At 49.5% G+C, this 68,828-nt stretch overlaps 3 protein-coding genes and 3 long non-coding RNA genes across 12 annotated transcripts in view; 2 read left to right on the top strand and 4 right to left on the bottom strand.

Annotated features, from left to right (window-relative positions):
- Window positions 1-7,460, top strand: part of LOC135307549 (serine/threonine-protein kinase PAK 1-like) — a 437,852-nt gene extending 430,392 nt beyond the window's left edge. For 2 of the 5 annotated variants that reach the window (XM_064431963.1, XM_064431961.1), the window contains 5 exons: window positions 1,890-1,999; window positions 2,828-2,945; window positions 3,780-3,879; window positions 4,305-4,501; window positions 4,828-6,477. In XM_064431963.1, coding sequence (XP_064288033.1) covers window positions 1,890-1,999; window positions 2,828-2,945; window positions 3,780-3,879; window positions 4,305-4,501; window positions 4,828-5,106 — 804 coding nt within the window. In that variant the 3' untranslated portion in view covers window positions 5,107-6,477. The other 3 variants (XM_064431962.1, XM_064431965.1, XM_064431964.1) reach the window with 3 other exon arrangements.
- Window positions 7,461-8,256: 796 nt separating this feature from the next.
- On the bottom strand, window positions 8,257-10,150 carry LOC135307049 (uncharacterized). Its single transcript, XR_010367791.1, has 2 exons — window positions 9,527-10,150; window positions 8,257-8,937 (listed from the first exon to the last, which is right to left on the bottom strand). It is a non-coding gene; the product is annotated as an uncharacterized LOC135307049 (long non-coding RNA).
- Window positions 10,151-31,069: 20,919 nt separating this feature from the next.
- LOC135307546 (transcriptional-regulating factor 1-like) lies at window positions 31,070-40,946 on the top strand. Of its 3 annotated transcripts, XM_064431958.1 has the most exons (6): window positions 31,070-31,768; window positions 31,924-32,106; window positions 37,650-37,789; window positions 38,891-38,966; window positions 39,301-39,389; window positions 39,920-40,460. In XM_064431958.1, exons 2-6 carry the CDS (start codon window positions 32,073-32,075, stop codon window positions 40,202-40,204), a joined length of 624 nt encoding a protein of 207 aa, XP_064288028.1. In that variant the 5' UTR covers window positions 31,070-31,768; window positions 31,924-32,072; the 3' UTR covers window positions 40,205-40,460. The 3 variants fall into 3 exon arrangements, 2 of the variants coding, with proteins under 2 accessions (XP_064288028.1, XP_064288029.1); XM_064431959.1 differs by lacking the exons at window positions 31,070-31,768; window positions 31,924-32,106 and adding an exon at window positions 36,068-36,213 and having other exon boundaries at window positions 37,440-37,789; XR_010368282.1 differs by lacking the exons at window positions 31,070-31,768; window positions 31,924-32,106; window positions 37,650-37,789 and adding an exon at window positions 40,872-40,946 and having other exon boundaries at window positions 38,580-38,966; window positions 39,920-40,006.
- Window positions 40,947-43,141: 2,195 nt separating this feature from the next.
- Window positions 43,142-46,389, bottom strand: LOC135307048 (uncharacterized). The gene is made up of 6 exons (XM_064431732.1): window positions 46,267-46,389; window positions 45,685-45,762; window positions 45,481-45,573; window positions 44,708-44,833; window positions 44,194-44,344; window positions 43,142-44,053 (listed from the first exon to the last, which is right to left on the bottom strand). The coding sequence occupies exons 1-6, from the start codon at window positions 46,355-46,357 to the stop codon at window positions 43,690-43,692; spliced, it is 903 nt and encodes a 300-aa protein (XP_064287802.1). The 5' UTR covers window positions 46,358-46,389; the 3' UTR covers window positions 43,142-43,689.
- A 12,465-nt stretch (window positions 46,390-58,854) lies between these two features.
- On the bottom strand, window positions 58,855-59,753 carry LOC135307447 (uncharacterized). Its single transcript, XR_010368167.1, has 3 exons — window positions 59,610-59,753; window positions 59,096-59,246; window positions 58,855-58,955 (listed from the first exon to the last, which is right to left on the bottom strand). It is a non-coding gene; the product is annotated as an uncharacterized LOC135307447 (long non-coding RNA).
- A 6,569-nt stretch (window positions 59,754-66,322) lies between these two features.
- Window positions 66,323-67,221, bottom strand: LOC135307449 (uncharacterized). Its single transcript, XR_010368168.1, has 3 exons — window positions 67,078-67,221; window positions 66,564-66,714; window positions 66,323-66,423 (listed from the first exon to the last, which is right to left on the bottom strand). It is a non-coding gene; the product is annotated as an uncharacterized LOC135307449 (long non-coding RNA).
- Window positions 67,222-68,828: the final 1,607 nt, after the last annotated feature.

Genomic DNA, 68,828 nt, shown 5'->3' with positions numbered 1-68,828 from the left:
CCTCCTGTCCCTCCAAGATGGGGCACCAGTTTGCCTATTTTCCCAGGAGACATGGTTTTGTATGATTCAAAGTAATATGGCCACACTCATGAAGGAAGGAAAAGCTGAGAGAGCAGGTTTTGTGTGTTGTTTCCCACCAGACAGCTGTCAGATAACAGCTCTCAGTAGCATTTCTTAGTAGTATTTTTCTGGAAACAATATTCAATGGTCAGGAAAATAAGAAAGGCTGTGTGGCATTGCCTGAGTTTGGCAGGTAGGATGAAAGGAGAGCAGTGAGAAGGCCCAGCAGCACTGTGTGTTTCATTGCCTGGAAAGGCACGTCACAGGCAGAGATACAAGAAGAAAAAGGCAAAGAAAACCCCCCCACATGCATAAGTTAGTGTGTGTATTGGAGAATTCTAGCAGCCCTTTTTCTTCCTGTGGGAGCCAGCTTTTCTCTTGGACACTCTGCATGGCAGAGGGCTGCTGCGCTGCTGTGCCCTTGGCTGAAGAGTAGACAAAGCCCAGTGTTTTAGAGACACTGCAGGCAGCACAGAGCTCCTGCCTGGGCTGCCTTTTGCTCCTCAGCACTGAACAACTTCTCTGTTCTTGCCACTGTTCTGATTCTAGGGGCTTTGGAGCTGTTTATAAGGCCTTTGACACTGCCACAGGACAAGCGGTGAGTGCCCATGCAGATCTTGCAGCTCTTGAGTGCTTTCCCTGTGATGTGATCTGTGGCCAGAGCTTTGGGCCGCCTGTCTTTGCTGCAGAGGCTGTTCTGCAGAAGCAGTCTGTCTAGAGGCAGGCTGCAAAATGCATTTTGGGACAGACTTTGTCCTTCCTACCTACCTGAATGAATGCAAGGATGGCCGTGGTGTCTTTCAGAGGACACGCTAGCTTGGACTTACTGGATAAGTATGCATAGATTAGCTGTTGGCAAGAGCCATCATTCCAGCCCAATTCCTCTTAAGCCCAGGATCAGACACAGATATTTTGTTTTCTATCACGTGATTCAGTTGGAAAATACAATGCAAGCCCTTCAGAAAGAGAGATCTTGTCTGGAGCACAGTTTTGCCTTTCAGTCCTAGGGAACCTAGTTCACATACACACACACCTACACACACACACAGAGACATGTGCACAGATGAATGAGAAGAAGTTGATGAAGAGCCTTAAATAATACAACCTTGTGTTGATCCTGTGTTCCACTAGAGAGATGCTCTCTGTTCTGAACAGGCATAGTGGTGTCTTGGAGAGTCTTGCTGCTCTTTGGGGCTAGAAGTTCCAAGTCCTGAATTCTCCTTTTTGACTCTCAGGAAATACATTCCATCTTCCTTAATAGTAAGGAATCAGAGAAGGTAGTTCCTTATCCAGCTGCAGAGCTGTGCTCAGGAACTGCACTTGGAGGGAGGTCTCGGAGGCGTCCAAAAGCCCCAAGCCCTGTACTTAGAACCTGGGGCACATCCATAGTGTACCACAGAAAGGGGTATTCATTTTTAAACCCACTCAGTAATTTCAAGTCTAAAGATTGTTCTTCAAAGTTGCAAAAGCCAAACTGAAGAAGTGAGGATGTGCTGGGATTGTAACTTTACCTTGAGTCGCTTTGCAGTTCTTTTTTGACAGCATTTTCCCCATCATGTTTTATGTGTTTACTCTGGCACACAATTGAATTGGCAGCCATCTCTTCACAGGAGAAAAATTACTTTTGGCTTCCAAAGCGTGTGTAAATGATAATAGTAGTGCTAAATAAAGTCTGAGAAGCCTGCAGGTGCAGAGGGTGGTGTTAGCGCTTTGTGGTTGATGGTTTAGAGTCCCTTTTTTCCGAGGTGACAAGGCACCCAGGCCCATGAGTGCCAGAGAAAGAGGCTCTGGTCATGTCTGTCCCTAAGAGCTTTTGAATGTCATTGTAGGTGGCTGTAAAGGAACTTTATCTCCAGCACCAGGGCTGTGAGGGAGTATTAAAAGAAATCCTGCTCATGAGAGAAAATAAGAACGCCAATATTGTCAGCTACTTAGAAAGGTAAGTAGTTCTGGTGATTTTCTGGGAATGTTCATTTCCATACTTGCAAGGCAAAGATTTAAAAGCTCTTTAGCCACTGGCAGAAAATGGATCTTTCAATGAACATCAATCCACTCCTGCACCAGGCATGGGAGGAGTTTGCATTCTGTCCCCATGAATGCTTCCTGACATAAACAGCTTGAAGATTGATCTCAGAAACCTGGCTCTCTTACTAAGCCAGCAGCCTGTATGTTCACTTGCTGCATGTGGTTTTGCTGGTTTGGGGCATGATTTTTTTCTAAGTGTTGGAGGAGAAAACATGCCAGAGATTATGCACCTTGTGCTGTTCCCACTATTTTCCATTGCCTTGCATGCCAAAAGACTAGGCTAGGAGACACATAATTTGCCAGGTCTGAAATTATTTTCCTGTTTGTGACTGTCCTTTCTGCAAGGTTTTCCAAAGGGTGTTGGCAGTGCTGCACACCCACTTGCCTTTAGTAAAAGTTGTGAAAACTGTGTCTCCTTGCTGCTGGAGGGAATGGTGCAATTTGTGTCTGAAGATGATGAAGCAGCTGCTGAGATGTGCCCACTTCCAGATTTATCTTTTTCCTCACTGAACCTCCTTTTCCCACTGCTTGCCACCTAAGCCGTCTCCTTTTCCATGGATGTGCCTTCCTCCTTTAGGTGGCACAGATGGCAGGCACTGGCTAGCCTAGGTGGAGTGTGTCTTCATTTGATTCCATCTTCATTTACCAGTGACCTGGAAACAAAACTCAGCTGTAGTCTTTTCTTCCCCACAGCAATTTAGCTGTGCACGTTCAGCTCCATGCTGTTGCTTTCCTCTTGCAGCTACCTTGTGGATGAGGCTGTCCTGCTGGTGTTGGAATATATGGATGGAGGCTCCTTAGCTGATGTGGTCACCGTGAGAAGGATGGCTGTAGGACACATAGCAACAGTGTGTCGGGAGGTAAGGGGTCCTGCTTGTGCTTGGGATGGCTTGGACAAGGCTAGTCCTTTGAAAGCACTGCAAAGTGAGTGATTCCATGTTCAGAGCTTTCTTTCTGTGTTGCTCTTCTGCTTCAGAGAAGAAAGAGCATCTGGACTGAACTGCCTGCCAGTGTCCCTTCCCTTCCTGTACTCTGTTCTTCACTCTTATCCACCATCATTGAACTCTCTGTCTCTTTTTCCTTTTTATTTTCTGTTCTGCACTTTGCCTCCCCAAGCCTTTGCCCAGAGCCTTTCTGCACTGCCTTCTTTGCCTGTAAGTGCAAAGGTGCTGCTGTGAGAGTTTTAAACCAGAGGCCAAGCCAAAGAGAGACTCATCTGTCACAGCTCTCCACTCCAAAGGATGGCACGGCACCCAGCATGGTGCTTGCTGCTGCAAACTGACAAAAGAGCTACTTCCAAGTCTGCTGTTGAGGCAGCCATAGAACCCTTGTCCTCCAGTCTCCCGACCGACACTGATCCCCTTGGTATCCAAGGCAGGGACGTTTTCCTCTTTTGGCAAACCATTGTTTGTCGTCCGGACGGGGAGAGCGCATCCGCTGCAGCAGCGCTCATTCTGACTGGCTTTGCAGGGGACAGTCTGGAGCAACGACTGACTGATGCTTCCCCCTCCAAAGCTAATATGCCTTCCCTTGGAAAGATCCTGCTCTCCTAGTGCTGCAGCAGCAAGCTCTTCCTCTTGCCAGAACTCACTGCTCCTTGGAGATCTGAGAATCTTCAGGAGCAGCCTCCTTTTGCATGTGATGAAATCAGATCAGGGTAACTCTTGGCCTCCTGTTTCTTTTTCCCCTGGCAGTGCCTGCAAGGCCTGGCTTTCCTTCATGCCAAGCAGGTGATCCACAGAGACATCAAAAGTGACAACATCCTTCTGGGCCGGGATGGCTCCGTCAGGCTGGGTGGGTATTCCTGCTGAGGCGCGGCGCTGCGGGGAGGCGGTGTGGGGCTGCTTTGGAGAGGTGCCGGGTGCCAGCAGTGGCTGCTGAGAGTGCAGGGAGCGCTGTGCAAGCCCAGGCCGCAGCTGGAAGGTGCTGAGTGGTCTAGAGAGCAACCAGGTATCCAGAGTAACTTTGGTTTGTGGGTGTTCCTTCCAAAGGGAGAGAGTTACAGTGTAAACGTTCAGGGCAATGAGGAAGAGCCAAGGTTTTGTGGGAATCCTGGGCGGGTTGTTACCTGTACAATTGCCCATGTCCTTGGCTGCAGCCCTGAGGAAGGAGAGCCCAGCTGCTTTTCCAGCTCCATTAAGCACTGCGTTCTGGGACTGAGAGTGAGAAGCCCTTTTCCTTGGTTTCCTACTTGAAGCAGTGTTTGTTTTCCTCCTCAGCTGATTTTGGCCTCTGTGCTGTGCTCAGCCCTGAGCACAGGAAACGGAGGTCGATGGTCGGGACCACTTACTGGATGGCACCCGAGGTGGTGAGAAGAGAGCCTTACGGCCCCAAAGTGGACACCTGGTCCCTTGGCATTGTGGGAATAGAAATGGCCACAGGAGAGGCTCCTTATATGCAGGAGACCAGTGACAAGGTAAGGTGCAAATGTGCTCAGATAGCCGTGTCCTTCTGCTCTCAGTCCATTAGAGAAAATCCCATTCCCACAGCTTGAAGTGCTTCCAGCAAGGGCCACTTCAAAAAAGGTCTCTGGGGCTCACATCAGCCGTCAAGGCAAGACCTGGTGCTGGAATAGCTGGGGCTGCACTGGGGCCTTTTTTCCTTTGGGAGAGAAGGCTCATCTCTAAGCATCTGCTGGGCAAGAAATTGCCACTGCAGAGTGGAGTTTTAAAGATGGGGTCTAGGTGAGCCCTGAAGGATATGGAAGAATCACATAGAGTCTCATGTTTCCTTTTGCTTCAGGCCAGCTACCTGATAGGCAAGCAAGGGGTTCCAAATCTGCACCAGCTCAGGCTACCCCCTGGCTTGTATGAATTTCTGGGCTGCTGCCTGCAGATGGATGTGGACAGGCGAGGCTCTGCCAAGGAACTTCTGCAGGTACAAGGCAAAGCAGCTGCAGGCCAAACAGCTGTTCCCTGCCAGGGTTTGCTCCTTGGCCAAACTCCAGGGAATCAGATGGGCCCCCCACAGAGTAATCTCCACTCTGGGTGCTTTTCAAATGAAAACCAAGTAGGATCTTGACTGCTTGAGGTTAGAAGGGCCCAGTGAAGGTCATCTAGCCCAGAACTCCAGCCACTGGCAAGGACATCTTCAAGTAGATCAGGTTGTTCAGAGGGCCAACCAAGCGGAGCTTGAATGTTGCTGGGTTGGGGCTCCTCCCAGCTCTCTGGGCAGCCTGTGCCAGTGTTCCAGCACTCTCCTCACAAACAGTTTCTTCCTCAGAGCCAATCTGAATTGAGTGTCTTTTAGCTTAAAGCCGTTCCCCCTTGTCCTCTTGCAATTGCCCCTGCTAAAAGAAATGTCCCCAACTTTCCTAGAAGTCCCTGAAAATATTGAAAAGTCTCCTTGGGGCTTGCTCTTCTCCAGGATAAACAGGCACAAGGCTCCCAGCCCTTCCTCAGAGGAGAGCTCCCACCTTCTGGTCATTTCTGTGTCCCTCTTTTGCTCTCAGGTGCTGTATTCAGGTTTGCCTGGTAGCAAAGGAACTGAAGTATTGCAATGCTGGGGATGGGGGCTTGAGGAACACAATGAAAGCAGTCCCTGCCAAGCGGTTTTAGATTGGTCTGTGGGAATGGGGGAGCTGGGGTGGAGCTCACTGTGAGCATCCGAGAGCACCCAGCTTGTCCCGCCTGGCCCACCCTTGGAGGTTTCTGCCAGCCAAACAGGCACAGCTGTGCAGGATTTGTGCCAGCCCCATGTGCTGCCTTGCCCCATCAAGTAGATGAGAATGGCTGTGGCTTTGCTGCCAGGTTTGGTGGCAGACAAGGAGCTGGTGACCAGGCCACTTCCTTGGCTGTGCCTGCTGTGATGGAAGATGCCAGCCAGCACAGGAGGGAGTGGGGTGTGCTGAGGCAGACACTGCTCTTCCTGCAAACCAGAGCTGAGCACATCTGCACCCTGATGCTTGTGTCCTTGCTCCTGGCTTGCTGCTGAAAACCTGCATGTCCAGCTTTCCTGAGATCAACATGTGGGATCAACATTTTTCAGAGCTCTTGGGAGTCTCTTGAGGAATGCCTTATACCCCACATCTCTCTTGGACACTCAAAGAGCCCATGTCCGTAGAAAAGAGGAGCTTGAATAAGTCTGTTGACTTTCCTGAAAGGAATAAATCCTTAGGACAGCAAGCAGCAATCCCAGAGTGATAGCAGGACAAAAATCCCAGCAAGTGACGACACCATGAGGAATGGACTAGTGCAGTTCTGGGCCGTGTTTGCCTGTGCCAGCAGCATGCTGGACATGAAGGCAGACGTGCTGCTGGTGCCCTCAGTCCCATGTCTGTGTATTTCTGGGTGCTGGAGGAATCCAGCTCAACCCTGTTAGGAACTCAGTTTGGAAAAATGGTTCCTTTTTCCTTTGTCTCTTTTAATTTGGTTTCTTTTGTTTCTTTTTCCTTTTGGGCAGCATCCATTTCTGCAATCAGCGGAGCCTCTCTTAAGCCTCTTCTGACAGCCTGAATGCTGCCATCCCTGCAGCAAGGGAATGCAAGAAGCAAAGGAGATGACAAGGTGTGAGAGTCTGTCCGAAACTTCCCTCATTTTTTGCCTCTCAATCGTCATGAAAGCCAAGACCACCGGGGAAAGGGAAAGATCCTGTTCTGAAAATCCAGGTCTGTCTGGTCCACCAAGCCAGATTATTGCCTACGGGTGTGTTTGCTCAACTCGTGGAACACTGCACCCAAGAAGGGGCAGTGTGCTCTCCTTCGCCTGCATCACCTAGCAACGCTAGTGCTGGAATTTCTCCACCCTTCTGACTTGGCTGGACTTTCTCTCTGGAATGACCTTTCTGGAGGTCACCACAAAAGGACCCTCCATTCACCGTACATCAACCACCGTGACAGATGGACTGAGATGGGAGAAGGTTCTCCCCTCAAGGACTGAGACGTGCGACCCCTACCTGGAAAAGCTCCCCTCTTTTCCCAAAAGGACTAAGACTGAAATCCCCACCGTAGGGTGAGGGAAGGTATGCGTGGGGACCGGAGCAAGTTTTGCAAGCGACCACTGGACCGAGAAGACAATGGTTCCTGCCTACGACATCTGCTGCTGACGACGCCTGTTCCTGATGGACTACTGATGGACTCCTTGTACCCTTTATCAACAGACTGTTTTGAAATGGGTCCCCTTCCCCCATTTCAAAAGGACTATAAAAAAGGTTAGACCTGACTGATACCTTTGAGATCTCCCCTGACGTGAGGACGACAGGCCTCTTCGTCGACCGGACTTCGAGGGACTTTGTCATCCGCACGTCTGGTAGCTATATACCTCCTTGCCCTCCCTCTCTTCTTTTTCTTTTCCTTATTCTTTTCCCTTTCTTCATTCCCCTCTCTCTAACGCATCTTCTCTATGGCTATTTAATAAAAGTACATGTATTTTGATTTTACTGCAAATCCCCTTGTCGTGTCAGTTTTTGCACCCTGAGATCAGTGAAAAAGAACCTCCATGAATCACGTCCTTAGGACGGATCGTGTCACCTCCTGAACCCCCATTCTAAAAACCCCAAACTTCTACCCTTTCACCCTGAGACAAATTATTATTCTGCTTAAACTCTCGTGACTTGTAGCTCTTCACGTAACATTGGTAATTAACTCCATGGGTCAAAATCAAAGACACCTCAAAGGCACAGGTGTCTTTGCCTTCATGCCAGGGTCTCTGAGCCCCCTGCCAGGGGCTCGAGCCACGCAGAGCTGCCAGAGGGATGTCCTGGGTTCCGACAAGGGGGGACTTTCCATCTTTAAGAACGAATGGCCAATTCAGAAGAGAACATAGAGCCTTATTCCCTGACTGGCAAGGAAGGGAATTATCGCCCGCCAGGGGCTGTGTACAAATCAGGAACAGGACAGGACTGCTGAGGAACGCTGCATCCTTTTAATGATCTAATTTTCGGCAAAAGATCTTCCCATATATATCAATTTAAAAACTTTGGTTTTGATTTTAAATAAAATTTCACCTTTGGAAGTCCAATAGAGGGGATCTGTAACATAAGAAAACAAACCCCATGATTTTGCCAAAAAAGCTCTACGAAACCAACAACTGGCACATTTATAAATAGCATAAAATCAGAGTTTGCAGGTTCCACTGATGAACAAGGAACGTCAGGCGTGACCTGTGATCCTTGTGTTTGGCTCACGTCTGCGTACTTGAATGAATTGTTATAATTGCTTTTAATCAAGGAGAGTACATTGGCTATTTTAGGCTTGGAAATTTTCCTTTGGTTTGAAGAGGAAAGTAATAAAGTCTCTTTGGCCACCATTGATTTCACTGCCACTAGGGCAGAGTTATTATTATCGTGGTGGGCGTTTTTATCAAGACTCCAACGCCCCTTGCCATTATGATTGTGGTCTATTTTAGATGGATTCTGCACGCTGAGGTTTGAGTAGTTCCAAGTCTGTGTCTTATGTTTCTAACTGACATCTTTCAAAAGCAGAATGAGCTCTCTCCCTTTGGCTTGTCAGCGTTAGAGCTTGGTTCCACATGAACCACATTGGATAATGTTCATCTGATGTCTGGCCAAATTCCACTGTAATTCCTTGGCCTGAGGAATATCAGGAAGACCTGCTGAGCTCCATGAACACTGTCAGCTGCATGGAAGAGAACGTCCTTGACTTTACTGAAGAAACTGGAGCTCAGCTTAGGTTAGATGCTCTTGAGCAGGAGAAAGGCTGGAATCGTTTTCCTGAGGCCTGTGTGCCCAGAGGGACTGAGATCTGGGGAGCAGCTGGGTGTTTCTGCACATGGATGTAAGGGGATTGCCAGACAGCTCAAGCCTTAACACAGGCAAACACTCCCCAACTCTTCTGAGGCAACACTTTGCTTTGGGTTTCAAATTGTTCCCACTTGTCTGTCTGTGAAGATGCCCCTAAAACCACAAGTCAAGCCTCTCAGAACTGGTGTTACATTTCCAGCAATGAAGAAAAGAAACCCAAAGCCAAGAAAGTTTCTAAAACAATGATTTTTAGAGAGGAACTTAATTCCCTGTGCAGTGTCTTCTCACTGGGAAACATGCTGGAAGCCTGGGAATGAGGGTGTAAATGGCTCAGAGTCTCTTCTGCTTCTTTTCCAGTAATGCTGAAACACCTAGTGACCGTGTTTTTTCTCATAGCCCAAGCCACGTTCTCCTCATCACCAAGCCAGAGCCTGGTGATGTGGAGAGCCTGCCAAAACCCCCTGTTTGTTTCCTGGCACTTTCTGGGATGGGCCTACCATTAATGCATTGACTTGAGTAGCCAAATGAGCAGAGAGTGACCATAGGGATGGCACCTCTCCTTCTTCTGACCATGGAAAGTTTTCTTTTGCTGCATAAGGGAAGCTGAAATTTTCCGACTGCTGAGAGACAGAGCTGCAGGTGTTTCCTGTGTGCCCAAGCAGGCATTTTCATCCCAACACATTTGTGCAGGCATCTTAATGTGTCTGTGTGGAATTTGAGATTTAAATGTTTGTTTCCTTACCTGAGGAATACCTGGTGGATTTCCTTTCTTTCCTTCCAATTACCATTGTTTTCAAGAACAAAGGAGAGAACTTGATGAGCTTTGTTTTATGGCAGCTCTGCTTAAGGGACCAACAAGCATGGCAGAGATGCCTTTCTTGTACTAATCCTTGGAAATAGCAGAGTTAGTATAGCAAAGTCCCTCTTCCAAAAACCCTATCAAGCTGGTGTGAATTCTCAGAGAATCAAACATGCTTTGCTGATGTAGTTCCCACTTGTTAGGTCAGTCAATGAAATCAGCTGCCAAGTCAAGATCTGTAGGATGTTGGAAAAAATGTGGGGTTTGGGTTTTTTGTAGGTGAAGGAAAGTCATCTCTGGGTCTCTGCCAGGGCAGAAACTGCCACTGCAGAATGAAGCTTAAACAATGGGCTCAGGGAGATGGGCAAAGTTACAGATGGGCAAAGCAGCAGGTGGAACCTCCCTGTTTCCTTTTTCCCCAGCCTCAAATCCTGATAGGCACAGGAGGGAAAGAAAAGCTGCAGGAGCCCAACCTGTTTTCACCTTGGCTGTGTGACTTCCTGAGCTGCTGCCTGCAGACAGACAAGGAGCAGCGCTGGTCTGCCAAGGAGCTCCTGCAGGTAAAATGCAAAGGGGCCACAGGTGAAACCAGGTGTGAGGGATGGGCTCCTCATCTACTTAAGTCCAAGGCATCAGATGAGCCCCCTTCCTCCTCACCTGCACTCTTGGTGCTCTTCAAATGAAAACGGTGAGGAGTCCTAGACTGGGCTGGGCTGGCAGGGCCCTGTAAAGGTCATCAGGTGCAAGTGTCCTGCCATAAGCAGGAACATCTTTAAAGAGATCAGATTGCTCAGACCCCTTTGCCACCTGACCTGGAATGGTTCCAGGGATGAGGCACCTACAAGCTCTTGGGGACCCGTGTGCCAGGGTTGCAGAATGCTCTAAGTAAACAAGTTCTACCTAAGATCTACTCTGATTGCATCCCATTTGTGTTTAGAAATATTTTCCCACATTCTGTTGTAACTGGTACTGTTCAAAAAAGGTGTCCCCCACTTTCTTCAAAGCCACATTGAATTTTGGAAAATGGCTATAAAATCTCTTTGGGCCTGTTCTTCACACAACTGAATAACTCCATCCCTCTCTGTTTTTCCTGAGAGGAGAGGTGCTCTGTCCTCTGACTGTTTTCTGTTGCCCTGTTTTGTAATTTGGTGGGGTGCCCCATTTTATCTAATGGCAAAAGAATTGAAGTAGAGCAATGCAGGGTACAGAGACATGCAAAGGTGGTGCAGGAACCCAAGGAAGCCAGGCTGGCTGAGTGGTCAGAGATTTGGCTGTGGGCAGGAGGGGCTGTGGGGGGCTCACTGTGAGCCTCTGAGGGGCCCTGGTTTGTGCCCCCAGCCCACCCTTGGAGGTTTCTGGCACGCAAACAGGGAGAGCTGAGCGGGACTTGTCCCAGCCCCATCTGCTGCCTGGCACGCTCAAGCAGACAGGAACTGCCCCAGGGTTACTGCCAGGTTGTGTGGCAGAGAGGGAAGTGCAGCAGCCAGTGCCACTGGGCTGTCCCTGCTGGGAAGGAAGGTGCCATCCAGCACAGGAGGGGCAGGGCATGGAAAGGTAGGCACTGCTCTGTCTCCCTGTGGAAATCAGCACAGTGCCTGTCTTTCAAATACAGGGACCTATGTGATTAATTGGAGTTTCCTGAAAGGAAGAAACCTCAGGGCAGAAACACCATTTCTAGAGCACTGGCAGGGCAAAAATCCCAGCAAGATGAAAACACCTTGATAAAAGGATGAGTGGGATTCTGGGCCAGGTTTGCCTGTGATGGCAAGGTCCTGCACATAAAGATGGAGGTGCAGATGGTCCCATTGTTCTACTTTGTGGGTCTTTGTAGGAACTAGAGGAATCCTCATGGAGCCAGTGAAGCACTGAGCTTGGAAAGTCATGGTTCACCACTCTTCTTTGTTGTTTTCTTTTTTTTCTTTTTCCTGTGGACAGCATCCATTTGTAACATCATCCAAGCCAGCCTCCATCCTGGCACCACTCATCATTTAATTGCAGAAGAAGAAAAAGAAGTATTAGGAGACGAGAATTTAACAATAATTTCAAGATGTTATCTTCATAAGAAATTTAGATTAGAAATGTAGAGTAGGATTGTTGAAGAGTTGAAGAGTTGTTGAAGAGAATAGAGTATACATTAGGATTGGATTTAAATAAAGTTTCTGGAACATCAACTCATTTAGAAGACTTAGATTTAGGTTTAGGCTTAGGCTTAGGTTTAGGCTTAGGCTTAGGCTTAGTACTAGGTTTAGGAGTAGGTTTAGGAGTAGGTTTAGGACTAGGGTTACAGTTAGAGTTAGTGTTATGCCTAGGTTTGAGTTTGGGTTAGGGTTAGGGTTAGAACTTAGGGGTTTAGGGTTAGGGTATGATTATCTAATAGGTCTGCTGAGTAGGATTTGAAATTAATAAAATTTTTAAAACCACAACTCTCCTTGTAATTTCCTTCCTTCTTACTCTGTGAATAAGCTCATGATTTCCTTGTAAATTGTCTGTTGTTTCTTAAAGGTGGAAGTCACCCCTACAGTGTCTTTGGCATGGTGTGAAATTGGGGTATGCTCATCTTCATTTATCCTCTCCAGACCATGCTGCTTTTGGAATATGACCCACGTGTCTGGTTTTGGTCTGCTGTGGTACCTCTATTTGAGGTAGAAAGGGCAATGGCATTTGCATGAAAAAACAAAGGAGGAATGGGACAGCCCAAATACTCTATGTGGATACAGGCTCTCTGCTGTGACTCAGGAGCATTCGAGTTCCTGCCACTTGGATTTGTATCCCTAAGTGCAATGTCTTTGGCGGAAGGAGAGCCTTGCTCAAGTGAGAAAGCAGAAGGATCAGAGAGGGGGCTCTGAAAGGTCTCCTCTGGTGCAGAGCTGGCAGCGCCTGTGAGGTGAGAGCGGGCCCGGCCTTGGCCGGGGTGCAGCCCCAGCAGAGGCCTGGCAGAGCCCGGAGCAGCCTGAGCCTGGGCAGAGGCAGGCTGGAAGGAGGCCCTTGGAGCTGCAGGAGGCAGCAGCCGGGCCCTGGGTGCCTCTTCCTGGCAGCGGGCGAATCCTCCGCTCTCAGAGCCCAGCTGGCAGCTGGCTGCTCCCGAGGGGAAGCGTAGCCGTGCTGGGCACAGCCCAGACTGGAGGCATTGGCCGTCTGGAGTCTGCCCAGGAGCAGAGGAAGGCCAGGGGCAGCCCAGGGCCGGTGGCCTGGCTGAGGATTCCTACTCTTGTGCCGGCTGCCCTGTGACTCCTGGCAAAGGGCAGCAGTGTGTGCAGCACTCTGGGCAGCGGCGCAGGGAGCCGGGCTGCTGGGCAGGCTGGAGCACAGGGCAGCGTCCTTCAGGCACGGCACTTCTGCCAGGGCAACCCAGGCCAGCCTGAGGCACTGACAGCTTGGCAGCTCACATCTGCAGGAGCCAGTGCCTCCCACAGCTCTGCCAGGAAGCGCCTGCAGGCCTGCAGTTCTGCCCTGAGCCACAGCAAAGGTGTGAAATGCAGAGTGTTTTGCAGAAATATTCAGGCCCACCAGGCCAGCCTGCTTTGTGCTCTCTGGCGCACAGCAAGCACTGTGCAGTGCCGCTCTGAGCTGCTGGGAGAGAGGTGTTAGAAATAAACAAACTCTTAGTTACCACTAAGTGGAGACAAAGTCATTAAAGCAAACAAGAACCTTCTTCTTAGTAAGGATTCAACTGAGCCCTCTGTGTATCTCTGTCTCCTGAGAGCTGAACATACACACACACCAACACAATGCTGCTTTTGATTGCTTTTCCCAGCCTCAGGTGATCCCTGTCCCCTTCCCCTTTGGCTGGGTGCTAGGCAACTTACATTCTCTCCTGACAGCCTACTTTTCTGTCCCCTCTCCTCTTCTCCTACCTCTCTTTTATTCTGGTGTTCAACCCTGACCCTTTTCCAGCTCACAGCAACACCCAAGAAATTAACTGGAACAAATGCAAACCAGAACTAACACCACCTAGCACCAACAGCTTTCATTCTTTTTTCTAATAACCTTTTGGCTGCAGCAAAATATTACCTCCTAGCTTTCTGAGGGAATCATGAGCCTAATTTCAACATGTTTTTGGGATGATGATGCATCTTCAGTGAATAGGTTTTCTTTTGGGAAGGGTATAAGGACATGAGTTCAAGGCTGCAGGACAAACCAGTTTTTGTTAGTTAAAAATTTTCATTATGACCTTCCCATGCCTAGTTTTTAACCTTTCTGTAATATCAAATGACCTCAGTTCTGTGATTATTACATCTGCATACTAGCTGCAAAAACCCAACATTAAAAGCCATGGTCATATTTTGGTTGAAAAATAAGAAAACATGCAAATTAATATTTCAGTGATAGCAGTGCCAGACCTTTTAGGTTTAATCCTATTCGTGCTATTTTCAGAAACCTGCTCTTGACTTCAATAGGAGCTGGCATGAGTGCTTAACCATGAATAAATATGGAAGGTAGTTGTTAGTGATTTTCAGCATGAAAATTATTTTATAGACACTGTAAACAGAAGTGACAGGTGGCAAATAGTCAGAAAACTCTGCAACTTAAAACCTGCTGATGAAGCACTTCTGTGTCTACAGACCTAGCCTTCAAACACCTCTCAAAGATCTGTGGAGTTCATGGGAACCTCTAGTGCCTTTATTTATAGTACCTTTAGTTATAAAGGTGTAAATTTTAATTTAAAGCTGTGAACAGAAAGAGAATATTTAACCAGATGCAATGTCTTTAGACACTGCAATCAAGGTTTTCTTTTGCTCTACCATACTCCAATGTATTTGGGAAAATAATCTTTATGCAAACCTGTGTGTCAGTGTAGTTAATCACAGTGGTATTGTGTGGATGGATGTACATACAAAGTCTTGAGACAGAAAATATAAGTTCAGACCTTGTTAATACTTACTAATAGACTAGGAGTGCTTTGATTGATCTGATCTGGTGGGGTTCCAGTATCTCTTATTTTCAGGCAGTCTGTAAGATAGAACTCTCTACCTCACACATAAAGTAGGTGTTCTGTCAAACAAACAAAACAAAACGGCTTGAGACAATTCAAAGTTTTTTGATAATTATAGCCCATGCCTTGTTTGTGTATAGTGACTGTTTAGTGAATTAGCACTCCCAAAAGACAGATTTGGATGCAGCAGTGGGGAACAAAGTGACACAGACCCCCTCATGCATCCAAAGGAGATCCCTTTATTGTAAACATGGCACACTTTTTATGCCTTTAGTCTCAACCTGACATAACTGAAACCAAACCGAGACCTAACAGAACTGAACAGAAAGAAGGCACCCATTGGCTGGTGCTCCCAAATGTCAGAGATGAGCTTGCTGCCAAGCCCCGGGATTGACTGCCAGGGGCTTCCCCCAGTCAGATCTCTTAGGAAGCTGCAAGCATTTCACCGGCCAGATGCCGAGGGGGTGTGCAGTTCAGACCAATGAGAATATGCAGACTGGGTCTTTCAAATGTTCTGTATGAGGGGTAGGCTGGGAAATAAATCCTCTCTGTGCCACACAAACCTCGAGGCTGAGTGATCTCTGTCTCCTGCACCCACAATCCCCAGACATGACCTAACACGTGGTGAACCCCAGAGTGATAAGAACTCAGAAGCACAGAGCAAAGGAGACACATGGCGTTAGAGCTGGAAATCGGTGTACAACCAGATTGCAAGCAGCGTAAGAGCTGGGAAATGGTGTGGGAACCAGATTACAAGAGCAACAGGCCCAAATTGGTGTTTGGAACTGGAGAAATACAGCCTGGGAGCTGGGAATGGTGACAGAACTGATATGCTGAAAACCTGGGACTTTGCTAAGTAGCATAAAGTGCTGCGAGGTTTCTAGCCCTGTATTTGTGGACTGGAATCACTTAGGAGACCATGGGAGCTTGGATGTCAGGTCCAGAAAACTCTGTAACGAAGGTACTGATTTTCTTACTTCAAAGAAGAGAAATAAACCACGATGAGCGAGCTCTACAAGCTTTATTCACATGGTGCGAAAACCATGAGATGCACATATCAAAAGGCGATGCTTTAGATTTGCCCTTTTGGGAGAGGGCTGGACAAAATATATTTGAGGCAGTCTCATTTGGCGATGATGCAGCCATCGGTATTATAAAACCATGGACACTTGTTCTGGACTTAAGAACTAGATTATGAAAGGCAAAGGGGGAAGGGCAGCAGTGCAGCCGCCTCTTCCTTCCACCCTGTGTGTGAGCTGGCATTGCCGCGGGAGCCGGCAGGCCCCGGCCGCTGTGAAAACGTGCTCTGCTACTGGGACTGTGGCTGACCAATGTGGAGCGGGTGTGGGAACCAGCACAGCCCCAGAGAGTGGGGGAATCCCAGAAAACGGAGACCATCCGGGGGCTGCCCGAGCCAAGGACACCGATGTCGTCCAGAGGGCCGGTGGCGCCGATTGCACAATCCAGACACGTGGAGAGACGGCGGCCGCCACAGCCCCGGCAGCCGACCCGGGCGGGCACACCATGCCGCCCTGCCCTGGGGGAGCAGACCATGTGGGGAACGCTTCTGCTCCCCCCCGGGGACACCATGCCATGCAGCCGCTCCGAGCCCTCCCGGGTTACAGGGGAATTCCGCAGCCATTACACCGTGCCACGCGGCCACTGAGATCGCCCCCCACCATTCGCACCAGGGCCGCCGCAATTCCCATCACCACGGAAACCGAGTGGGCTGGCTCCAAAGTCACCCCTTCCTGGAGCCCGGCGTGTCTGCATCAGGAGTGGCCCTGCCCCCGAGCCTGCCTCCAAGGTCGGATCTGAGAAGAGCTGCAGACACCAAAGCCAGAAGCAGAGTGTGGGAAAAGCCCCTGTGGGGGCCCAACCCACAAAATACAGTGGAAAGAAGCATGCCAGGGTGTGGGGCCGTGTCAGCAATAGCAAGCAAGCCGTCCTGAAAAGATGCTGCTGGCCACATGCTATGGCCATTTCACAGCAGCTGAGAGAGGGCCACTTTCTCACCAAGTCCAAGAGAAAGCCAATATTGCCCTACAAAGCTTTTCAAATCAAGGCTGTCATGTTTCAAAAACTCTAATAAACACACTGAAGGGTTATCACACAAAAGTTAGAAAAATGTACAACTGTTTGTAAAATATGCCTTAGAGTTCATAGTACAATACTCATTATGACTGTTTGCGATTGTTAGGACCAAAATCAATAGGCCTATGATTGGGAAAATGTGCTATTTCTTCTTCAGGCAATAACTGCTGTGCATCAAGGAAGCCTTAGTGTGTCTATTAATATGTGTTTTCCTAGTATTCCTACTAATTATTATTGCCTTGTTTCAAGAAGAATGGTTAAGCTCCAAGGGATATCCACTAAAATACTCATTTAAAAAAAAAAAAATCAATTTGTCATAACCAAATTACTGTTGCAAAGTTCTTTCACTGAAGTTCTACCACTTGTCATCATTTTGTCCTAGATTGCAAGATAATGTGTGTATTCTATTTGCCATCTGTTAGAGGTGTGGCTCTGTTATCTTCTCTTAACTGGGCAGTTTTCTTTATCTCTTCCATGACCAATCCTCCCTCTGGGGACACATCTGTGTTAATGGGCCATTGAGTGCCACAGCATGACTGATAAAACTACATCATCCCACACTGTGAGAAGCTCTGCCCAGAGGGAGGAGCCAAGCATTCCTAACTGGATATCATCTGAGATTTTGGACACCAGGACAGCCTTTTCCACTGGATTCCCAGAGGAGCAGCTGCCTTTTCCACTGGATTCCCAGAGGAAGACCAGGCCCATCCACACCACCACTGGGTCATCAGAGGATGACTACACCTTTCTACAGGATCACTGCTTCAACAGAACCACACCTGACACTCCAGGAGGACAGCAGCCACCATTCCAATTGGACTGCTACCAAACCCCTGACCAACAGGGTGTCTGTTGGAGTGTTGGAGGACACAAGGCAGATGATGGACTTTGGACCGGGTTAACATAAGAGATTTGATAACAGGATGCCTTGGCAAAAGCAAACGGAACTTTGAAAATTAGACTTAGATTGCAAGAAGATTAAATCAAAGAGGTTTACCAGAAAAAGAAAATCCCATTAAACTCTGCAAGCAGGAGATGTTGTTATATGCATAAGTTTGTGTATGTGATTTTAACCTAATCATTGTAGTACACATTACTAGTCTCCCTGAAGTAGTATATAATATAAAAGTGTTTGTATCCCACAATAAAATTGGATTCTATCACTGAGTCAGTCCTTCGTCTCTCTCCATCGCTGACAGGTGTCAGGTTGTATTCTGACTCTGGCAGTGTTGTTTTGTATTACTGCATTGTTTATTTGACTTTTATTTTCTTCCCTAATAAAGAACTGTTGTTCCTGCTCCCGCATCTTTGCCTGAGAGGCTCCCTTAATTTCAAAACTACAACAATTTGTAAGGAGGGGTTTCACATTTTCCATTTCAGTGGAGGTTTCTGCCTTCCTCAGCAGACATCTGTCATTTCAAACCAAGACACATTTTAAAAGTTAAAAGTCATCTATTAAATCACTAACAAAATGTATAACTTTTAACAAGGGGAGAAGGGTGGATTGCTTGCACTGTTATTCATGTCTAAAGTTTTCGTGCACTAGATATTAGTAAAAGTTTGTTTTTAAAGTATAAATACAAAAAACCTCCCCCAACCAAGCTCATGATCCTGATCAAGCCATGAACTTGGCTAGTAAAGAAAAATATATTATTAAACCTAGATTCTCTTTTTCCATTGAGAGAAATGAAAAAAGCCTCATCCAGAGAGGTTTTTCTCAGGTTCTCATAGTGAAAAAGAGACTCAGGCAGAGCTCAAAACCCATGTTTTGTCCTTATTTTTATTTATTATACAAAGAAAAAAGGGGGAAAAGGGGTTGTTGTGAAGGTACGTCTTTGACTCTTAAGTAAATAATATAACAGTATAATAACCCTATGATATTCAGCTGCCTAAAATACACTTCAGTGGAAACCACAGACAAGCATCCTGAAGTCTACCCACCTCATGGACAGTTCATATAAGAACCTGATTTGTTTACAATCTATTCCTTAAAATATTAGACCACATCCTATTGTAACTGGTCCTGTTAAAAAAGCTGTCTCCCACTTTCTTCAAAGCCACCCTGAAGTTTTGGGAAGTGGAGCTAAAGTCTTCCTGGGGCCTGTTCTTCACAAAGCTGAATAACTCCATGTCCCTCCACATTTCCTGAGAGGAGAGCATTGCTGGCCAGGGGTCTGTGTCAATCCATGAACAGGACAGGAATGCTGAGGAACGCACCTCGAGCTGTTTGTTTTCCAGCTGTTTGGTTTCCACTCTCATTACATGGTTATGACAATGGGAAGATGCCAGCAGCTCATGTCCCCGGCAGCACACAAAGAACTTAATGTTACCTTACCTTAAAAAAGTAAACTTTTTTGACCAATCCCACAAAGCAAAAGCATATTGACAATAGTTCTATCCAACCCCTAGAAGCACAGGTACCTTTTGTTCAAACAATGCTTGCTAATTTGGAATGAAATACCCATTGTAAGCCTTAAAGTACAATGCACAGAGCTCCATTATTAAGCTCAGAAGTTCCTAATATCTCACTAGATATACTTTTCTGTAGCTTAGGGAGTTATTCTAGCCAAGCGTTACTACAAAGACCATTGTTCCATTTGTCCTTACTTTTTTACGTCTTATGTAATTTTGCTGCAGACTTATGGCTGCTGATTAGCTCTAATCGCAGTTCTTATGTCTTTGAGCCCTGCCTTTTGCAGCTTTCCCAAAACCTTCTGATTTTAAGGATTCCCACAATTCTCCCTCTCGGTTTGACTAAAAAAACCCTTCAAAACCATGTCATTTATTAACTGCCTTGCGTTTCATAGCTTTACTATAGTATATCGGCTTTTTACTTGCTTAAAGCATCCTTTTTGCTCACATTAAGCCTTGCTATTTTACAACAGCAATTTTAATGTTGTGAAAGTCCAGTCAGTTCAAAGGGCATAAGTCATGTCTGATAGCAATTACAAGTCATTGTCAGAAGAAGTCTCACCTGTTCCAAGGTCTTAATTCAAAACCTTCTTCTATGTCAATACCTTCATCCACCATCTCTGTGCGATTTTGCGAACTCTCTGTGAATCCATTTCCTACCTATGTCTCTTATATGCTAAACACTTCTTTGATAGTTTTGTCCATCATTTGTGGCACACACTGAGGTATGCAAGGTATTACTACAGTATCACTGCCAAAACACCCAACACATATAGACCTATTTTACTAAGTTCCCTTTGTCAAGGTGCAAGGCTCCATCCTAGGAACAAATCATCTAACCAGGATCCAGCATCTTCTTTAATTGGAGCTGTCAAGTCTTTCAGCTTTTGTATACTTTTGTGGATGGATTCAGAATGATCAGACAGGTTCATGCAACACAATCCACAAATTCTTCACAACCATGTCCATGTGCCAGGAAAAAGAAAAAATCAACAGCTGTTCTATTTCAAAGGGTAGCATGCCCAACAATCTTAACATCTGTTTAACAGTGATATGAAACAGATGTTAACATCTGTTTAATATCACTGTGTTATTGCAGTGATATTGGCATTAGTTTGTTAAATTGTTAAACAATTAAAAACAACCAACATCAGTGTATCATTCACTTTTGCTCCATTCTTTTCGTGAGCTAATTTTTGGCAAAAGAACCTCCCATATCTTCCTCAATTTAAAAACTTTGCTTTTGACCTTTAATAAAAACTTCACTTTTGAAAACCCAATAGAGGGGATCTATAACGTCACAAAACAAAAACCACACTTTTGCCAAAAAAGCTCTACAAAACCAACAATTGACACATTTATAAACAGCATAAAATCAGAGTTTGCAGGTCCCAGGGATGAACAAGGAATGTCAGGTGTGACACGTGATCCCTCTATTCAGCTCACGTCTGTGTACTTGCTTCTACAGTCTTGGACTCATCAACACCTTCTGGGGTGTGATATGGTTTGATGTTTTTCACTGGGACCCACTTAATTCCTGCACCTGTAGAGACAGAAGCATACCCTTTGCCCCAAGTGGTTAATCAGAAAGGACCTTCAATTTGTCCTGTCCCAGGGTTTCTAATTAAAACAGGGGGATTTTCTTTTCGTTGCGCCTGAGTGTTATTTGAAAAATGCCTAAAAATTGGTGGATCAGGTTCTGCAACAGAGCAGTTCAAGAAATGAAAAATATATAAAGCTTTGTTCAATCTCATCTGTGGTGTGATCTCTACTCCCCCCCTCATTCTTGATCAAGAATGTGTTCTAATGTCTGATGTGTCCTCTCAACAATTGCTTGACTTGTGGGAGAATGGTGACAAACAGTCCAATCCTTTAAAAATGTGGCCAATTTTTGAGATATGTATGTGGGACCATTGCAGATTTTTACTTTTTGGGGCACACCCAATGAAGCAAAAGCTTGCAAAAAATGTTGACAAGCACAATTACCTGTTTCACCTGTGTGAAGAGAAGCAAAACCTGCACCAGAGAATGTGTCTACTGAAAAATGAGTATTTTTAAATTTACCAAAGGAAAGGTATTTAGTGATATCCATTTGCCACAACTGCAGGCTCTGCAAACACTGCGGGTTGACCGCTCCTGTAGAAACAGGAGGCTGCACAAGCTGGCAGTCAGGGCAAGTACTGATGATAGCTTTAGCCTGACTTTTAGAAATTTGAAAGATTCGCACAAGTGCTTGCACATTTGAGTGAAAAAAGACATGACTCAGTTTTGCTTGTTCAAAAATGTTTTGCAGAGTGTTTGAAATAACCATTCCCAGTTTGTCTGCTCTCGCATTTTCTTCCACTAAAAATCCAGGAAGTGAAGAATGAGCCCTGATGTGAGAAACAAAATATGGATTAGTTCTATATTGCAATGATGTATAAAGACAGGGAAGCCAACAATATAAAGTGTCATTACTAACATCCTTTAGAACTGATCCTTCTAATCTTTTAACCACATTAGCAACAGAATCTCTGATTAAATTAAAAGGTTGTGGGAAGAGCTGAAAAGCCTGAACCACAGCAGCAAGCTCAACAATCTGAGGTGATCCTTCTATTATTAGAAAATCTGATTCCCAGGTTTTAGATGTTTGGTTCAACCAAATTACAACTGATTTATGACTTTTCCCAGATCCATCAGGGAAGAGAGTTATTGCATTTAAAGGTTCCTCACTTAACATAGGTTCCTCTCTAAAACTCAATTTTGCTTGCAATAATTTGTGAGCCACGTAAGGAACAGAACAAATACCTGTAAAATTTAATAATGCATATTGTAAATCATCAGAATTTTGCATTGCCCAATCAAGAGAATCTTTTTTTCAGTGGTAAATAGATAACTGCAAATTCTTGACTTGCTAAACTGAACAATCTTGTTCTGGCCTTAATGACAATTTGTGCTATCATCCCTAACACTGTAAAACTAGTCTTTGGAACCTGTAGGGAAGAAAAACCCATTCTATTCTCAACAAAGGATATCTCTCAGAAAGGTCCCATTGAAAAATGAGACCATAAAGTCACATTTTTAATGTGACATTTTTAAAGAAAGAAGTCCAGGCTGAAGAGGTCCCATGTCTTCAGTCACTCCATTCATCTTCCTCAGGTCATGAAGCAACCTCCAGGAGCCCGATGTCTTCTTGTGGATGAGGAATATTGGTGAATTCCAGGGACTATTCATGGGTGTGATGTGATCTTGGACCTGTAATTGCTCCTTTACCAATCTCTTAAGGATATTTAATTTTTTCTCTGTTAAAGGCCATTGATCAATCCTTATAGGATTATTGTGTGGCAGGGGGCCCTCGAATGGGGGGAATAATGTGCATTGACTCCATGACTGCAGAAGGCTGAGCAATTGCTTTATTGAGCTATACTATATTATAGTATAGTACAGGCTGAATAATTGCTTTATTAAGCTATGCTATATTATATTACACTACTACACTATACTACTAGGAAAAACCCATCTCCATTGCCAGGCAGTCCAACACACTGGATCCAACTGGTCAAGGAATCCAACACCAGCACTAGAGTCCAATTAGGAAACTACCTTTTGGTAAACAACCTCCAGAACACATTCCACATGTGCACAACAACAGGTGCAAAGATTAAGAGAAGAATTGTTTTCTCTGAGCTTTCTCACAGCTTCTCAGGAAAATCCTGGCAGAGAATGAAGTCTCTTTCTGTCCACAGAATATGCGAATACCACAAGAGGATGATCGGATTTCCAGTTCAGGTTTAAAGTGGTAGGTTTTGATGTGGTTTGCTCCCTTCCCTGATGGTGAGAAGCTTCTGAACAACAAAAGGACACACTGTGGCTGTCCCCTCTTCAGGAGCTCTGCTTTAGACTGTGTTTTCTTTTTTTCTCTCATCACTCCTGTATCTGATACAGAAGAACAGGTAGTGTTGGCACAGTAACCAGCTGCCCCAGGAGCCCTGCCAAGAAAGGCACAGGAGCAGAGCTCCAAGTTCTTGGCAGTAGGGTTATAAATAAAGTTAGCTTTTGTAGGTGGGGCCATGAATTGTTAATTAATGCAATAAATTGTTACACTTAATTTACGTAATAAGTTATAGAGTAATAAGTTATGGAGTTAAATGTGCTGAAATAGGAATGCATGCCCAGTAGAGTGGGGGTGGTGAGATCTGGGTGAGGGAATTTTCTAGAAAACTGCCTCATGACATTAATATGAAACATGATTGCAAGAGCAGCCAGCCAATGAAGCCTCGGAACTCTGGAATGATTGGCCAGAGATGCACCATCTTATGGAGCAACCAACAACCAAGACAAGGAGCAAGCAACAGGTGGATTGAGAGCGCATCACTCCTGTGGCTTTAAGAGACTTTAAAAGCCCCGGGTGCTGAGCACCTGGGTCTTTCTGCCCAGCCCGTGTCCAAGGAAACCCTGTGCAGCACGCAGCATTGTTAGCTTGGAACTCGGACTTGCCGCCCAGGTCCCAGGCTCACCCTGGGCTCTCCTCTGAGCTTGTCATGACTTTCAATAAACAGGCCCTAGCCTTTGGAAAGATCTTGGCTTCATTTTGCCAATTTCACTCAGGAGTGAGACTATTAAGACAGGGTGGCCAAACAAACTTTCTGCTTGTGTTGGGTTTTCACCAGCTATCGGTCACGCGAGTTTTTCAACTAGAAAATATTCTCTGCTTAATCATGACTCCTGTCACAAAGTGTTAACTATACAAATCTAGCACACAAATTCCACACTGAGAGGAGCTAGAAATAAATTTATACTTCTTGTACTAGAGCAATTACTTTCATCTATACTACAACACTTCTCTTTCAGCCAAACGAGGTTGCCACATAAAGGAAGGAGGTCAAGGGCTTCTCTTTTCTTGGCCACTTTTTTCCTATTCTTTTTGCATTGTTTTGCCCTGTGGCCTCATCACAAACCAATATGGAATGAGATTGGTTTGCTGGACAGCAAGCTGGCACCTGATGAAAATAAACTGAATGAATGTGGAAAGCGGAAAATGGAGTGAAATTTCTTACATGGAGAAATAATTAAACTGTGTTAACTGTGCTATTGGACCTCTTAAAAAAAAACAGACCAAAAAGTCACTATGGCCTTCAGAATCCATTACGACACAGAGTAGAATACATAGAAACAAATAATGTTAAAAAAACGCTTTTCTTTGACTACATTAAACAAATGTTAGTGGTGGAACATCAGTTACTGCATTCACCTACTACATGAAGAGAGCTGTCACATGCATGTGATATAGAAAACACCCACCCACTCCTTCTGAAATACCCACAGGCCCACTTTTGAGCAACTAGTGACATGTGCTCTGTATGCTCTGCAGTCAGGTTTCTTGTGTGCCATCAGGATGCCTATTAAAGATGGAGATCATAAAAGGATTAAGGAGTCTGTCACATGTATTGTTTTCTGCTGTAGTTCTAGCCTGAGGGATTAGTCGGTGTAAACAGCTCAAGATCTCCACATTTTCCAGATGAGTCCGTGAAAATAAAACAGTCATGAGAGCATCCAATATGAAACTCAGAAACAAACATGATTGAAGGCTGTCCTGACTTGCAAAATGGTTGGTGCTGGTTTGCACTGCTGGAAACTCCTTGCTCTATGGAACCTCTTGTTCCTGACAATGAAGTCTGTCATTCCTGAGTAACAACAGGCTCACACTTCCATAGCAAAAAGGTACCATCACAGCACCTAGGTGTATTTCCAGTCAATCACAGACAATTTATATCTCAATAAGCCATTCTGAAAGCTTCCTTATACATTTTACATCTTATTAAAAAACTGTAGTATTTGTTTAAATAATTTAACTTTGGAGACAGGAAGTTTTAGGAGTGACTCTCACAGCTGATGTTCTTTAAGTTGCTTGCAGCTGGTTACTGCATAAAGCAAGCTGCTGAGATGGATGTCAGGTCCCAATATCCCTAAAGATTGGTAGATGATCTGGGTCCCAAGTGCAAAATCAGCATTCAAATGTCACGTATTATTCAAAGCATCAGATATTTCAAGTATGAAAAGACAGAGTTAGCTGCTTCTCTAACAAAAAGAGTTTCCTCTCTGATGGGCTGGAGATGATTTAAACAATTTAGAAGTTATTTAGAAATCACTTGGGGTGATTTAAACAGAACTCTCCACAGCTCTCCCACAGCTTTCTGAAATATAGAAATAGTATTTAATCTATGCTGGCATTTGTAAAGAAAAAAAGAATTTCTTATGTTCAATAAACAGAAATTCATTTCTTCATTATTCATAAAAGTCATCCTAATTTTACAGAACAATGAAAGTAAAATCAGAAAAATATGCTTCTATTTACAATGCAATTTTTAGAAATCCTTTCTCTGCTAAGTGGTATTTGATGAGATTTTTTAACTCTTTCACCTGCACTTTCAGAATGCAGTCTGCTCAGAATAGTGAGCGAGTTTCTCCTAATTCAAGAAGCTGCTCACCTGCAGAGCATTGACAACTGCCTTTGTGAAATCCAGTATGAATTCACTTGTGAAAGTCAATTAGAATTTGGTATTTGGTTAGAGATTCTTATGCACACAACATCCAGACACCTTGCCAGTCAGAGTGTCTCAATACGGATGTGCACAGATTTATTTTACTTGCAATTTGTTTCTTTACCTTATCACAGAATGAGATCCCTACCAACATAGGAACAAATTAAATCCCTTGCCCTTCAGCACTAGGGGTATTCAGCTCTCTGCTGTCATTTTTTAGCAGCCTGCTGATTTCCTGCTTGTAGATAATTATATTACAATATGCCAGAAACCCATCACAGAAGTAGTGTAAAGCATCTCAGTACTTCTGTTTCCCTTCTTTCTAAGGAATGCAAATTGATTCCTCCACCCCTCCTTGCACTCCTTTGACATCCACTACAGCTGCTCCTTGTCACATCTTATGGGCACACAAGGAGCATGACACAGCTGACACAGCTTCCAGCAGTGCAAACACAAAGTGCATAAAGTTTTTGTTGTCTGGTAAGTAACTTACCATGGCAGTCATGATGTAGATTACAAACAAACAAACAAAACAAACAAATAACAACAACAACAAAAAAAAGCTGAGAAGATATTATAGATTTCCATAGATCAGAAAAACAAATAATCAAAACAAAGAAATGTAAAAAATAGATAGACTGGAACTCTTAAGCTATCAAGAGACCAGAAAATTTTAAAAAACAAACAACAAACAAATAAATGCTAGTCAAGACTTTTTTATTCTCTGTTCCTCCCTTTTCGAGCCCTTCAAGCCCTGAGCTAATAAAGCCCCTCCTTTATAAAGCAATTTGTCCAGCTGATGTTCAGCACAAGATCTGCCGAACTTCATCTGTAGGCTCAGAAGATCCAGTGTCCTTTGGCCACCCCCAGTTCCCACTGAAGACGGGACCACCTGCAGAGCAGAGGGGACCAGCTGCAGCTCCAAGCCCAGCTCTTGCTGGTCACAGCTGAGCCTGTGGCAAGCTCCAGGAGCTCCTGCCATCTCCCTCCCTGTTGGCAGCTCCCTCCCTCCAGCCCCCACGCCCTGCCCATCCACGTTTTTCCCTCCCAGTTCACCCCTTTGCTTTGCCTTCCCTTAATAAACACTTTGGCTTTTTCACTTCACCCGTGGTTCCCTCTGTGGAGCTGAAGCAGCACAAATCCTGAGCCTGGGGACACGCAGGGCCCTGCTGCCGTTCTCTTCCACGCTGTCGTCTGTGCACGGGCAGAGAGGAACAAGGGCAGCTCAGGCTGCAGAGGTCCCTGTCCTGCTGCTCCAGTTGCACAGCACCATGGAGTTGAAGGTCGTGCTGAGCACGCTGAAGGGAACAAGGACCCTGGGTTTTTGAACAGCCAGCTTGAGTATGCTCTTCTATGGCAAGCATCCACCAAGGGCAGAGGAGCTTGCCATGCTGGAAGTTCTCCCCAAGAGCTTGCTGAAAGCACAGGAAGGTTCCATGCATACACAGGGACAGGAAGAGGGCAGAACCAGAGACCATGGTGGCCTAACAGTGAGCTCTGGGTGTGCCTCAAAGCAAATGAAGCAGCAGCAGCAGCAGCAGCAGTGCAGTGGCTGTGACTCAGAGGCGCGAGCGTCCCAGTGGCCGCAGCGCTGTCAGGCAGTGCCTGCAGGCTGGGTGCGCTTCTGGCAGCTCTGCTCTCCCTACAAGTGAGGAATCACAGCCCCTGCCTCAGGCCCACTCAGAAAGCCAACCAAGTGAGACCAGAGGCAGGGGACCCTTCCCAGCTGTCTTGGACATGGCTGCAAAACAGCCACTGCCTCTTCCTGTGCCCGTGTTTGGGGTGTGCTGAGCCCAGAGCTGGTCAGCTTGTGCTCTGCTGTGCCAGGAGCGTTCTGGGCGGGCAGGAGAAGTGCTGCATGCACAGCGGAGCGTCCTGCAAGGGGCTGACCAGAGCCTTCTGTGGGAACAGGGCTCTGCTCCCTGGCTGGGAACAGCCTGGTTTTGCTGCCGTGAGTGCAGGCAGGAGTTCAGGCACGTGCAGAGGCAGCGGGCAGCTCGTGTTTGTAGGGGCCCGGGGCTGCGCGCCCAAAGCGACACGTGGGCATGGGGAAGGAAGTGACACAGAGCCGGGGGAAGGAAGATGAGCTCGAGCTGGAGCGCCTGTGCTGCAAGGAGCAGAAGGAATTCAGCCTTGCCAGGGTTTCTGAAGTGTGTGTTGGTGTTTCCCGGGAAATGCTGACATTTGGGGAAGTGCCTTTGGAGGAGAGGAGCTTGATTCTCAAGGAAACTGCTTCCCCAGGAGCCCCCAGTGACGTAGGTGCAGCTGTCTGCCTTTGGCTCCCTGTGCTTTCAGTCCTTGAGGCCCCTTGCACTTGGCAGAGGGGCGTGCAAAGCGACAAATCCATGTAGTGATAGACATTATGTTTTCTTGAAGCAGAGTGTGATTTTATAGACTCTCTCTTCTGGTGGAGATGCTCTTTTAATTCTAGTGTGTTGATTATGCCTGTTAATACATATTTTAACTTGCTCTGGCATTCTTCACAAAGAGTAGCTGTCCTTTAGTCTTTGATTTACCTCAGCAAATGTTCAGACATGACTTCAGATATCTGAATTTAGCCCATTTCTCCTCTCACTTCCATTTCAGAGAATGTCATAAATACAGATCTACACACTAAAGTATCCAAGATTTCTGTGCAATAGAAAGATGAGTAAACAGTAGTAGACCTAAGCTACATTACCTTTAGCGATTACCAAAGGCACTAGGTATTTAGAAAAGTTTTCCTTCTTTCAGCAATATTATCAATAGATTGTTATAGATACATATTATAATATTCTAATATTGGCTTTTTGCAAATATTAAAATAGATTTTATATGTGTGATGTTAAAGTAACTTTCTTATAAAGATATAGTTTTTATTTCAGTTCTTAATTAGGCTTAGACATAGTAGTGAAATAGCTGATAGAAGTATGCTTGTGTTCAAATGCCTACTTAAATGGGATAACATCCAATGAACATAGAAAGAAGACACCTGCTACAGATGTGCCCACTGTCAGCACTCACTGTCTGAAGATGGTGCGGACCAAGGTCCAAAAATTGGAGGTGGTAAGAATGGACTAAAACCACAACCAAGGAATATGCATGCTCTAAGACACAGGAGGAGCCATGCAAAACAATTCTTGGAACATGTAAACTAAAGTTTGCTATGCATAAGGGTCTATGCATATGCAGCAATCTTCATGCAACACACAGCGTGGGCTTGGCTGAGTGCCCAGATGCATCCAGCCATAATAACCTTTGCGCTATGGTCCTTGTTTCCTGTTGTCCTTTATTAAACTTTATCAGTTTTCATATGTGTTTTTCACATGCATGGACATATTTCTGGCCTGTGTGTTCTTGCTTTGGGGCAGCAATATTGTGTTTGGTGAATTAACGAGATTATTTCACTTAGCGGCTTGCAAGTTGTGGGAAAAGCCCTTTTGTTGATCTCAGACCTAAGACAAACAAAAGAACTGCAAAAAAAATCAGAGATGCCAGCCCGAGGCTACCTGAGGATCCCCCTGTGGTGGCAGGTTTCCAGAAGACACAAGACATGTCCCAGCTGCCAAAGCTGCAGAAGCTGCCAGGCGCTGGGAAAGGCTCCCAGCTGCCCTCCAGCCCTGCCAGTGCCGGGGCAGGGACTGCCCCACTGTACAAGGACACCAAAGGGGCCTGTCCAAAGCAGGGAGCTAAGTCACCTCAGCTGTTACTCAGGTGATTCTAATGATCATCACTGTTCGCTGCTTAGACCCGCCTGGCTCCCAGGCTGGGAATGACCCTTTTCAATGGCTGTGGGTGGGTGTCACCCAGATCTGATGAAAGGAGAGCAGGGCAGCTGCGGCTGGCTCTCCGGGACGGACGCTCTGCGGAGTCTGCGGGAGTTGGCTCTTCCAAGCTGCTAAGGGAAAACTTTGATAAGCATCAGCTTTTGTAGCTGTGGTGGGGTTTGCTTTGCTCCTGGAGAAGGTGGAGAAGCTGTGGAAGAGCACGGGGCTCCCCTTACCTGAGAGGAAACGCGCTCTGATCCTGGCTCAGGCACGGGCTCTACAACCTGCGGCCAGTCCCGTGCTGGTGTGGCTGGAACAGCTGTGCTGCGCTGTGAGCTCAGGAGAATGGAGCTCATGGTAGCTGCTGCCACCCGTGGCTGTGTTTGGAAGCAGAAGGTAGGAACATCAGTCTTCTGTTGTGTTTGACTTTATTGTTATTTAAGATTATAGTAAACACTGAGCATGAGCTGGGGTGCAGATTGTAATTGCTCATCTTTCCAAAGATCTATATAGATTAACCTGTGCCCTGTTTATTTTTCCTAACTCACCAATTTAATGCAGTGGTTTTATAGTGCATTTTTATTGTTGTAATGTCTGAATGTGGTGGGAGAATATATATGATGTTAGGGTATTTTTGCTTTTGTTTTTTTTCTAATAAAACCACTCTTTTCAGCTTGGTGAAGATGAAATCTGCTTCTGTCCTTGTATAGAGCTATGGGTTTGTTTACGTGGCTTCTCCTTCCCTTTTCTGCCTGGGCTTTCTCCCCTGCAGTTTTCAGTAGAAAAGTGAAGCCATAGATGGAATAAATAGACTCCACAATCTGATGTAGTTATGAACTGGGTCTGTATTGTCAGCACCCAGCACAAGCGAGATAGCTCTCCTGAAAACTTGTGCCCTGAGCCCTGGTCTGAGCTCAATCTTTTATTCACAAAGGTGCTCCATATAGATGACATTGCTCAACCTTTTCATGCATATCCAACCCCTGGCCCCGCCTGTTCTTGCCTGGCATGATAATTACATCCATGATTTCTTAAGTAAAAGGAAAAAAATCAACACTTAATTCTACAAGCTAAAATTTAAATGCTTAATTCATATTGCTAACTCAAGTTAACTCCAAAAATCTCTATTTCAAATGCAACAAATATTTGAAAGGTTATACCCCAACATATAACTGTGATCCTCAATTAATACTCCCTTCTTCCACTTGCTTAAAATCTCTTTGTCCTGGGCACTCACTATGGCCTTTTCCTGGAACCTCTCTGGCTGTCTTGAATGCTTATGGAGTAAAAGATAATCCCTGATCTATTTTCAACTCTGCCCAGACAGAGACTGCTGGAAGGGAGGTAGGACTGGTACTGGGGACCTGGCAGCTTCTCCAGGAATCAAAATTATTGAAATTATGGTAATGTGGACAAGGCATGCAAGTCCAGGTGGTGAGCTGAAGTATGCAAGTACTTGCAGTTTCTCCTCAGCACTTGACAGTTTAGGGGTATGGTCTCTTTTTATTTCTGTCTCTTAATCCTCAATCCTTGCCACACTCCTTCAACATCTTTTGCATTGTCATCTTCCCTGTTTTCTCCCTCCCTTCTTCTTTCTGTGACTTTCTGTACACGACAGACAATCCGTCACACACTGTCAGCTTGCTCAGTCACCCGAGCAGTGATAATGATGCTGTAGAAATTGTAGGTGCACAGGAGGCAAAGGTGTCATGCTTCTGTGTGCCCTCTGCAGGCAAACCTGCTTCCCAAAGCTTCAGTCACACTTGGAACAAAGGCTTGTCCCCACTGCTTTGTTGTGGTTTACGCATTGATGGAGCAACACTTCTGTCTCAGCCCGCTTAAGCCACTGCAAAGCTGGAATTGTTGCTTTAGCAGCAGATGTGCTGGCAGGGTTCTTACAGCCCCATAGTAAGAACTCTACAGTTCTTCTAGAAGAGGTTTGTGATCTTTGTGCAATAAAAACAACGCCTTCAACTGCTGCAGTGCAAGTCATGCACTCATGTAGATGTGTTTTCAGACACAGGTATTTCTATATATGCCTAGTGAGTGGCCTCCTGGGGAGCAGGGACAAACAAGGAAGGAAAGTGGGCTGACAAAACATAAAACTGGGCTTCAAAATGAAGCCATGACTTCCCTTGATACAGAAGGACATAAACTTTATCTTGATTGGCCTGAAGGTAATAAACAAGTCTCTCAATGTCCTGATCTTTCACTAGTCTGAAATGATTTAGAAAAATTTGATTTTTTTTTTTTTTTTTTTTTTTTTTTTTTTTTTTTTTTTTTTTTTTTGTGGTGGAGGATGGGGTCTGCATTTCAAGTCTGTTCTCCCAGCAGTCAGGGACCTGCACAGCTGCTGTGGGTGGGGCAGGTGATTACTAACAGCATGGTGAGAAGTTGGCTTGTGCCTGGTTGAGGGCTTGAGGACTGTGGTGAGAGAAGGGCCAGGGAGTGGAGTGGAAAATACAATTTACACAAGCAGGTATAGGTGGATGTCTGGGGTGTAGGTGGGATTTAACTGGTTTAGGTACTGCATTTATGAAGAATTGAACATTTAACTCTGAGATAGGACTATTTAGTTGCTACTCTAAATGCTGCATTTACTAACACATAATGTAATTTCTGCTGCTGTGGCAGAACCTGCTGTCCCCTGCGCTCGGAACAGGCGTGGAGGGTCCCCAAGGCATCCTCAGAATGGGCTTTGCCCTCACCTTGGCTTGTGCTGCTGCAGATTTTGGAGACAATTGTGCATAAGAACGGGCACTAGAACCAGACTTGGGGCTGGCATGCTCTGCATTTCCAGGATGGCTCATGGACAGGGTAAGGTGCTATTGGTGCACTCTGGATCAAGCTGTGATTCTATGGACACTTCAGCAAGAGAGGTTTTTTCAGGGTGATTAAACCTTCATCCTTGCTGTGCTTCCTGTGACATTTGCATCTCTATTTTGTAAAACTTCAGAAATCTGAGTCATCTTTGGCCCTGTGAAATGTTATAAACATCAGCAAAAGCCATCATAGTTTGCATGTGAAAATACATACTTTTTGACATTTGGGAGTTGGAAATTCTCATAATTTAAAACCAATTTCTATTGCTGATGATACAGAAAGGGGGCAGGTTGGTGCCTTGGGGCCTATGTTTGCTACTGTTGCCTGAAAAATAACTATTGCAGTAGCACCCTATGGCCCTGGGTGGCCAGAACGGAGGTCCAGGAGGCTTGACAGGTGTTTACTACTGAGTCTTTGATCTTTTAAGCCAAATAAAAGTTATAAATTCTTAGAACTATGTATTTATAAAAGAAAAGTATAAAGGAGAGATGTTGTACACTGTGTGTGTCCCACCTTAAACATATGACATTATAAAAACACACTCTCCAAACATCCATTCTTTTGTATGACCAGGTAAATGCCAGGTAAAACTGATTTCTTTGTTCAGAAGTATCTCACCTACTGCCAACAATTAGAATTGCTTACAGGGTCTCAGTTGCAAATGCAAAACATTCAAAACTCAAACTAACTGGTTACATTAGAAAGCACACTTTGCTTTTCTCAAGGGGCTGATTGTGAGCTATTTGATGAGCTATTCATGAACATATCCTGGGGCTGTTTGCATCAAACACTGGGATTTTGTTAGCAGTAAAAGAGGGAAAGTGCACTATGTGTGGGAAAGTAATTCCTTCCCAAAATATGTGCTTGGAGGCTACTTGGGTCAAAAGAATTTATTTTTAATTCTGTGGGCTGAAGAACTGCCCACCATCTGCTTTTTCAGAAAAAGAGGGTTGGGTCTTTGGCCCCTTGCAGAGCCTTAAATGAGCAAAGCTGAAGGGATTTGCCCCAAAAAGCAAGGAGTGTGTGAGGCTCATGGCCATAGCTGTCTGCAGAAGTGAGCATGGGCCAAGGGAAGGTCCTGCTGCCCAGAGCCAGCCCGAGGTGTCCCTGGGGATGTGTCACATCCTCTGCCTCCTCTGGCAGTGCTGCCACAGAGCACAGCAGGAGGGATTGCAGGGATTTGTCAGCACGGGGAGGACGAGCATGAGCTCCTGCTGATATTTCCATCCAGGGCTGGCACTTTCAGGCCAGCAGTGACAGATTCTGCAGCTCTGGCTGCACAGTTGCTGTTGGCAGTGCTGTGACAGCCTCAGCCACCAAGCCAGAGTGTCTGCAGGGGCAGGATGGTGTAGAGATGCCTCTCAGAGAATGGAGAGAACACCTTCAAACAGCATCTGGCAGAGTTAATGAAGGGGTGGTAAATCCCTTTAAAGGGGACAGGTTATAGAAACCTCTCTCTGTGAATATAAGAGACTGTAGGAGTGAAGAGGGAATGGGAAAAGGGAAGGGAAAGGTAGAAAAAAGAGGCAAGGGAAAGAGAGAGGGAGAGGATAGAGTCCTTGGACATTCTGATTTTATCTAAAGGACGTTTTCTGACTACATAGATGTTTGCTACAATAGTGCTTTTCGACATGCTATGGCTTTCTAACTCATGATATTAACTGATCACAGTGTGTTTTAAAAGACATAAGAAAAAACTCAGTAAAAAGTTTTCCTTCAAGACCAAATATCTGCCAGAGTCTGAGCGCCATGGTTAATGGCTTTTGAACATTCACAGGAATGGTCGAAGCATTAAAGTAATTAAATAGGTCTCTCAGAATCCAGCATAAGTTGTACTGATGAGGAGATTAAATAGAGATTCCCATTGCACTGTGTGTTTTGTAGAGGCTTAGTGACAGTATTTCACGCACACATAATAACATAAAGAATGACAGCTCATGCCTATTTGTCGTGGTAAGTATTTGCTGCTGCAGCCACCTTTCTTCAAAGTAAAGATGTGTTCAAAGGCTTTTTTCCCCGATTTCTGTTGAAAACTGTTTCATGTCAAATAAAGGATAAGTCCCATATGTAGTCTTTTCTTCTGTCAGAACCCAGGACATCCCTCTGGATGCCCTGGATGGCTCAAAATCCTGTCAGGGGCTTGGAGACCCTGGCAGGAAGCCAAAGACACTTGGGAATTCAATCTCAACCCATGGGAGCAAATTACCAACTTTATATGAAGAATTACAAGTCACAAAAGTTTAAGTAGCATAACAGTAGTTGCCACAGGGTGAAAGGTGGAATTTTGAAGAATTTGACTATGGGGGTCTAGGGGCACAAGATGGAGGAATTTGGGCATTGTCCTGTTCTTCTTCCTAGCCTCCATCTTCTTGGTGATGGTGGCACTTTGGGATTGGTTTAGAGTAGAAAGTCACTGTCTAACACAGGTGATAGGTATTGGGAAATAACTGTAAATATTGAATACGTAGTTTATAGTATAAAAGACAACACCAGCCCTGGGGGAGGGCAGTGTGCCTCAGACTGACGTACAGAACAGACCTCTGCAAGCCAGACAGAGAATGTTTTAGATAAGAAATAATAAACAGACTTGAGAACAAAACGGAAGACTTCTGACTCCTTTTTCGACAGCTGAGTTGGGGAAAAGAGACTTTTTAGAACACCTCAGGATCATCTTGAGATTGTAGAAAATAAATGTCCACATGCACCAGGAAAACACCAGTAGCTCAGATTCAGTTTCTCTTTAAAGGACCAGGCTCTGAGCCTCCAGTAATGTCCTTAGCTAAAGCAGAGCGGCTGTGAACCTGATCCTCTCACTTCTCACAGCTTTGGTATTTGCACCAAAGAAGAATCCAAGTCACTCTTTTACCGAGCCCAGCAAATGGCTCTGCCTAGCAAGGCTTTGGCAGCAGGGGCTGTGGAGGATGGCGAGGGGGCGAGGCAGGGGGGAATGGCCAGGCTGCTTCTGGGAAGCGACCAAAGCTTGCTCTTGCCTGCTGGAGCCAGTGCAGGTGGGATCTGGAGCCTACAAAGTATCTGCATTGCAGTGGGCCTTGTTCCAGATGTTTTCCCAGCAGGTTGGGGGCATATGTGTGGAAGATGTCTGCTGGGAAGGAAGCAAGATTTGTTTTACTATAACCTTAGGCAGGGAAGCAGTACAAGTGGCTGGGTTTTACCATATCTAAGTATTCAAACAAAGGCGAAAGCCGTTCATGTCGAAAAGCCGTTCGTTCTCTTGGTGTTCCTTCCTTAGAGGAATGCCAGAGTAGTAGAGACGAACATTCTCCCTTCTTCAAGGGAGCTGGAAGAGAGACCTAGAAATTCTGCATGACCTGTTGACTACAGCAATGCTGGTGCACTGCCCCAGTGTGTGTGTCCCCATCGGCTCTCCTGAGAAACATCCCGTTTCTCCAAGTTTCAGGGAAGGAGTGTTGAGGTGAGAGACAGCTCAGCAGGCCAAAGGAGGGAAAACATCAAGTGACATTATTGGGCACCAGACAATTGAGAAAGGGGGCAGGATGAATGCCGCCACTTGGACAGAAAGCTTTGCACTTGGTTCTGCACGGAATGATTTGCAAGCTCCTCTCAGAGCCAGAGGAGAGCCAGTCATCCTGGTTCTGCAGTGCAGGAAATGTGGAATGGGCGCTTGGACAGAGCCAGCCTCCTGTGCCTGTTCAGCTGCAGGCACCTTACAGAGAAGCAAAGAGGAGAGCCAGAGCTGTCCCGGCTCTGCTTTTCCCCATCCAGAGGACTGAGGAGAAAAGCCCCAGTGGGGAGCTTTTCTCCTCAGTTTTCAGAGCAAACTTGCAGCAGAAGAAGTAGAAGGGGCAAAGGTGGCCTATCCCTGTTTCTGTCCCATGGTTCCCCTGGGGTTCTGCATGGAATGTTGGGCTGTGCCTGTAGCAACTGCCCTTGTCTGCTGATCCTGCGGCCATTGGTGGAACACTGGTGGAGCAGCGCTGGAGCAGCAGCTGCAGCATCTGCTCCTGGGCTGTCCCTCAGCAGCCACCTTCTGCACTCGGCGCCACAGCTGGCCTCTGCAGCGACATCCTCATCTCCTCGTCTACTGCCAAGCATCCCCACAGCACTTTGGCACTGTGCAAGGTAAGAAAATCCCCGTGGGCCCCCAAAGCACTCACAGAACGGCAGGAGGCTCCAGCTGGCTCTGCCACCAACCACCACAGACACGGTGTGTGGTCACTTTCCCCAGACGAGGTTGCACATGAAAGCAGGCTGCAACTTCTCCAGGAATAATGCTGCCTCCAGGGGAAATACACACCTTTCCATAGAGGACGTAGGGAGCTGTCACGGTGCACTTGCAGATTCTCGTCCACTGGTGACCTGTGTAAAACTTCATGGCACCCATTTAAGTCCTAAAACTACGTTGTGGTGACCCCAAAACCAACTGGTCATTCCGAAGGAGTTCAGGGGTTCAGTGTCCACAAATCCTGCTACGCCCTCACTCTGGTCACACTTCCTGCAAAGCTTGAAAAACCAGAAGGATGGGACTTCGCCTCTGGGATGCCTGCCCATCAGAGCATGGAAGCAGTTTGCTGGGCTTGTCTGCAGTACTGGCTTTCATCCTCAGAAATGATCTGGTTTCAGCAATTCCTATATACTCACATACTTACATCACTTACAGACACATACTATTTTCATAGCTTTTTTGATTTTTTCCCACTGCCTTGCATCTCTTTTCCAGAGAGATATTGCTATAGATTTGTCTGTGTTGTTCAATGTGTGTAGGGCTGGCTCTGCCTCACGGTCAGAGGCAGCTGTGAGATGCCCTCTTGAGTGGTGCTTCTCAGGAACACAATCACAGTGTCACAGCATTTTCTGGGCTGGAAGGGACTCCCAAAGATCATGGAGCCCAGCACGTGGGCCTGCTCAGGACAACCTCAAGAATCCCAGCCTGTGCCCAAGAGCAGTGTCCAAAGACTTTTGGAGCTCTCTCAGCCTTGGTGCTGGGAGCCCTTCCCTGGGGAGGCAGTTCCAGTGCCCAAGCCCCCTCTGGCTGAAGAACCTTTGCCTTCCATCCAACCCAAGCCTGCAGTAGCGCATCTTCCATGCATCCTCTTGGCTCTTCTCACTGGCCCCAAGACTCAAGGCACTCTAGTGCCTGCCCTTCAGCTTTCCTTCTTGAGCAAGCTGCAGACTGCTAGAGGGACCTGCCTCAGAAATTCCAAGTGAAAAATGCAGCAATGACACCTAATGGAGAGGAGCTGGGACAGAGGAGCTTGGGGTTTTCAGTGGTGAGGATGAGAAGCAGGGCTACCGACACATCTTGGCAGAATGAGTTTCATCTGGAGCGTTGTTTTGATCTCTTTCAGGTGGAAAGGAGAGGCACAATGAAAAGGAAAGCAAGAGTCCTCACTGAGCCGTGAGTTTTGGCCTAGGGTTAAAGGACAGCAAAGTTGAGGAACGGCGAGCAGGACAACTGCTCCTTCAGAGCCAGGGTGGGATTGGTCGAAGGCCGTGGCTGCACGCCAGGTGTCTCTTGACCACTTGCCTTTCTTACGTCCTACTCCTTCTTCCTCTAGACACATCAATGTTGGCAGTGACTTTCAGGCTGAGCTCCCTGAGCTGCAGACCGGGCCGCCAAGTGAGGATGAAGAGCCTGCAACCCTGGTCTGGAAGCCCTTGGAGGAAGACGACTCTGACCTGGAAAAACCAGACAGAGGTAGCTGTCTAGCTTTCCTTCAACTCCTGAGATAGTCGGGCATGTAAAATGGTGATTTTTGGGTAAAAAGGCAGCTTTTGGCAGGCTCTGCTTCTCTCCTTGTCATGCCCATCTTCCCTTGTGGAAGTGGTAGGTGTAAGGACAATACTCTGCTTCTGCAGCAGAGCAGGAAAAAGAGCAACTGTGCTGCTCTCCAAATGGGTCAGAGGCATGTGCCACTGGAAGAGGGGAGATTGGCCCCCACTCCTTATGCCAAAAGCTGCATGGAAGGGAGAGGCAGCACTAGGTGGGCCCTTGCTTCAGCTGCCCTTTGCTTTGCTCTCCTTTTCATGCTCTCCAAGCTGCAGGCTTTAGCTCTTGTGCTTTCCCTCCTGCCTTGTACGGCAAGCCTTCCCCTTTGTCGGCTCAAGGCTGACTTTGGGTGGGTTTTTGTTGTGCTTGCAGTCAGAGAACTGTTGGACAAGGCCAGTTCCTGTGGCCATCCCGGGGTAGCAGCTCAGCTGGAGCTCGCCCTGCACTGCCTGCACCAGGCTCGCGGCAGCGTTCCGGTAGGAAGCGGCTGTTTGGGCGCGGGCAAGAGTGGGCAGGGAATTGATAAGGCCCGGGCAGCGGGACAGCCTTTCCTGGCTGCTCCTTGAAGAAGGGAGTTCACAAGCAGCAGAGCACTCGCTGCCTGCTGTGTCTCGTCCAGCTGCGGCAGGGCTGAGCCCAAATGGCTCCAGCAGGGACAAGATCTCTCCTGGAGGCAGCGCCGCAGGGTCCTGCAGCCTGCTGCCTTGAAAACCTCCTGGAGATCTGTGTTCTCGAAGACATTTTGAGGGGCAATTCCCAGAAGCCTCAGTCAGCTGAGGCAATTCAGGATGCAGGAGGAGCAAAATCATGGAGTTGGAGAGGAAAATGCTACCCTTGGGGAGCAGGAGCCAAGGGCTGGGCAGCAAAAATGAGGGACTGGGAGCAAAGCACAATCTTTGACCCATATGAGAGCCAGTGGCCTGAATCCTCAGCTGAAGAAGCAAAGCGGCTGAAGGGCAGCATTGGTGGGGTTTGGCTCTTTTTTTGTGTTGTGGGTCAGCTCAAGCCTTTTTCCTTTGCATCTTGCAGGAGGCTCTGGAGATGTTGCTCTCAGGGGGTCCTCCAACAGCTCAAGGCCATCCCTTGGCTGATTATCATTATGCAGGTAACCCAAGCCCAGCTTCTTCCTTCACTGACACATGCTGCCGTGCGCTTAATGGCCGTGTCAAGCATTTCTGCTTCAATTAGTTGTGCTTAAAACCAGCACACGATCTCGCCTTCTCTGGGGACAGGGAAAGCACCAGCATCTACTCCTTCAGCTTGACTCGTTTTCCATGCTTTTTTCCCTGGGGAATGCCTGCTCTCGTCTTCATCACCTTCTGAGGGAGCAGACATGCACACACGTGAATGACGGCTGGCGCCAGCTTGCTTTCGGCATCCAGTGGGATCTGCTTCAAGTGGCTAGAGGGATCAATTCAGCTGCTGCTTTTTCTTGCCAGGCTCTGATAGATGGACACCTGAGGAGAAGGAGGCCTTCCAAAAGGCTTTCCACACCTACGGCAAGGATTTCCATCTCATCCAGAAGCAGGTAAAGCCACAGGACATTTCTCACCTTGGCAGATCATCAGAAGGGACATGTTGATTATTGCTGGTACCAAATACTGCACCTATGTCCCTCTCTTCTCAAGTACCAAAACTGTTAAAGCAGCCACAGAACAGGACATGGAAGGCCTGTGTGAAAATGATGATCCGGCCTCTGCAGCCCTTCTCTCCAGGCTGTTTTGGAAGACAAAGCTCTCTTCTGTTAGACTTGTCTCCCATATATGCTGCTGCTTCCACAACACCTTGTGCTGGGGTAACTGCAGTGAACGGGGCAAAGAAGAACTCTGCTAGAGGGACTTGGTGTTGATCTGTGCATTACATGTGGTACCACGTAGCACAATACTCGGTTTATTACATTGCATAATGCCTCTCTGACTCCTGCATATTCATTTCATTTTACACCCTCCTCAATTTTCTCCGTGACTTTAATTCCTACTTTACTCTGTATTCTCATTGTTCTCCAATGCACCCTACAGGACGGCTGTTTCAGATTCCTTCTTTTGCTCTTCACAACAGATCCCGAGTAAGACTGTGGCACAGTGTGTGGAGTACTACTACTGCTGGAAAAAAGAGCAGAAACTTGCCAGCAGCACTCTTGCTCAGGTGAGTGGGAAGAAAATCCAGACATGCCAGCAGGGTCAAGAAACTGGCAGAAGGGCACAAACCCTGCTGGTAAGCCACACCAGACGCCGCTTTGCCAGGCTCCCTTGGTCCCACGCACTGGGAGAGGCGCAGCAGGTGCTACCCAGACTTTTGTTGTGCTGCTGCCCTGAAATACGGAATTGTGGAGCACAACTTTGACCCAACAAAGCAGCACCACCAGCAAAATGGGCTTTGACTCTCTACAAATCGGTTTCTCAAGGGCTGGCACCCTCAGATTCCAATCACACCTTTCATTCCCCACTGCTTGCTAACATCAGCCATCTGGGCTGCCTTCATGGAGATGCTGCCAAATTTTAGAGATCTTTTGTAGCACCCCAGCGTATCCCCAAAAAGGAGCTGCCAGTGCCATGGCACCTTTAATACTTTCCTTACTGGCAGAGAGCAATTTGCTTCACAGAGAGAGACAGAGAGAGAGGGAGAGAGAGAGATTATTTTGGGTAGGAGAAAATGGGTAATCATGTGTCTTCACTAGTGTGACTGAATGTAAAAGCCATGCCCTAGACATGTGGGGAGGAAAACCAGAGATAAATAGATGTTAGGCAGAGAGGTAGAAATCAGACATGTAGAACTATGGATAGCCACGTATTTATCCCACCCCCTTAGAGCTGTGGTAAAGGGGAGTATTTTCTTCCAACCTCCATGGTTGGCAGCCTGCCGCAGCCCACTGCCATATCCAGCCCTTTTCTCAGCTCTTTGGGGTTTGGAAGAATTTGCTTAGGCCAATAGATTTTTGGGGTGGATGCTGTGAATTCCAGCTTTCTAAAAGGAAGGAAGGAAGCACTGATAAGGATTCTTTGATTTCCAGACTGCGGGCAAACGGAAGAGGAGGAAAAGCCCTCCCAGGAAGGAGACTGGGGAGACCGGGAAGAGAAGCCGCAAGTGGGCTGGCAGCGCGGAGTGTCCCTGCTGCCAACCGCGCCAGCCGCCCCAGCCGGCGGGAGGCCCCTTTCCGTGCGGGCAGTGCCAACGGTGCGCAAGCTCCTCCTCCTTCTGCTCCCAGCTGCCCCTTTGGCCTAAAGCACGCTGACCCTTTCCAAAGGCACCACAGGGCAAGCTGAGGCCACTTGCAGGATCGCCCCTGGCAGCCGTGCTCAAGCTTACAGCCCACTTGGAACCCAAACAGCTTCGTTCAAACCCAGCATTCCCAGTGAAACCTTGCCATGCCCCAACAAGACACAGTTTGTACAAGCAGGAACACATGCATCAAAGCTTGCTTTGATGCTGCTGATCCAATTAAACCTAGGATGAAGCAAAAGGAGGAAGACATTTCAAAGAATTGAAACCAGCAAGATCAGACTCATGGTGCTGATCACTTTACCAATTTGTCACAGCCTGAAAAGATGGAAATTCATCCAAAAAGGGAGATCTCGGCACTTGGCTTAATGGTGTGTATGGAGTTAACAATGGATGGTTTGTTTCCTGTCTTCCAGGGAGTTTGAAACCATCAAGGAGAGGAACAAGCACAGGAGAAGACATCGCCCACGCAAGGATGCACAGCCTCTCCCCAAGAAGAAAAGGCCAAATTAGCCCTGCATTTGCCCCAGGCTAGCAAGAGTTATGCGTCTGCAGGACTAGATAGAAATAAGATTGTTTTTCAAGTTTTTAGGATTGTTTATTCTTCTATTAGTTTACATGATAGGAATCCCTCTGTTTATTAGCTAAGATATATATAAGATATATAACTATTATTAAAGATGTATTAGTAGTGTTAGATTTAGCAATAAATGTTTGGTGTTTGGTGTTTCTATGCTTCAACTTTTTACATTTTGTCTTTGTTGAGACACAATCTGTTTTTATCATTAAACCAAAGTTTGCTCCATTTGGCCTTTCTGTCTGTATGAAATCCCTGAGGCAGTGTTCATTACATTTCCTTGGTGTTGCACACACGGCATTTGCCCTGAGAGAGCAATGGGGGCACATGAGTCCCCCCCAGGCCCAGCCCCTGGCTCAGCTGGCAGCACTTCCAGAGGCGTGTCCCCATTACTGCCAATGAAATCATGGTGGAGCTTCCTCCTTTGATTCCTGAACATCTCAGCTGGGAGTGGCTGGGGAGGCTTTGCTGAATTCAATGCACTGGATCTAAAGGAGTGCTCTTGTCTCACTGTACTTGCTGGGATAAAAGTAGTGGGTTGAGGCCTGTGGTAATCGGCGGAAAAAATGCGGCACTCAATAGGAGTGATCAGCAAATCTCAAAACTTTATTGGTAGGCACATACATTTATATTGGTGTTAATGAGGCCAATACATATTGCAAAAGGCGAGCTCATTATTGGTTAGTTACTTATCAGCTAACTACGCCTACCTTAGCATTCTTGTGGCTACTATGTTGCAGCTGTCCACATCTTTTCTTCATATTTCTAACTAACCATCCTCTCCCCCATCCTGATGTTGCACCAAGGGCTCAGTGCCCTTGCCAGGTTTGGACACTGTCCGCTGACTCCTATCCTCATCTCCTTCTTGCTTAACTAACGGTATTATATCAGTGTGACCTTTGTCAACTAGCTAGCTGTTCACAAAATCCTCCACAAAAGTTCTCTGTTCTATTCCAGCTCTGGGCTTTTTTCCCATACTGCGTGCGACAAGACTGTAATTTTTATTATAATTATAGTCGCTGTTATCCATCTAATTTTTAAGAAGGCTCCTGTGATTGATAGGACATTCCTTCCCCTCTCACACAGCCCGGCTCCAGCTTTCTGCTCCTTGATGCTCCTCTCTTGAAGCTCTTCAGGGAGGGACTGCCACGACCTAAGTCACCACCTCGGGTCTCTTGATGTGCTCACTGCTGGACAGCCATCCCTCGCAGAACATCTTTCCCTCTCTGCCCAGACCTTCCTGATTCAGGGCAGCATCCCAAATGAGCTCCCAGAGAAGTTTCTGCATGTCACTGCTAGCCAGCGTGTCCCCGTGCTGGTGCAGGAAAGCTTTGTGAACGGCCACTGCTGGGAAAGCAGGCTGAGGTGGCACAAGCAGCTCCTGCACTGCAGTGCAAGTTTCTCAGAGCTCCTGTCACAGCCCCAGCCCTGCTCCCAGCTCTGTGCATTCTACCCCAACAGAAACAGCCACACCAGGCAAGAACTTACTGCTTTTGGAAAAATATTTATTTATCAAGATCAAGAAAACAATAATTGTCTGCTAATACCAAGTATCACTATCACTAAATGTACCACTATCACAAAAACAATCACCATCCTCCAATATTAACTATCACTATCGCTAATACAGTCATTGTCCTCTAATATCAAATAACGCTATCATTAAAACAATCACTATCCTCTAATATTAACTATCACTATCATTAAAACAACCACCACCCTCTAATATCAAGTATCCCTATCACTATCACTAAAAGAATCACTACCACTATCACTATTTATGACTATCACTATCGCTAATACAATCACCCTCCTCTAATATCAAGTAACGCTATCATTGAAACAATCACTATCCCCTAATATTAACTAACGCTATCATTAAAACCATCACTATCCTCTAATATTAACTATCACTATCATTAAAACAACCACCACCCTCTAATATCAAGTGTCCCTATCACTATCACTAAAAGAATCACTACCACTATCACTATTTATGGCTATCACTATCACTAACCATCTATCACTATCACTAATCTTCATCCTCTAACAGATAGTAGTCCTGCAGGTATTGGTAGGAGGGCCAAGAGGATGCTGTGGGCTGAGGTGACTCCAGGGAAATCCAGTGGTCCCGTGAAGAGGTGTTGTCAGCCAGAGCACAGAAGGAGCAGGTGGGCAGAGGTGACGGGTCTGCGCTCATGTTCTTGTGCAGCTGGGCGAGCTCTGCTGCAAAGAGCTCAGGAAACAGGCGGCAGCTGTCCCTGAACCCGTTGCCTTGGGCTCTCTCGCTGCTTCCCGCTCCTTCTCCTGACTCTGCTTCACCTCTAGGCTGACCACAGCTTTCCCAGGAAGAGTCCCAGTCCTGTCCTGTTGCCTCTTTGTCCTCCTGGCTCCTCCTGTAGAAACACATTTCCAAGAAGACTCCTCACAGATAGGAATTTGGAGCACAGTTTCCTCAGAGCCCTGCTAGGAGCCGCCTGGGCGCTCCTGCATGCTGCAAAGACTTCCTTGCCAATGGCAGCAATTAATAACTGACCTGTCTCTCTTCAGCAGCTGATGCATGACTAGATAGCCAGACACTGCCCCAAGCAGAAGCAAAGCTGAGGCTGCTACTGTCCCTACTAGGATGTAGTACTTGCTCGGGTCACAGTGTCCAGCAGTCTGGGCTTTTTGCCCACCGGATGACCCTGGCAGGAGAAGAGACAATGCAAGAGTCAGCGTTTGTGCTCTGCACTAGGCATAACCCCACAGTGTGCTTCAGCTGCCCAAGGACTGGCACTGCTAGTGGATCAGAACTGACATCTGATGTTGTCTTCAGAGATGGCTTCCTCTGGCTCTGGTGTCTTAGCATCAGGGACCAAGAGGGATCCCATCAAGCTCTCATGCACAAGAGCCCAGTGTGTGCCAGGGAGCAGCACTGCCCCATCTACTCCTCCGGGCTGCAGGCCCGGGCTGCGTGCTGGGCACCTGCAATTCACCCATGGAGAGCACTGCAGGGATACAGCAGAAATGCTGCTCTTTGCCCAAGACAGCATCTAGCAAGCACTCACCTGAATATTCCTCAGGCTCAGCAAGTGTCCTGGTGTCCTCTGTTGGTTCTCTTTTTTCATGTGAGCCTGGCACACTGTCACTTTCTTCCACAGCTAAGGTCTCCGGCACAGTCTCAGAATCTGTCTCTTCAGAAAAACAAAACATTGCACACATTAACCAGAAGCCACTGCCCCTCAGCACAAGCACGGTACCATGGCCTGGGCATTCCGGCAAGCGGCGCTGACGAGGCCGCTGTCCCCCCCAAGACAGGAGGAATCGACAGCTGGATTTTCTGCAGTGCAACAAGAAGTGCAGACCCAAACCAGCCAAGACTTAACCAAATGACCCACAGAAGGAGTACCTTCAGGTTCCCCCTCACCCTTGGACTCCAGCTTCAACCCGTCCCTGAGCCTGAGCTTTGCAAGGGGCAGCCAAGGCTTGCTCTGATGTCATTGCTGCCTCCATGCTGTGCTGAGCGTGTGGCGAACCCAAATTCAGCACTGGCCTTTGCCCAACATCTGGATGCCAATGTCTGCACAGAGCAGCCCTGGCCAGGAATGCTGCAACTGCAGCAGCAGCTGGAGAAGCCCCTGGCAGTCATCTGGAAGAACAGCTGCGAGCGGAGGCTGTGCTGGACCATCTCTAGGGCTCCCTGCAGGAGCTGTGAAATGGAGTGGGCCTGCAGCAGGACTCTGACTGAGTGCTTCTGCCTGTCCAGGATACAGCACATGCCTACAGGAAGCAAAAGCTCAGCTTCCCGGCTGCCAGGGTTAACAGAGTGGGATATACTAACCAGATGGGGCTTCATGCAAGGCTGCCAGGAGCTCCTCTGGAACATCCGGCAATCCTTCAGGGAACTCTTCAGGAACCTTGTCATCCTTCATCCCTATTGTTAGATTTACAAAAGCACGTTAACCTATGACGGTATTTTTCTCGTGAATAAAACAGGGAAAAGGGGCGCTCCTTTTTGTGAAGGCAGGACAGACTGACTACTCACGCTTGAGGTACCAGCTCGGAGTCAGCACGGTATCTGCCCCTCGCTCAGGGGCTGAAAGAGCACTCTCTGTGTCCACAACTACAACCAAACACCCACAAGAAGTTACCATCACGTGCACTGCCCTCATGGGCACACCTCAAGGCCTGGATGTGGAAGGCACTGATAGGGCACGCTCAAGCAGGTCTGCATCCTCACAGCTGCAGGGGGGTCTGGCTGCCCTTGGGACACTGAGCTGGCAGCTCCCACATGAAGGGAAAAGCCGTGGCGTGCCCACATGATCTGTGTGCGGGTCAGCCCTGGAGCCGGGCCAGAAGGCTGGACACCCAGAGCGGAGGGATGGACAGCCACTGCTGAGTGATGGAGAACTGGTGCTGAGCTTCCGGGCCTGGCCCGACCCTCCCCACATCCTTGCTCCTTAGGAAGCTCTCTCCATGCTGCACCCTAAAGCAGCTGCAGCCCCTCACACCTCCCCTGGAGCCTCTGCCCCTCTGCCTGCCCCGTGCTGCCTTCCTGGCTCAACCATCCCTGCTCCCGGCCCCGCTGCTGCCAGCCAGGGCTGTGTGCTGGCCCCTGCCTGCCTACCTGCTCCCTGCCCAGCTGCTGGAGCACTCTGGCCATTCTGGGCTGGCAGGGCCACGAGAAAGAGCAGCAGGAGGTAGCGGCTCAGGACCATGATCCCCCCTGCTAGCAACACTCTGCTGCTGCTGCTGCTGCTGCTGCTGCTGCTGCTGCTGCTGCTGCTGCTGCAGTGTTGCCCAGAGCGAGCACTGAAGAGCACAGTGGGGCTCTGGAACATGACATCAAACAGAGCTCTGTGACCTCAGAACAAAGTGATGGCTGTGAAGGCCCCAATGTACGCCCACGTTGCCTGTGAATTCCTGCACCTCCCCTCTACTGAATTTCCTTCTTCTGCACAGGAATGGAAGGAGCCAAATGGAGAAGGGCTGGAGTATTTTGGAGGCAGCATTGTGCATGGGAATGCAGAGGCACTCATGTCTTATTCCTCAGAAATTCCCTAGAAGAAGACCTGGATGAAGGCTGCTGTAAAAAGCCCAAATTCAAGAGTGTTTCTTTGGTAGTATTTTTGTCTGAAAGAATTGTGGCAAAAACCTGCTTTTCCCATGACTTCTGCTACACTTTCATGACCTTTGATGGCAGCACTGCTTCCATCCTCCACTGTCACCCAAACATGGCTGTGCAGTGCTGACGCATCTCCCCCGTCAGCCTGGTTTACTCCCTTTTCCACTTCCAATGCTACTTAAAGCTCTCTCAAGGAGCCCTGCTAACTCTGGAGCCAAGAGCCTTTTTCCCTTTCAGGCAGATGTAGCCCATGTGCCACCATCAGGCCTGCTGTCCTGTAGAGTAACCCACGGTCAAACTCCCACACTGTTGCTGGGAACACCGGGCTGCCGCCTATTCACCTCTAGAGCCTTCCTGGGTCTGGCTCACTGCACGTGGCGGAAGTAAATACCACATGTGCCCCAGATCCCTCAAGCAGTCATCCAGAGCCCCTGAGCTCCCTCTGCCTTGTCCTCGGACACCATCAGGCACCGCCACGGGACACACACAAATGTCTTGGTTGCTGCAGATATCAGGTAACACTGCTGGCCTTTTAGCCGAGCAGCTCTTCTGGCAAATAAATATGCATGACTTATGTGTGCCAGGCAACCTACGCTCAGAAGCTCTTGGACAGCCTTCTAGAGCACCTTTGGTACGGTTGTCCCTGAAGCACTACTTAAGCCCCAGGTGTTTCCAGCTGCAAGCAAAGAGGCACTGACAGATTTCCACCCCTCGGGTCTCTCTCCAAGGCTCGTAAGAGTCCTATGCAGCTGACAAGCTGCAGAAACTCGGCCCATGGCATCCTCTGGAATCAAGCACACATCACTGCCCACCGTGAAGGCCGCAGCCCATAATGAGCAGAGGGCCAGAGCAGGCTGGAGGGTGTCTTGGTGACATCTCCTTCCTACGTAGGACCCAGGCAGGCTGCCCAGCTGCCTCGGCCTTGGCTCTGAGCGCCATCTCGGGCCCTCCATTCCTGCCCCAGGGGAGGCACCGATGAACACGGCCCTCCTTTTTTCCTTAAGGGGCCACACGCCCAGGCACTCCGTTACCGCGCTCCGCGCCATTGTGCTGCTCGGCGGCCCGTCACCAGCTGCGGCACCAGTGTCCCCAGAGCTCCTGTGCTGCTGCTGAAGCCGCCCGCGGCGTGTGGCCCGGCGGGGCGGCAGCGCTGCCCGCAGCCCGCGGCCTCCTCGTCCCCTGCTGCCGCCATTGCGCACGGGGCCCTGAGGGGCGGGCACGGGGCTGCGGGGCTGTGCCGGCCCCACTTGCCGGGCCTCAGCCCCAGCTGCTGCCGCTGGCTCGTAGCGACCACTGCAGCAGGAAAACACCTCGGGGTTTACTGGAGTGCATACAAAAACTGCCCCTGGGCTTCTCCTTGTGTGTTGCTCTAGCCACTTGCCAGTCCCTTGCTTGCCCGCTGTTCTTTGCCACTCGCTCTCTATTTTGTTGTCCCTGCAAAGCTTCTTCAACAGTCTCCATCCCGCCCCAGCCCAGCGTTCGCTCTCTCCTGCTCCCTCCTGCTCATTCTGCGTCTCTTCCTCTGTCCCTGCTGCCCCTTCCCGCAGCTCCGGCCCCGTTCCCTGGCCCTCTTTTGCTCCCGTTGTCTCTCCGTTCTGCTTCCTGCCCCTTTCTCTTCGGTCTCTATTTCTCGGCTCCGCTCCCTGGGCCATGCTCGCTTCAGACTCCCAGGCGAACCGCCCTGGCAGCCGCTCTCTGCAGCCGGGACACGGCGGGGAGCTCTCCTGCGGCGGCACGACAGCGGCCAATGGGGCCCGGCACCGGCGCCTCGGCCCTCACGCCGGAGCGGGGCCGCTCCCAGGCAGCGGCGGCAGCTGGAGCTGCGGCCCGGGAAGCGGGGCCGGCACAGCCCCACAGCCCCGGGCCCGCCCCTCCCGGCCCCAGTGGCAGAGAGCAGGGATGAGGTGGCAAACCAAGGCACTGGCCACTGGACAGAGCAACACACAAGGCAAATGCCAGGCACGCTTTTTGCCGGACCCCATTGAATCCAGAGCTCTTTTGCTGCTGCAGTGGCATGTCAGCTCCCTCAGAAGCAGCCGAGGCATTTCAGAAAGGGCACTGCAGGGCATGAGCGTGCATCTGTCCCACAGCTCTCAGTTGTGCATCTGGAAGGCTGCAAGTGTGGGTGTCTATATGAGAAGAGTTTGTGAGGCTTGCTTCAAGGCTTGAGGCACAGCTCTCTTCTGAACAGAGCCTTGGGCTGCCCTCTCAGGAGGTGGCTATCTCAGAGCTGCTGCTATCTCAGAGAGGCCCATGAGAGACAGCGCAGAGGCGCAGCTGGAGCTGCTGTGGAGAGCAGAGGAGAGGAACAAGGGTGAGGAGCTCAGTGGTTCCTCTTCATCACTTCAAAGGGAAGAGCATTGTCTTGGGACAGTCTTTACCGCCCGAGCAAGAAGTAGAAGGACCCCCCCAAAAGCCCACTGTCCAGAGATGCCTTCAAGCATCTCTCTGGCAATTGCTGCTGGCAATATCCTCCCCACACACTGCAGGCAACAGTCAGCCTCAACAGCAGCTGTGCTGCGTTCCTTGGACAGCAGCTTTGCTGCACTCACACCTCCAGCTTTGGCTGCAGATGGCCCAGCTGGAGCATGCACGGGCAAAGGCCTGCAGGACCACCGTCAGTCGGACTCGTGAGCCCAGGACAGCAGTTCCCTGGCATGCTGGTTTCTTGCAGTGCCTCGCTTTCTTCATCTGAGACAGGCACTCCGTCACTTCTTTCCACCTGGAAGGCCTTCCTACATTCCATCACTTGAGAAATCCAGCAGGAAATACCCCCATCTATATTGCCTGAGTCTTAATCTCCCTGAACTAAAAGTTAAGTCCAAAAACAGGAATAAATGAGCCTGCATCTGCCACACTCGCTCAAGCAAAAGATCACATCAAAGTTTGTGGTAATCGGCGGAAGAAATGCGGCACTCAATATGAGTGATCAGCAAATCTCAAAACTTTATTGGTAGGCACATACATTTATATTGGTGTTAATGAGGCCAATACATATTGCAAAAGGTGAGCTCATTATTGGTTAGTTACTTATCAGCTAACTACGCCTACCTTAGCATTCTTGTGGCTACTATGTTGCAGCTGTCCACATCTTTTCTTCATATTTCTAACTAACCATCCTCTCCCCCATCCTGATGTTGCACCAAGGGCTCAGTGCCCTTGCCAGGTTTGGACACTGTCCGCTGACTCCTATCCTCATCTCCTTCTTGCTTAACTAACGGTATTATATCAGTGTGACCTTTGTCAACTAGCTAGCTGTTCACAAAATCCTCCACAAAAGTTCTCTGTTCTATCCCAGCTCTGGGCTTTTTTCCCATACTGCGTGCGACAAGACTGTAATTTTTATTATAATTATAGTCGCTGTTATCCATCTAATTTTTAAGAAGGCTCCTGTGATTGATAGGACATTCCTTCCCCTCTCACACAGCCCGGCTCCAGCTTTCTGCTCCTTGATGCTCCTCTCTTGAAGCTCTTCGGGGAGGGACTGCCACGACCTAAATCACCACCTCGGGTCTCTTGATGTGCTCACTGCTGGACAGCCATCCCTCGCAGAACATCTTTCCCTCTCTGCCCAGACCTTCCTGATTCAGGGCAGCATCCCAAATGAGCTCCCAGAGAAGTTTCTGCATGTCACTGCTAGCCAGCGTGTCCCCGTGCTGGTGCAGGAAAGCTTTGTGAACGGCCACTGCTGGGAAAGCAGGCTGAGGTGGCACAAGCAGCTCCTGCACTGCAGTGCAAGTTTCTCAGAGCTCCTGTCACAGCCCCAGCCCTGCTCCCAGCTCTGTGCATTCTACCCCAACAGAAACAGCCACACCAGGCAAGAACTTACTGCTTTTGGAAAAATATTTATTTATCAAGATCAAGAAAACAATAATTGTCTGCTAATACCAAGTATCACTATCACTAAATGTACCACTATCACAAAAACAATCACCATCCTCCAATATTAACTATCACTATCGCTAATACAGTCATTGTCCTCTAATATCAAATAACGCTATCATTAAAACAATCACTATCCTCTAATATTAACTATCACTATCATTAAAACAACCACCACCCTCTAATATCAAGTATCCCTATCACTATCACTAAAAGAATCACTACCACTATCACTATTTATGACTATCACTATCGCTAATACAATCACCCTCCTCTAATATCAAGTAACGCTATCATTGAAACAATCACTATCCCCTAATATTAACTAACGCTATCATTAAAACCATCACTATCCTCTAATATTAACTATCACTATCATTAAAACAACCACCACCCTCTAATATCAAGTGTCCCTATCACTATCACTAAAAGAATCACTACCACTATCACTATTTATGGCTATCACTATCACTAACCATCTATCACTATCACTAATCTTCATCCTCTAACAGATAGTAGTCCTGCAGGTATTGGTAGGAGGGCCAAGAGGATGCTGTGGGCTGAGGTGACTCCAGGGAAATCCAGTGGTCCCGTGAAGAGGTGTTGTCAGCCAGAGCACAGAAGGAGCAGGTGGGCAGAGGTGACGGGTCTGCACTCATGTTCTTGTGCAGCTGGGCGAGCTCTGCTGCAAAGAGCTCAGGAAACAGGCGGCAGCTGTCCCTGAACCCGTTGCCTTGGGCTCTCTCGCTGCTTCCCGCTCCTTCTCCTGACTCTGCTTCACCTCTAGGCTGACCACAGCTTTCCCAGGAAGAGTCCCAGTCCTGTCCTGTTGCCTCTTTGTCCTCCTGGCTCCTCCTGTAGAAACAGATTTCCAAGAAGACTCCTCACAGATAGGAATTTGGAGCACAGTTTCCTCAGAGCCCTGCTAGGAGCCGCCTGGGCGCTCCTGCATGCTGCAAAGACTTCCTTGCCAATGGCAGCAATTAATAACTGACCTGTCTCTCTTCAGCAGCTGATGCATGACTAGATAGCCAGACACTGCCCCAAGCAGAAGCAAAGCTGAGGCTGCTACTGTCCCTACTAGGATGTAGTACTTGCTCGGGTCACAGTGTCCAGCAGTCTGGGCTTTTTGCCCACCGGATGACCCTGGCAGGAGAAGAGACAATGCAAGAGTCAGCGTTTGTGCTCTGCACTAGGCATAACCCCACAGTGTGCTTCAGCTGCCCAAGGACTGGCACTGCTAGTGGATCAGAACTGACATCTGATGTTGTCTTCAGAGATGGCTTCCTCTGGCTCTGGTGTCTTAGCATCAGGGACCAAGAGGGATCCCATCAAGCTCTCATGCACAAGAGCCCAGTGTGTGCCAGGGAGCAGCACTGCCCCATCTACTCCTCCGGGCTGCAGGCCCGGGCTGCGTGCTGGGCACCTGCAATTCACCCATGGAGAGCACTGCAGGGATACAGCAGAAATGCTGCTCTTTGCCCAAGACAGCATCTAGCAAGCACTCACCTGAATATTCCTCAGGCTCAGCAAGTGTCCTGGTGTCCTCTGTTGGTTCTCTTTTTTCATGTGAGCCTGGCACACTGTCACTTTCTTCCACAGCTAAGGTCTCCGGCACAGTCTCAGAATCTGTCTCTTCAGAAAAACAAAACATTGCACACATTAACCAGAAGCCACTGCCCCTCAGCACAAGCACGGTACCATGGCCTGGGCATTCCGGCAAGCGGCGCTGACGAGGCCGCTGTCCCCCCCAAGACAGGAGGAATCGACAGCTGGATTTTCTGCAGTGCAACAAGAAGTGCAGACCCAAACCAGCCAAGACTTAACCAAATGACCCACAGAAGGAGTACCTTCAGGTTCCCCCTCACCCTTGGACTCCAGCTTCAACCCGTCCCTGAGCCTGAGCTTTGCAAGGGGCAGCCAAGGCTTGCTCTGATGTCATTGCTGCCTCCATGCTGTGCTGAGCGTGTGGCGAACCCAAATTCAGCACTGGCCTTTGCCCAACATCTGGATGCCAATGTCTGCACAGAGCAGCCCTGGCCAGGAATGCTGCAACTGCAGCAGCAGCTGGAGAAGCCCCTGGCAGTCATCTGGAAGAACAGCTGCGAGCGGAGGCTGTGCTGGACCATCTCTAGGGCTCCCTGCAGGAGCTGTGAAATGGAGTGGGCCTGCAGCAGGACTCTGACTGAGTGCTTCTGCCTGTCCAGGATACAGCACATGCCTACAGGAAGCAAAAGCTCAGCTTCCCGGCTGCCAGGGTTAACAGAGTGGGATATACTAACCAGATGGGGCTTCATGCAAGGCTGCCAGGAGCTCCTCTGGAACATCCGGCAATCCTTCAGGGAACTCTTCAGGAACCTTGTCATCCTTCATCCCTATTGTTAGATTTACAAAAGCACGTTAACCTATGACGGTATTTTTCTCGTGAATAAAACAGGGAAAAGGGGCGCTCCTTTTTTGTGAAGGCAGGACAGACTGACTACTCACGCTTGAGGTACCAGCTCGGAGTCAGCACGGTATCTGCCCCTCGCTCAGGGGCTGAAAGAGCACTCTCTGTGTCCACAACTACAAGCAAACACCCACAAGAAGTTACCATCACGTGCACTGCCCTCATGGGCACACCTCAAGGCCTGGATGTGGAAGGCACTGCTAGGGCACGCTCAAGCAGGTCTGCATCCTCACAGCTGCAGGGGGGTCTGGCTGCCCTTGGGACACTGAGCTGGCAGCTCCCACATGAAGGGAAAAGCCGTGGCGTGCCCACACGATCTGTGTGCGGGTCAGCCCTGGAGCCGGGCCAGAAGGCTGGACACCCAGAGCGGAGGGACGGACAGCCACTGCTGAGTGATGGAGAACTGGTGCTGAGCTTCCGGGCCTGGCCCGACCCTCCCCACATCCTTGCTCCTTAGGAAGCTCTCTCCATGCTGCACCCTAAAGCAGCTGCAGCCCCTCACACCTCCCCTGGAGCCTCTGCCCCTCTGCCTGCCCCGTGCTGCCTTCCTGGCTCAGCCATCCCTGCTCCCGGCCCCGCTGCTGCCAGCCAGGGCTGTGTGCTGGCCCCTGCCTGCCTACCTGCTCCCTGCCCAGCTGCTGGAGCACTCTGGCCATTCTGGGCTGGCAGGGCCACGAGAAAGAGCAGCAGGAGGTAGCGGCTCAGGACCATGATCCCCCCTGCTAGCAACACTCTGCTGCTGCTGCTGCTGCTGCTGCTGCTGCTGCAGCGTTGCCCAGAGCGAGCACTGAAGAGCACAGTGGGGCTCTGGAACCTGACATCAAACAGAGCTCTGTGACCTCAGAACAAAGTGATGGCTGTGAAGGCCCCAATGTACGCCCACGTTGCCTGTGAATTCCTGCACCTCCCCTCTACTGAATTTCCTTCTTCTGCACAGGAATGGAAGGAGCCAAATGGAGAAGGGCTGGAGTATTTTGGAGGCAGCATTGTGCATGGGAATGCAGAGGCACTCATGTCTTATTCCTCAGAAATTCCCTAGAAGAAGACCTGGATGAAGGCTGCTGTAAAAAGCCCAAATTCAAGAGTGTTTCTTTGGTAGTATTTTTGTCTGAAAGAATTGTGGCAAAAACCTGCTTTTCCCATGACTTCTGCTACACTTTCATGACCTTTGATGGCAGCACTGCTTCCATCCTCCACTGTCACCCAAACATGGCTGTGCAGTGCTGTGCAGTGCTGACGCATCTCCCCCGTCAGCCTGGTTTACTCCCTTTTCCACTTCCAATGCTACTTAAAGCTCTCTCAAGGAGCCCTGCTAACTCTGGAGCCAAGAGCCTTTTTCCCTTTCAGGCAGATGTAGCCCATGTGCCACCATCAGGCCTGCTGTCCTGTAGAGTAACCCACGGTCAAACTCCCACACTGTTGCTGGGAACACCGGGCTGCCGCCTATTCACCTCTAGAGCCTTCCTGGGTCTGGCTCACTGCACGTGGCGGAAGAAAATACCACATGTGCCCCAGATCCCTCAAGCAGTCATCCAGAGCCCCTGAGCTCCCTCTGCCTTGTCCTCGGACACCATCAGGCACCGCCACGGGACACACACAAATGTCTTGGTTGCTGTAGATATCAGGTAACACTGCTGGCCTTTTAGCCGAGCAGCTCTTCTGGCAAATAAATGTGCATGACTTATGTGTGCCAGGCAACCTACGCTCAGAAGCTCTTGGACAGCCTTCTAGAACACCTTTGGTACGGTTGTCCCTGAAGCACTACTTAAGCCCCAGGTGTTTCCAGCTGCAAGCAAAGAGGCACTGACAGATTTCCACCCCTCGGGTCTCTCTCCAAGGCTCGTAAGAGTCCTATGCAGCTGACAAGCTGCAGAAACTCGGCCCATGGCATCCTCTGGAATCAAGCACACATCACTGCCCACCGTGAAGGCCGCAGCCCATAATGAGCAGAGGGCCAGAGCAGGCTGGAGGGTGTCTTGGTGACATCTCCTTCCTACGTAGGACCCAGGCAGGCTGCCCAGCTGCCTCGGCCTTGGCTCTGAGCGCCATCTCGGGCCCTCCATTCCTGCCCCAGGGGAGGCACCGATGAACACGGCCCTCCTTTTTTCCTTAAGGGGCCACACGCCCAGGCTCTCCCTTACCGCGCTCCGCGCCATTGTGCTGCTCGGAGGCCCGTCACCAGCTGCGGCACCAGTGTCCCCAGAGCTCCTGTGCTGCTGCTGAAGCCGCCCGCGGCGTGTGGCCCGGCGGGGCGGCAGCGCTGCCCGCAGCCCGCGGCCTCCTCGTCCCCTGCTGCCGCCATTGCGCACGGGGCCCTGAGGGGCGGGCACGGGGCTGCGGGGCTGTGCCGGCCCCGCTTGCCGGGCCTCAGCCCCAGCTGCTGCCGCTGGCTGGCAGCGACCACTGCAGCAGGAAAACACCTCGGGGTTTACTGGAGTGCATACAAAAACTGCCCCTGGGCTTCTCCTTGTGTGTTGCTCTAGCCACTTGCCAGTCCCTTGCTTGCCTGCTATAGCCCTGTTCTTTGCCACTCGCTCTCTATTTTGTTGTCCCTGCAAAGCTTCTTCAACAGTCTCCATCCTGCCCCAGCCCAGCGTTCGCTCTCTCGTGCTCCCTCCTGCTCATTCTGCGTCTCTTCCTCTGTCCCTGCTGCCCCTTCCCGCAGCTCCGGCCCCGTTCCCTGGCCCTCTTTTGCTCCCGTTGTCTCTCCGTTCTGCTTCCTGCCCCTGTCTCTTCGGTCTCTATTTCTCGGCTCCGCTCCCTGGGCCATGCTCGCTTCAGACTCCCAGGCGAACTGCCCCGGCAGCCGCTCTCTGCAGCCGGGACACGGCGGGGAGCTCTCCTGCGGCGGCACGACAGCGGCCAATGGGGCCCGACACCGGCGCCTCGGCCCTCGCGCCAGAGCGGGGCCGCTCCGAGGCAGCGGCGGCAGCTGGAGCTGCGGCCCGGGAAGCGGGGCCGGCACAGCCCCACAGCCCCGGGCCCGCCCCTCCGGGCCCCAGTGGCAGAGAGCAGGGATGAGGTGGCAAACCAAGGCACTGGCCACTGGACAGAGCAACACACAAGGCAAATGCCAGGCACGCTTTTTGCCGGACCCCATTGAATCCAGAGCTCTTTTGCTGCTGCAGTGGCATGTCAGCTCCCTCAGAAGCAGCCGAGGCATTTCAGAAAGGGCACTGCAGGGCATGAGCGTGCATCTGTCCCACAGCTCTCAGTTGTGCATCTGGAAGGCTGCAAGTGTGGGTGTCTATATGAGAAGAGTTTGTGAGGCTTGCTTCAAGGCTTGAGGCACAGCTCTCTTCTGAACAGAGCCTTGGGCTGCCCTCTCAGGAGGTGGCTATCTCAGAGCTGCTGCTATCTCAGAGAGGCCCATGAGAGACAGCGCAGAGGCGCAGCTGGAGCTGCTGTGGAGAGCAGAGGAGAGGAACAAGGGTGAGGAGCTCAGTGCTTCCTCTTCATCACTTCAAAGGGAAGAGCATTGTCTTGGGACAGTCTTTACCGCCCGAGCAAGAAGTAGAAGGACCCCCCCAAAAGCCCACTGTCCAGAGATGCCTTCAAGCATCTCTCTGGCAATTGCTGCCGGCAATATCCTCCCCACACACTGCAGGCAACAGTCAGCCTCAACAGCAGCTGTGCTGCGTTCCTTGGACAGCAGCTTTGCTGCACTCACACCTCCAGCTTTGGCTGCAGATGGCCCAGCTGGAGCAGGCATGGGCAAAGGCCTGCAGGACCACCGTCAGTCGGACTCGTGAGCCCAGGACAGCAGTTCCCTGGCATGCTGGTTTCTTGCAGTGCCTCGCTTTCTTCATCTGAGACAGGCACTCCGTCACTTCTTTCCACCTGGAAGGCCTTCCTACATTCCATCACTTGAGAAATCCAGCAGGAAATACCCCCATCTATATTGCCTGAGTCTTAATCTCCCTGAACTAAAAGTTAAGTCAAGTCCAAAAACAGGAATAAATGAGCCTGCATCTGCCACACTCCCTCAAGCAAAAGATCACATCAAAGTTTGTGGTAATCGGCGGAAGAAATGCGGCACTCAATATGAGTGATCAGCAAATCTCAAAACTTTATTGGTAGGCACATACATTTATATTGGTGTTAATGAGGCCAATACATATTGCAAAAGGTGAGCTCATTATTGGTTAGTTACTTATCAGCTAACTACGCCTACCTTAGCATTCTTGTGGCTACTATGTTGCAGCTGTCCACATCTTTTCTTCATATTTCTAACTAACCATCCTCTCCCCCATCCTGATGTTGCACCAAGGGCTCAGTGCCCTTGCCAGGTCTGGACACTGTCCGCTGACTCCTATCCTCATCTCCTTCTTGCTTAACTAACGGTATTATATCAGTGTGACCTTTGTCAACTAACTAGCTGTTCACAAAATCCTCCACAAAAGTTCTCTGTTCTATCCCAGCTCTGGGCTTTTTTCCCATACTGCGTGCGACAAGACTGTAATTTTTATTATAATTATAGTCGCTGTTATCCATCTAATTTTTAAGAAGGCTCCTGTGATTGATAGGACATTCCTTCCCCTCTCACACAGCCCGGCTCCAGCTTTCTGCTCCTTGATGCTCCTCTCTTGAAGCTCTTCAGGGAGGGACTGCCACGACCTAAGTCACCACCTCGGGTCTCTTGATGTGCTCACTGCTGGACAGCCATCCCTCGCAGAACATCTTTCCCTCTCTGCCCAGACCTTCCTGATTCAGGGCAGCATCCCAAATGAGCTCCCAGAGAAGTTTCTGCATGTCACTGCTAGCCAGCGTGTCCCCGTGCTGGTGCAGGAAAGCTTTGTGAACGGCCACTGCTGGGAAAGCAGGCTGAGGTGGCACAAGCAGCTCCTGCACTGCAGTGCAAGTTTCTCAGAGCTCCTGTCACAGCCCCAGCCCTGCTCCCAGCTCTGTGCATTCTACCCCAACAGAAACAGCCACACCAGGCAAGAACTTACTGCTTTTGGAAAAATATTTATTTATCAAGATCAAGAAAACAATCATTGTCTGCTAATACCAAGTATCACTATCACTAAATGTACCACTATCACAAAAACAATCACCATCCTCCAATATTAACTATCACTATCGCTAATACAATCATTGTCCTCTAATATCAAATAACGCTATCATTAAAACAATCACTATCCTCTAATATTAACTATCACTATCATTAAAACAACCACCACCCTCTAATATCAAGTATCCCTATCACTATCACTAAAAGAATCACTACCACTATCACTATTTATGACTATCACTATCACTAATACAATCACCCTCCTCTAATATCAAGTAACGCTATCATTGAAACAATCACTATCCCCTAATATTAACTAACGCTATCATTAAAACCATCACTATCCTCTAATATTAACTATCACTATCATTAAAACAACCACCACCCTCTAATATCAAGTGTCCCTATCACTATCACTAAAAGAATCACTACCACTATCACTATTTATGGCTATCACTATCACTAACCATCTATCACTATCACTAATCTTCATCCTCTAACAGATAGTAGTCCTGCAGGTATTGGTAGGAGGGCCAAGAGGATGCTGTGGGCTGAGGTGACTCCAGGGAAATCCAGTGGTCCCGTGAAGAGGTGTTGTCAGCCAGAGCACAGAAGGAGCAGGTGGGCAGAGGTGACGGGTCTGCGCTCATGTTCTTGTGCAGCCGGGCGAGCTCTGCTGCAAAGAGCTCAGGAAACAGGCGGCAGCTGTCCCTGAACCCGTTGCCTTGGGCTCTCTCGCTGCTTCCCGCTCCTTCTCCTGACTCTGCTTCACCTCTAGGCTGACCACAGCTTTCCCAGGAAGAGTCCCAGTCCTGTCCTGTTGCCTCTTTGTCCTCCTGGCTCCTCCTGTAGAAACAGATTTCCAAGAAGACTCCTCACAGATAGGAATTTGGAGCACAGTTTCCTCAGAGCCCTGCTAGGAGCCGCCTGGGCGCTCCTGCATGCTGCAAAGACTTCCTTGCCAATGGCAGCAATTAATAACTGACCTGTCTCTCTTCAGCAGCTGATGCATGACTAGATAGCCAGACACTGCCCCAAGCAGAAGCAAAGCTGAGGCTGCTACTGTCCCTACTAGGATGTAGTACTTGCTCGGGTCACAGTGTCCAGCAGTCTGGGCTTTTTGCCCACCGGATGACCCTGGCAGGAGAAGAGACAATGCAAGAGTCAGCGTTTGTGCTCTGCACTAGGCATAACCCCACAGTGTGCTTCAGCTGCCCAAGGACTGGCACTGCTAGTGGATCAGAACTGACATCTGATGTTGTCTTCAGAGATGGCTTCCTCTGGCTCTGGTGTCTTAGCATCAGGGACCAAGAGGGATCCCATCAAGCTCTCATGCACAAGAGCCCAGTGTGTGCCAGGGAGCAGCACTGCCCCATCTACTCCTCCGGGCTGCAGGCCCGGGCTGCGTGCTGGGCACCTGCAATTCACCCATGGAGAGCACTGCAGGGATACAGCAGAAATGCTGCTCTTTGCCCAAGACAGCATCTAGCAAGCACTCACCTGAATATTCCTCAGGCTCAGCAAGTGTCCTGGTGTCCTCTATTGGTTCTCTTTTTTCATGTGAGCCTGGCACACTGTCACTTTCTTCCACAGCTAAGGTCTCCGGCACAGTCTCAGAATCTGTCTCTTCAGAAAAACAAAACATTGCACACATTAACCAGAAGCCACTGCCCCTCAGCACAAGCACGGTACCATGGCCTGGGCATTCCGGCAAGCGGCGCTGACGAGGCCGCTGTCCCCCCCAAGACAGGAGGAATCGACAGCTGGATTTTCTGCAGTGCAACAAGAAGTGCAGACCCAAACCAGCCAAGACTTAACCAAATGACCCACAGAAGGAGTACCTTCAGGTTCCCCCTCACCCTTGGACTCCAGCTTCAACCCGTCCCTGAGCCTGAGCTTTGCAAGGGGCAGCCAAGGCTTGCTCTGATGTCATTGCTGCCTCCATGCTGTGCTGAGCGTGTGGCGAACCCAAATTCAGCACCGGCCTTTGCCCAACATCTGGATGCCAATGTCTGCACAGAGCAGCCCTGGCCAGGAATGCTGCAACTGCAGCAGCAGCTGGAGAAGCCCCTGGCAGTCATCTGGAAGAACAGCTGCGAGCGGAGGCTGTGCTGGACCATCTCTAGGGCTCCCTGCAGGAGCTGTGAAATGGAGTGGGCCTGCAGCAGGACTCTGACTGAGTGCTTCTGCCTGTCCAGGATACAGCACATGCCTACAGGAAGCAAAAGCTCAGCTTCCCGGCTGCCAGGGTTAACAGAGTGGGATATACTAACCAGATGGGGCTTCATGCAAGGCTGCCAGGAGCTCCTTTGGAACATCCGGCAATCCTTCAGGGAACTCTTCAGGAACCTTGTCATCCTTCATCCCTATTGTTAGATTTACAAAAGCACGTTAACCTATGACGGTATTTTTCTCGTGAATAAAACAGGGAAAAGGGGCGCTCCTTTTTGTGAAGGTAGGACAGACTGACTACTCACGCTTGAGGTACCAGCTCGGAGTCAGCACGGTATCTGCCCCTCGCTCAGGGGCTGAAAGAGCACTCTCTGTGTCCACAACTACAAGCAAACACCCACAAGAAGTTACCATCACGTGCACTGCCCTCATGGGCACACCTCAAGGCCTGGATGTGGAAGGCACTGCTAGGGCACGCTCAAGCAGGTCTGCATCCTCACAGCTGCAGGGGGGTCTGGCTGCCCTTGGGACACTGAGCTGGCAGCTCCCACATGAAGGGAAAAGCCGTGGCGTGCCCACACGATCTGTGTGCGGGTCAGCCCTGGAGCCGGGCCAGAAGGCTGGACACCCAGAGCGGAGGGACGGACAGCCACTGCTGAGTGATGGAGAACTGGTGCTGAGCTTCCGGGCCTGGCCCGACCCTCCCCACATCCTTGCTCCTTAGGAAGCTCTCTCCATGCTGCACCCTAAAGCAGCTGCAGCCCCTCACACCTCCCCTGGAGCCTCTGCCCCTCTGCCTGCCCCGTGCTGCCTTCCTGGCTCAGCCATCCCTGCTCCCGGCCCCGCTGCTGCCAGCCAGGGCTGTGTGCTGGCCCCTGCCTGCCTACCTGCTCCCTGCCCAGCTGCTGGAGCACTCTGGCCATTCTGGGCTGGCAGGGCCACGAGAAAGAGCAGCAGGAGGTAGCGGCTCAGGACCATGATCCCCCCTGCTAGCAACACTCTGCTGCTGCTGCTGCTGCTGCTGCTGCTGCTGCTGCTGCTGCTGCTGCAGCGTTGCCCAGAGCGAGCACTGAAGAGCACAGTGGGGCTCTGGAACCTGACATCAAACAGAGCTCTGTGACCTCAGAACAAAGTGATGGCTGTGAAGGCCCCAATGTACGCCCACGTTGCCTGTGAATTCCTGCACCTCCCCTCTACTGAATTTCCTTCTTCTGCACAGGAATGGAAGGAGCCAAATGGAGAAGGGCTGGAGTATTTTGGAGGCAGCATTGTGCATGGGAATGCAGAGGCACTCATGTCTTATTCCTCAGAAATTCCCTAGAAGAAGACCTGGATGAAGGCTGCTGTAAAAAGCCCAAATTCAAGAGTGTTTCTTTGGTAGTATTTTTGTCTGAAAGAATTGTGGCAAAAACCTGCTTTTCCCATGACTTCTGCTACACTTTCATGACCTTTGATGGCAGCACTGCTTCCATCCTCCACTGTCACCCAAACATGGCTGTGCAGTGCTGTGCAGTGCTGACGCATCTCCCCCGTCAGCCTGGTTTACTCCCTTTTCCACTTCCAATGCTACTTAAAGCTCTCTCAAGGAGCCCTGCTAACTCTGGAGCCAAGAGCCTTTTTCCCTTTCAGGCAGATGTAGCCCATGTGCCACCATCAGGCCTGCTGTCCTGTAGAGTAACCCACGGTCAAACTCCCACACTGTTGCTGGGAACACCGGGCTGCCGCCTATTCACCTCTAGAGCCTTCCTGGGTCTGGCTCACTGCACGTGGCGGAAGAAAATACCACATGTGTCCCAGATCCCTCAAGCAGTCATCCAGAGCCCCTGAGCTCCCTCTGCCTTGTCCTCGGACACCATCAGGCACCGCCACGGGACACACAAAAATGTCTTGGTTGCTGCAGATATCAGGTAACACTGCTGGCCTTTTAGCCGAGCAGCTCTTCTGGCAAATAAATATGCATGACTTATGTGTGCCAGGCAACCTACGCTCAGAAGCTCTTGGACAGCCTTCTAGAGCACCTTTGGTACGGTTGTCCCTGAAGCACCACTTAAGCCCCAGGTGTTTCCAGCTGCAAGCAAAGAGGCACTGACAGATTTCCACCCCTCGGGTCTCTCTCCAAGGCTCGTAAGAGTCCTATGCAGCTGACAAGCTGCAGAAACTCGGCCCATGGCATCCTCTGGAATCAAGCACACATCACTGCCCACCGTGAAGGCCGCAGCCCATAATGAGCAGAGGGCCAGAGCAGGCTGGAGGGTGTCTTGGTGACATCTCCTTCCTACGTAGGACCCAGGCAGGCTGCCCAGCTGCCTCGGCCTTGGCTCTGAGCGCCATCTCGGGCCCTCCATTCCTGCCCCAGGGGAGGCACCGATGAACACGGCCCTCCTTTTTTCCTTAAGGGGCCACACGCCCAGGCTCTCCCTTACCGCGCTCCGCGCCACTGTGCTGCTCGGCGGCCCGTCACCAGCTGCGGCACCAGTGTCCCCAGAGCTCCTGTGCTGCTGCTGAAGCCGCCCGCGGCGTGTGGCCCGGCGGGGCGGCAGCGCTGCCCGCAGCCCGCGGCCTCCTCGTCCCCTGCTGCCGCCATTGCGCACGGGGCCCTGAGGGGCGGGCACGGGGCTGCGGGGCTGTGCCGGCCCCGCTTGCCGGGCCTCAGCCCCAGCTGCTGCCGCTGGCTGGCAGCGACCACTGCAGCAGGAAAACACCTCGGGGTTTACTGGAGTGCATACAAAAACTGCCCCTGGGCTTCTCCTTGTGTGTTGCTCTAGCCACTTGCCAGTCCCTTGCTTGCCCGCTATAGCCCTGTTCTTTGCCACTCGCTCTCTATTTTGTTGTCCCTGCAAAGCTTCTTCAACAGTCTCCATCCCGCCCCAGCCCAGCGTTCGCTCTCTCCTGCTCCCTCCTGCTCATTCTGCGTCTCTTCCTCTGTCCCTGCTGCCCCTTCCCGCAGCTCCGGCCCCGTTCCCTGGCCCTCTTTTGCTCCCGTTGTCTCTCCGTTCTGCTTCCTGCCCCTTTCTCTTCGGTCTCTATTTCTCGGCTCCGCTCCCTGGGCCATGCTTGCTTCAGACTCCCAGGCGAACCGTCCCGGCAGCCGCTCTCTGCAGCCGGGACACGGCGGGGAGCTCTCCTGCGGCGGCACGACAGCGGCCAATGGGGCCCGACACCGGCGCCTCGGCCCTCGCGCCAGAGCGGGGCCGCTCCGAGGCAGCGGCGGCAGCTGGAGCTGCGGCCCGGGAAGCGGGGCCGGCACAGCCCCACAGCCCCGGGCCCGCCCCTCCGGGCCCCAGTGGCAGAGAGCAGGGATGAGGTGGCAAACCAAGGCACTGGCCACTGGACAGAGCAACACACAAGGCAAATGCCAGGCACGCTTTTTGCCGGACCCCATTGAATCCAGAGCTCTTTTGCTGCTGCAGTGGCATGTCAGCTCCCTCAGAAGCAGCCGAGGCATTTCAGAAAGGGCACTGCAGGGCATGAGCGTCCATATGTCCCACAGCTCTCAGTTGTGCATCTGGAAGGCTGCAAGTGTGGGTGTCTATATGAGAAGAGTTTGTGAGGCTTGCTTCAAGGCTTGAGGCACAGCTCTCTTCTGAACAGAGCCTTGGGCTGCCCTCTCAGGAGGTGGCTATCTCAGAGCTGCTGCTATCTCAGAGAGGCCCATGAGAGACAGCGCAGAGGCGCAGCTGGAGCTGCTGTGGAGAGCAGAGGAGAGGAACAAGGGTGAGGAGCTCAGTGCTTCCTCTTCATCACTTCAAAGGGAAGAGCATTGTCTTGGGACAGTCTTTACCGCCCGAGCAAGAAGTAGAAGGACCCCCCCAAAAGCCCACTGTCCAGAGATGCCTTCAAGCATCTCTCTGGCAATTGCTGCCGGCAATATCCTCCCCACACACTGCAGGCAACAGTCAGCCTCAACAGCAGCTGTGCTGCGTTCCTTGGACAGCAGCTTTGCTGCACTCACACCTCCAGCTTTGGCTGCAGATGGCCCAGCTGGAGCAGGCATGGGCAAAGGCCTGCAGGACCACCGTCAGTCGGACTCGTGAGCCCAGGACAGCAGTTCCCTGGCATGCTGGTTTCTTGCAGTGCCTCGCTTTCTTCATCTGAGACAGGCACTCCGTCACTTCTTTCCACCTGGAAGGCCTTCCTACATTCCATCACTTGAGAAATCCAGCAGGAAATACCCCCATCTATATTGCCTGAGTCTTAATCTCCCTGAACTAAAAGTTAAGTCAAGTCCAAAAACAGGAATAAATGAGCCTGCATCTGCCACACTCCCTCAAGCAAAAGATCACATCAAAGTTTGTGGTAATCGGCGGAAGAAATGCGGCACTCAATATGAGTGATCAGCAAATCTCAAAACTTTATTGGTAGGCACATACATTTATATTGGTGTTAATGAGGCCAATACATATTGCAAAAGGTGAGCTCATTATTGGTTAGTTACTTATCAGCTAACTACGCCTACCTTAGCATTCTTGTGGCTACTATGTTGCAGCTGTCCACATCTTTTCTTCATATTTCTAACTAACCATCCTCTCCCCCATCCTGATGTTGCACCAAGGGCTCAGTGCCCTTGCCAGGTCTGGACACTGTCCGCTGACTCCTATCCTCATCTCCTTCTTGCTTAACTAACGGTATTATATCAGTGTGACCTTTGTCAACTAACTAGCTGTTCACAAAATCCTCCACAAAAGTTCTCTGTTCTATCCCAGCTCTGGGCTTTTTTCCCATACTGCGTGCGACAAGACTGTAATTTTTATTATAATTATAGTCGCTGTTATCCATCTAATTTTTAAGAAGGCTCCTGTGATTGATAGGACATTCCTTCCCCTCTCACACAGCCCGGCTCCAGCTTTCTGCTCCTTGATGCTCCTCTCTTGAAGCTCTTCAGGGAGGGACTGCCACGACCTAAGTCACCACCTCGGGTCTCTTGATGTGCTCACTGCTGGACAGCCATCCCTCGCAGAACATCTTTCCCTCTCTGCCCAGACCTTCCTGATTCAGGGCAGCATCCCAAATGAGCTCCCAGAGAAGTTTCTGCATGTCACTGCTAGCCAGCGTGTCCCCGTGCTGGTGCAGGAAAGCTTTGTGAACGGCCACTGCTGGGAAAGCAGGCTGAGGTGGCACAAGCAGCTCCTGCACTGCAGTGCAAGTTTCTCAGAGCTCCTGTCACAGCCCCAGCCCTGCTCCCAGCTCTGTGCATTCTACCCCAACAGAAACAGCCACACCAGGCAAGAACTTACTGCTTTTGGAAAAATATTTATTTATCAAGATCAAGAAAACAATAATTGTCTGCTAATACCAAGTATCACTATCACTAAATGTACCACTATCACAAAAACAATCACCATCCTCCAATATTAACTATCACTATCGCTAATACAATCATTGTCCTCTAATATCAAATAACGCTATCATTAAAACAATCACTATCCTCTAATATTAACTATCACTATCATTAAAACAACCACCACCCTCTAATATCAAGTATCCCTATCACTATCACTAAAAGAATCACTACCACTATCACTATTTATGACTATCACTATCACTAATACAATCACCCTCCTCTAATATCAAGTAACGCTATCATTGAAACAATCACTATCCCCTAATATTAACTAACGCTATCATTAAAACCATCACTATCCTCTAATATTAACTATCACTATCATTAAAACAACCACCACCCTCTAATATCAAGTGTCCCTATCACTATCACTAAAAGAATCACTACCACTATCACTATTTATGGCTATCACTATCACTAACCATCTATCACTATCACTAATCTTCATCCTCTAACAGATAGTAGTCCTGCAGGTATTGGTAGGAGGGCCAAGAGGATGCTGTGGGCTGAGGTGACTCCAGGGAAATCCAGTGGTCCCGTGAAGAGGTGTTGTCAGCCAGAGCACAGAAGGAGCAGGTGGGCAGAGGTGACGGGTCTGCGCTCATGTTCTTGTGCAGCCGGGCGAGCTCTGCTGCAAAGAGCTCAGGAAACAGGCGGCAGCTGTCCCTGAACCCGTTGCCTTGGGCTCTCTCGCTGCTTCCCGCTCCTTCTCCTGACTCTGCTTCACCTCTAGGCTGACCACAGCTTTCCCAGGAAGAGTCCCAGTCCTGTCCTGTTGCCTCTTTGTCCTCCTGGCTCCTCCTGTAGAAACAGATTTCCAAGAAGACTCCTCACAGATAGGAATTTGGAGCACAGTTTCCTCAGAGCCCTGCTAGGAGCCGCCTGGGCGCTCCTGCATGCTGCAAAGACTTCCTTGCCAATGGCAGCAATTAATAACTGACCTGTCTCTCTTCAGCAGCTGATGCATGACTAGATAGCCAGACACTGCCCCAAGCAGAAGCAAAGCTGAGGCTGCTACTGTCCCTACTAGGATGTAGTACTTGCTCGGGTCACAGTGTCCAGCAGTCTGGGCTTTTTGCCCACCGGATGACCCTGGCAGGAGAAGAGACAATGCAAGAGTCAGCGTTTGTGCTCTGCACTAGGCATAACCCCACAGTGTGCTTCAGCTGCCCAAGGACTGGCACTGCTAGTGGATCAGAACTGACATCTGATGTTGTCTTCAGAGATGGCTTCCTCTGGCTCTGGTGTCTTAGCATCAGGGACCAAGAGGGATCCCATCAAGCTCTCATGCACAAGAGCCCAGTGTGTGCCAGGGAGCAGCACTGCCCCATCTACTCCTCCGGGCTGCAGGCCCGGGCTGCGTGCTGGGCACCTGCAATTCACCCATGGAGAGCACTGCAGGGATACAGCAGAAATGCTGCTCTTTGCCCAAGACAGCATCTAGCAAGCACTCACCTGAATATTCCTCAGGCTCAGCAAGTGTCCTGGTGTCCTCTATTGGTTCTCTTTTTTCATGTGAGCCTGGCACACTGTCACTTTCTTCCACAGCTAAGGTCTCCGGCACAGTCTCAGAATCTGTCTCTTCAGAAAAACAAAACATTGCACACATTAACCAGAAGCCACTGCCCCTCAGCACAAGCACGGTACCATGGCCTGGGCATTCCGGCAAGCGGCGCTGACGAGGCCGCTGTCCCCCCCAAGACAGGAGGAATCGACAGCTGGATTTTCTGCAGTGCAACAAGAAGTGCAGACCCAAACCAGCCAAGACTTAACCAAATGACCCACAGAAGGAGTACCTTCAGGTTCCCCCTCACCCTTGGACTCCAGCTTCAACCCGTCCCTGAGCCTGAGCTTTGCAAGGGGCAGCCAAGGCTTGCTCTGATGTCATTGCTGCCTCCATGCTGTGCTGAGCGTGTGGCGAACCCAAATTCAGCACCGGCCTTTGCCCAACATCTGGATGCCAATGTCTGCACAGAGCAGCCCTGGCCAGGAATGCTGCAACTGCAGCAGCAGCTGGAGAAGCCCCTGGCAGTCATCTGGAAGAACAGCTGCGAGCGGAGGCTGTGCTGGACCATCTCTAGGGCTCCCTGCAGGAGCTGTGAAATGGAGTGGGCCTGCAGCAGGACTCTGACTGAGTGCTTCTGCCTGTCCAGGATACAGCACATGCCTACAGGAAGCAAAAGCTCAGCTTCCCGGCTGCCAGGGTTAACAGAGTGGGATATACTAACCAGATGGGGCTTCATGCAAGGCTGCCAGGAGCTCCTTTGGAACATCCGGCAATCCTTCAGGGAACTCTTCAGGAACCTTGTCATCCTTCATCCCTATTGTTAGATTTACAAAAGCACGTTAACCTATGACGGTATTTTTCTCGTGAATAAAACAGGGAAAAGGGGCGCTCCTTTTTGTGAAGGTAGGACAGACTGACTACTCACGCTTGAGGTACCAGCTCGGAGTCAGCACGGTATCTGCCCCTCGCTCAGGGGCTGAAAGAGCACTCTCTGTGTCCACAACTACAAGCAAACACCCACAAGAAGTTACCATCACGTGCACTGCCCTCATGGGCACACCTCAAGGCCTGGATGTGGAAGGCACTGCTAGGGCACGCTCAAGCAGGTCTGCATCCTCACAGCTGCAGGGGGGTCTGGCTGCCCTTGGGACACTGAGCTGGCAGCTCCCACATGAAGGGAAAAGCCGTGGCGTGCCCACACGATCTGTGTGCGGGTCAGCCCTGGAGCCGGGCCAGAAGGCTGGACACCCAGAGCGGAGGGACGGACAGCCACTGCTGAGTGATGGAGAACTGGTGCTGAGCTTCCGGGCCTGGCCCGACCCTCCCCACATCCTTGCTCCTTAGGAAGCTCTCTCCATGCTGCACCCTAAAGCAGCTGCAGCCCCTCACACCTCCCCTGGAGCCTCTGCCCCTCTGCCTGCCCCGTGCTGCCTTCCTGGCTCAGCCATCCCTGCTCCCGGCCCCGCTGCTGCCAGCCAGGGCTGTGTGCTGGCCCCTGCCTGCCTACCTGCTCCCTGCCCAGCTGCTGGAGCACTCTGGCCATTCTGGGCTGGCAGGGCCACGAGAAAGAGCAGCAGGAGGTAGCGGCTCAGGACCATGATCCCCCCTGCTAGCAACACTCTGCTGCTGCTGCTGCTGCTGCTGCTGCTGCTGCTGCTGCTGCTGCTGCAGCGTTGCCCAGAGCGAGCACTGAAGAGCA

Source organism: Passer domesticus, chromosome 9, assembly GCF_036417665.1.
Source record: "Passer domesticus isolate bPasDom1 chromosome 9, bPasDom1.hap1, whole genome shotgun sequence".
NCBI classification, from domain to species: Eukaryota; Metazoa; Chordata; class Aves; order Passeriformes; family Passeridae; genus Passer; species Passer domesticus.
The sequence above is the reverse complement of the archived record's forward strand: the minus strand, read 5'-3'. Positions and strand labels throughout refer to the sequence as shown.

Coding starts and splice junctions, on each gene's coding strand:
- LOC135307546 (XM_064431958.1), top strand. CDS start 32,073: ATGCTCTGCATTTCCAGGATGGCTCATGGACAGG. Junction 37,790..38,890: donor CCTGGAAAAACCAGACAGAG/GTAGCTGTCTAG, acceptor TGCATCTTGCAG/GAGGCTCTGGAGATGTTGCT. Junction 39,390..39,919: donor TCCATCTCATCCAGAAGCAG/GTAAAGCCACAG, acceptor TCTTCACAACAG/ATCCCGAGTAAGACTGTGGC.
- LOC135307048 (XM_064431732.1), bottom strand. CDS start 46,357: ATGGTCCTGAGCCGCTACCTCCTGCTGCTCTTTCTCGTGGCCCTGCCA. Junction 45,574..45,684: donor TCCGAGCTGGTACCTCAAGC/GTGAGTAGTCAG, acceptor ATCTAACAATAG/GGATGAAGGATGACAAGGTT. Junction 44,834..45,480: donor CTTGCATGAAGCCCCATCTG/GTTAGTATATCC, acceptor GTTTTTCTGAAG/AGACAGATTCTGAGACTGTG.